At 40.0% G+C, this 70,990-nt stretch overlaps 3 protein-coding genes across 5 annotated transcripts; 2 read left to right on the forward strand and 1 right to left on the reverse strand.

The window, feature by feature from the left end:
• Positions 1–3,644: 3,644 nt before the first annotated feature.
• gcdh (glutaryl-CoA dehydrogenase) lies at positions 3,645–11,539 on the reverse strand. The gene is made up of 12 exons (XM_005814869.3): positions 11,441–11,539; positions 10,943–11,058; positions 10,502–10,534; positions 10,257–10,397; positions 9,369–9,431; positions 9,102–9,272; positions 8,432–8,561; positions 5,671–5,887; positions 5,491–5,594; positions 5,261–5,386; positions 5,008–5,168; positions 3,645–4,630 (listed from the first exon to the last, which is right to left on the reverse strand). Exons 2-12 carry the CDS (start codon positions 11,043–11,045, stop codon positions 4,557–4,559), a joined length of 1,323 nt encoding a protein of 440 aa, XP_005814926.1. The 5' UTR covers positions 11,046–11,058; positions 11,441–11,539; the 3' UTR covers positions 3,645–4,556.
• A 2,152-nt stretch (positions 11,540–13,691) lies between these two features.
• On the forward strand, positions 13,692–36,945 carry LOC102229902 (choline transporter-like protein 2). 3 transcript variants are annotated; one of them, XM_023349132.1, is made up of 22 exons: positions 13,692–13,879; positions 24,209–24,257; positions 24,336–24,409; positions 24,509–24,593; positions 24,875–24,959; positions 25,052–25,165; positions 25,268–25,328; positions 26,322–26,445; positions 26,539–26,622; positions 27,342–27,454; positions 27,960–28,091; positions 28,166–28,265; positions 29,288–29,380; positions 30,675–30,759; positions 30,876–31,138; positions 31,958–32,052; positions 32,167–32,270; positions 33,223–33,296; positions 33,374–33,444; positions 33,551–33,639; positions 33,813–33,897; positions 34,341–36,135. In XM_023349132.1, the coding sequence occupies exons 1-22, from the start codon at positions 13,852–13,854 to the stop codon at positions 34,511–34,513; spliced, it is 2,181 nt and encodes a 726-aa protein (XP_023204900.1). In that variant the 5' UTR covers positions 13,692–13,851; the 3' UTR covers positions 34,514–36,135. The 3 variants fall into 3 exon arrangements, with proteins under 3 accessions (XP_023204900.1, XP_014330353.1, XP_023204901.1); XM_014474867.2 differs by lacking the exon at positions 13,692–13,879 and adding an exon at positions 21,184–21,394; XM_023349133.1 differs by lacking the exons at positions 13,692–13,879; positions 34,341–36,135 and adding exons at positions 21,188–21,394; positions 36,234–36,945.
• Positions 36,946–41,242: 4,297 nt separating this feature from the next.
• Positions 41,243–57,064, forward strand: LOC102229644 (ral guanine nucleotide dissociation stimulator-like 1). The gene is made up of 18 exons (XM_014474866.2): positions 41,243–41,457; positions 41,559–41,651; positions 44,401–44,693; positions 45,834–45,878; positions 45,982–46,184; positions 46,317–46,465; positions 46,559–46,801; positions 47,390–47,493; positions 47,856–47,940; positions 49,482–49,550; positions 50,054–50,140; positions 51,331–51,363; positions 51,656–51,777; positions 52,029–52,118; positions 53,006–53,135; positions 53,428–53,742; positions 55,224–55,338; positions 55,425–57,064. Exons 2-18 carry the CDS (start codon positions 41,628–41,630, stop codon positions 55,562–55,564), a joined length of 2,247 nt encoding a protein of 748 aa, XP_014330352.1. The 5' UTR covers positions 41,243–41,457; positions 41,559–41,627; the 3' UTR covers positions 55,565–57,064.
• Positions 57,065–70,990: the final 13,926 nt, after the last annotated feature.

The raw sequence follows: 70,990 nt of genomic DNA on the forward strand, positions 1-70,990 counted from the left end.
AGAATTGTTTGTAAATTTCAACAGGACAGCTGCCATGTTATGAGTGCTTAGTTAATAACTGCAGCGCTTTATTACATAATAGCACATGTTATATTACAAACAACTGTTCAACCTTTTTTCGATAAATGTAATTTTTTGTGACCTCAGTTTTTCATGACGCTAAATCACCTTGTAGCTATAGAAACTGAACTTTCAGTCAAATCACTCTGTTTCTTTATATTGCTGAAATTTGGTATCAAACTAAATCTGAGATATTCTGTGTTTAGCTACAGAAAAATTACATGTTATTAAGCTTTGTTGATATAAACACTGATTAATTGGTCTCTCCAAATTCTCCCTAGGTATGAGTGTGTGAGTGTGTGTGTGTGTGTGTGCATGGCTGTTTGTCCTGTCTGTCTCTGCGACAGACTGGCGACCTGACCAGATTAATAATAGATTAATAATAAACACTGCAAAAAACTAATACAGAGAAAAGAAAATTAATGGAAGAATTTGACACTCCCTTTATCATTTTGGTTTGCACTTGGATCTGCTGAGTTTTTGGCTTTAGGCGTTGCTTTATACATGTCGAGGTATATTGTTAGCCCTCTGCAAATGTAGGTGTGTAAGAGTGAAGAGTGAAGAAATGTCGATGATCATTTATTTGTGTGCTCAATAATTTTGTTGGCCCTCTCAAAAGTGATACTATCAACAGTATAGTAATTCAATAATTCAGAATAAACAGTAATTTGGATGTTATGCTATATTGAACTTGAAATTAGTGTAAAAAAAAAAATGCTTCGTGGAGCATGAAACAGGTATTATTAAATGTATATGCTTTGTTTTTCCTTTCCTTTATACTGCATGCATTTGGATGTGCTGTCATCAAAACATGTATATTAATTTTACTTTTCCTTACACGTGTGTTTTTGTCAAGAAATGTACATATTTTCTTTTTCAATTCCCTTAAAAATGCGTTTTTGTCAAGAAAAGTAGATATTTTGTTTTGTCGAAGCAAAATATCTATCCAAAGCTCTATTGGCCTATTATTCCAAGGCCAATAGAGCTTTGGAACCAACGTCACTGCGTAAGACGTTGTGGGGCGTTTACGTCTCGTTCAGTTGCTCGGTGCCATCTTTACAGGCCACAGACCAAAACCAACTTTATCCCGGTGTTTTTATTGTGCTACCGACCGCAGTGAAGTTAGTTTCGAGTTGGATATGAAATATTCCAATATCCGCCAAGCAAGCGGCGTTTAGCTCAAGGTTGAGCCAATTTATGAACGCTAATTTCAGCCAGTTCTCAAGGCCATGAAGGTTCACTTAGAAACTCTCAACAAATTTCCGAACCAAACACTCCTGTCAAACAAATGTTAATAAATGCTTTGCCTTGTGACCAACTGATACAAAAACGTGGTAATTCAAGCTTTTACACAAGGCACACTATCCTCTATTAAAAATGTAAGTCTTATTCAATAGTTTAAATAATTTTAATATTAAATAATATATTTAATATTAAATAATTTAATATTAAATAATATATTTTCTTCAACAGCTTCCATTGACTACAAATCAGTGTGAAATTGTTCTATTAAAGTGTATAGATGAGGCACATGCATTTTTATATGATTTGACCCTTTTTATTCCCTGTCAGTGGGTCACATGACATGTGAGCTACTAAACACCAATCATATTTTTTTTAAATATATAAAATAACGTAAAAAATTTAAAAACATCTAAAATGAGGAAACGCCCCACAATGTCTCACGCAGTGACATTGGTTCCAAAGCTCTATTGGCCTTGGAATAATAGGCCAATAGAGCTTTGGATAGATATTTTGTTTTGACAAAACAAAATATCTACTTTTCTTGACAAAAACGCATGTTTCGGGGAAATGAAACAGAAAATATATACATTTCTTGACAAAAACACACGTGTAAGGAAAAGTAAAATTAATATAAATTTCTTGACGACAGCAAATGTGTAAGTACAAGGATAAACAAAATATATATTTATGCTTTTATTTCTTATCATGTCAGTTCTGGTCCTCCATAGTAGAAATCAGTCCATATGCAAAAAGAAAAAAGAAATTGTTCTTGGGCCCCCCCTGGTGGCAGCGCTGGGTCACGCTTCACTGATAATAAGAGCGTGTGGAAAGTAAGTAGACAAAAGAATAATCTCGCAAAAAGAAACTTATCCTTCAGGGTAGAGACAAGAAATATTAAGAAGTTGGAGGAAAATAAGTCAAGATAAAGGTATGTTTGCATGTCGCTTGGAAAAGTAATGTTTATCAAAAAGATATGTGGAGATGCTAACAGGAAACTAGCTTGATATCGACCTTGTCCAGTTAAACACCGAAACGTTTATGCTAGCGTGTTTACATAATTTTAGTGAAACTGAGTTTGTTAGAGGAGTTGTTTCTCGTGGTTCATCCTATATATTTCATATTTCTGGCTTCAAAATGGCATTTTGCTAACATTCGATAACAATAATTAAAACTTCACAATATTTGACATTTGCTAGCAAAATGTTTTTACGTAAGGCTACATACATTACTGCAGTATGTAGCTTTTATAACGAAAAGTTTTTTTTTGTTTTTTTTTTGCATATTTGTTGAAACTGCAGTTATGTGCTGACAGTATGGTGTGAGACAATTTGTGAAAAAATGGAGTTATTCCAGCTTCTCCCAGTGCTAACTAGAAACAGCTAATAAAAGCCAGGAGGCGGGTCTTAGCGCTGTCAATCACCGTACAAACTATAATTTTGCATCCACCACACTCTGAATTGAAATCCCAGAAAATGTGGCACACGCTGGTTACTCTAATGCCACTCACAAATCCTAATGGCGAGTTCTAATCCCTTATTTTGGTTTAAACAGAACATTAGCATATTTGATCCCTGTATAAATGGATTTTAAGACTTGCGTTTGAGCCCCGTCATATGGAGATCTCATTTTGACAGTTCTGAACCCTGCTGTGATTCTAATCCAGATGAGATTACTTGAGATTATGAACGTAATTATCCTCGCATAGCTGCTGTTTGTTGTTAGACTTTTTCCACATCGCTTCCCGCTCGACTGAAATAACACAGAGGACAAAAGTCCGTTTGGGGGTGAAATTTCGTCACATCTGCACATTCCCAAAAAGATTAAAAACTTTTAGTCAAGACAAAAAGAAAGGGGGGGAAAGTAATTTTCTTATATAAGAAGCGTGTACTGACAGGGATTTGCTGCTCTGCAATTCCTCTCAGCAAACACATGGGTCTGCTCTGCACTCAGGACTATGACAGCAATATTTTTGGTTTATTTAGCCTGTTATAGAGGAAAGAAATGAGGGGGGTTCATTTTTCAAAGTCATTTTTTCACCATGTTATTTATACATTTATAGATGGAGATGCAATTCTGTATTTAATTCACTACAATATATACAAACAATATATTTAGCTTTCAAATTAAATGTTTAGTTAGGAAGCTAAATGTGTAGTTTGAAAATTAAATGTTTGGTTAGAAAATTACAAAATGTGTGTGGTTAATTAGGTGGAACTTGATTACAAAATTTCTATGACACTTAAATTTGATAAATTCTCCCTATAGTAAAATCCAAGCCCTTTAGAGGAAAAAATCACTATTATACAACATCAAAGTAAACTGAAATATAACATGAGCCATTCGTGAGAATACATATTTATTGAACAAATCCGTTTAAGGTAAAATGACCTTCCTGCTCAAAGTTTATTACAATGTTATTTAAAAAACTGTGCAGATTGAATATCAATATTAAGCATTTTCTAAATCTTGTAAAATGGTTTGAAATCGTCTTTTAAAAAAAAATTAAATTCAAGCATTTTCAAGGCGAAGCACGCACAAAAACCCCTGAAATTTGTCATGCATAATTTGAACCACATGTGGATTAGAAAAAAATATCTTTCACTTTGAAATTCGTTGAAGATATTTGTAGTCGTCCCAGTTAAGGCATTAAAAACCCAAAATGTATGGCATTTGTCCCTTTGCCGGATTCATTTCAACCTTTACCTGTATAGCGCTTTATCAAGTCCAGAGGACTCTAAAGCTCTTCACACTACATCCAGTCATTTCAACCGAACACACACCTGCTATGAAACTGATTTTATTTATGCCTCAGTTATATACAGACATTCTCCACACGTCTAACAGATGCAGTTTATTCATTCAAATGATTGCAGGCCGACATTTTAGTGTTACAGTGTGTAAAGTGCATGAAGTCATAATTGCTGTAACGATTTCTGCTCCATTAATGAAACATAAGCAATCACAAACAGACGATGGGCATTCACGCTTTGTTGCTTTTATAACTGCAGGGCCAAAACAGCAACAAATCTAGAACGTTTTAAACTCGTTCTCCGTTCTCTCACAGCTAAAGAACGAGCTCTGTTCTTTAGAAGACGATTTGTTCGTTTAAAACACATGAAGGAACTCGTTTGAAGGAAATCGTTCTGATTTTCTACAAACGTGAGAGAGACGTTTATACTGGATTTTTTTAAGAAACAGACTTGTAATTCGAATTTCATTTCCGTCCACAGAGTTGTTTGTTGAGAGCTGGATCATTTGCCAACAGTGAAGGACTGCAAGCCGGTGATGGCTCTGCCCAGGATCAGGGCGTGGATGTCGTGAGTACCTGATGGGAAAAGGCAGATCTATAAACCTAGTAAACAATGGCTTTAACTAAACAAATCTATAAGAATATCTAAATTAGTGGTGATAGCGTATTGCATGTCGAAAAAGGGCTGAAACATTCGTCAACTGATTTAATAATTGATTAATTGTTAACTAGAGGACACAGACTCAAAAAGGAAATACTTCTATTAAACACTTTTTTTCTATCCAATTATTAATCGATTAATTAAACAAAAACAAACAGATCATCTACACTGAATTGATGTGAAGTCAAGCAGAAGGGCCTGAACTTTTTATGTGTTGATGTTAGAACATGTAAATGATCAAGCGTATATTAATAAAGGAATATGATACTTATGAATATTTTAGCATTCTGACCTTCGTACGTGTTGACGGCCTCCAGGTTCATGACGTGGCGGATGACGTGATATTCGTCGGCGATGCCGTTGCCGCCCAACATGTCTCTGGCCTGCCTGGCGATGTCCAGAGCTTTACCACAGCTGTTCCTCTTCAGCATGGAGATCATCTCCGGCGCCGCTCTGTCGTTAAAACAACAGCAGGTTTTTATTTCTGCCTAACCTCTCATTGGCATAGTCTTCACGTTAAAGATGACCGACTTCGATGTTCTTACTTTTTTTCATCGATAAGCCTGCCCAGCTGGAGACAGGAATGCAGACCGATGGTGATCTCCGTCAACATGTCCGCCATTTTCTTCTGCATCAGCTGATTCCGGGCCAGAGGCACACCAAACTGGATTCTGGTGAAGAAAGAAAATGCAAAAAACACAAAACGATACGTGTTAAATTGATAAAACGATAAAAATGTGCGGGTTTCAGTTCTCCGCAGCAGACTCTTTCTGACCTGTCCAGGGTGTACTGACGAGCCGCGTGGAAGCAGAACTCTGCCGCTCCCAGAGAACCCCATGCGATACCATAGCGGGCGTTGTTCAGGCAACCGAACGGACCCTGCAGAGGCACGATTACAAACTGAACAGTTCTAAAGAATTGACTTTAAAGGCATTCGTTTTAGCCCTTTACTCACGCCTAGACCGACGGCTTTGGGAAGCAGGTTCTCCTCAGGAACCTCAACTTCATCCATGAGGATCATCCCAGTGGCCGATGCCCTCAGGGAGAACTTCCCTTCGATCTTTGGAGTGGAGAAGCCCTTCATGCCGCGCTCCAGGATGAAGCCGCGGATCTTCCCGTCATCGCATTTAGCCCAGACCACGGCCACGTCTGCCACCGGAGAGTTGGTGATCCTAAAAAGGTAGAGAGGCACGTAAATCAGACACACTACGCACCGGGAAGAGTCATTCCCAGTGTGCTGATGAGTGTTACCGAAAATATACAATTCAGTGAATTCAACCAGGGTTCCTACAGGTCATCAACTCCAATTTAAGACTTTTTAAGATCATTATGAATGGAATTTAAGACTGCATCATAAAAGAATGTACGAACTTTGTCCAGCCAATTGGCGATGAATTTGCACTTCTACAGAAAAGTCGGCTTGCAAGTGTGAGTCAACAGTAGCCTCAACCATCTTGAGTCACAGAACGCAATGAAGATGTCTGCGTGACTCAAACGTTTGCCTGACAGCAGTGGCGGCGCCAGGGGGGCTCTAGGGGGCGCTATAGCTCCCCCTGGAAAAGTCATAGCACCCCCATAGAACCCCCGAGAAAATATTAGATTTGTTTTTTGTTTTCATCTGATTTAACATTACTTGTATGTAGTTGTTGCAGCATTTTCATCAAAAGACACAAAATAGAAACAAATTATTATATACCAAGTTAAAAAAAAAAAAACATCATGCAAGAGGATTTGAACTTTGTCTATGCTTATTATCACTTCCGTGACATGATGCCGGCTCCGCCCCCATGCACACGTGGAGCAATCCTCCCCCAGTCATTCCAGGGCATTTGTCAGCAACTGACCAATCGGCTGTCACAATTTGTCGGACAGTGTACATCCCTTATCTAGATGAACTGACTGTCAACACAATATTGACAGTGTTTATCATAGCAAACTACCTTATGTTAGTCAGCACGAAGTTAACCGGTAGTAAGCATAACATTTTTTATCATAAGGACACTTATTGATAGTCAAATCAAGCCAAGCAGCAGTTAATTGGGCAAGTAAATAAACACAAGTTAATTCAAAAAACAAATATGACAATATGACCTTTTGCACATGACGTCACTCTCTCCACCACTATGGATGTCAAAACCTATGCTCTCCTGTATAAAGCCTGTCAAAATACGTACATGTGGTAGCCTAAAATCGCTTTTATTTAGTTGACTTTGCAATAAAATGGTCACAAGGTGCTGCGCGGTCAGCTGTGCAGACAGACAAGGGTCAAAACCAAGCTTATCATTTTATTTTAATGATTAAAGATGCGGCGATGGATAGCAGCTGTCAATCATAATGACCGGCAGCTCTCGGTGTAACTGCAGATTTACAGCGAACACTTTATACAAGGTAAGTAGATCAACGTTCATTTACTTTAAGTAAGTATGAGTAGAAAGATATCAAGTATCACATCATGGAGAAGATAGCGTCTAACCATCAGTAACCATGGAAACAATGCCACGCTGTCATGGCATTGTTTGTATGGTAAAAAATGATTAGCGTCTCGTCTTCTGTGCGTTTTTAAGGCCGCTCCGGTTTAAGGGGAAACACTGTTTATGACATAAATCATGTGGTGTGAATTCAGGCAAAATCGGCAATTTGATCAACACGTCAGGCGAGATGGGTCGGTTTCTAAGCTAGCTGTTTCAGGCTTCTGTAAATACCGCCGTCTATGAGCCCCAACCAGGTGTGCTACCTTCACAGACAAATTAGCTCGACTTGAACAAATAGAATCCTTGAATAAACACAAAAACAACTTGGGAAAACAACTTCAGCTGCTCAGTTCAATACTCCAAATTCTCACTTCCAATGTACATCTTCGAATGATTAAGTGACGCAGCTGCAAAGGGTCAATAATAGGGTATCCCCTTTGTCATGAATGCTGTTTTAACCCAAACAACGTAATATATTATCTGGAAGTTATCTGGCTAATGGCTCAAAGCTTCGTGCTGATGTCTAAGCGTCAAATAAACGCAAACCAGTGTGATTAAAATAGCAATACTAATGCTATTTTAGTATTAGTATGTAATACTAATACTAAAATAGCATTTTAGTATGCTATGCTATTAGTATGCAGACATACTAATAGCATAGTGTGCTATTAGTATGCATACTAATATATATTATTATAGAATATATAATAATATCTAGTAGCATAACTTCTATGCTACTAGAATATTGTATATTCTAGTAGCATAAATATAGTTATCTATGTTGATAACTATAGGGAAAAAAGATCAGTCATAGCACCCTCAGTAAAATGCTTATGTGTTAAAATACACATGTAAATATTTCAGCATGTCACAAGAGCTTCTGTGGTGAAGAGCGCCACCGTGTGGATAACTATGATCATACATCCTTACTGCAGAAATTGGGTTTTACTGAATAAACAATTACATAAACAAGGTCAAATGCCTCTAATATTCACACATTCTCAGATTACCTTCCAAAATTAGATTACGTCTCTTATAACTAGTTATTTTGTCATCAATATTAAGGAATTATTGACTTTAAACAAGCTCTGATTTCTGGCTGAAAAGTTATTTGCAAGTTAGTTTAGTCTTATCTTAAGAGTATTAGGATATTTGCACTAGAAACTGGACCAGAACCACTTGGTAAAATGTTGTGTTTTTGCAGTGTGTGTGGCGTCATCATGCTGCGAGTCAGACTCAACCCACCAGGTCTTGGAGCCGTTCAGGGTGTAGGTGCGGCTGGACGGGTTATATTTAGCTCTGGTCTCCATGCTGCCGGGGTCACTGCCATGATTGGGCTCCGTCAAGCCGAAGCAGCCCAGGGTCTCTCCACGAGCTGCAACACACCAACGTCTCTCTCACTAATACATATTATAATCCTAAGCTGATAAAAAAAACAAAAAAACATCAGATGTAGAAAATAATTGTTTAGGTTCCACTTATTACTGCTTAACAGTCCCTTTAGTATAAACCTAAATAAAGTTTGTTTACAGAGACATCATAGTCTATTTTATTTATGCTTTCGGTTGTGTGTGTTTTATATTTCCGTTTTATTTTTTTGAAATGTAAAATATCTTAAGTGTTCTTCACAAACTTAAAATGTATTGGATCTTTGAGGAGGCAAAATTGCATTATTATGTTGTTATCAATATATTACTTAAATGGTCTCAAAACAATAATATTATTGTTTATCGTAATAATTACTGGGACAATGTATCATCCAGCGATGTGTTATCATGACAGGTTTAGTTACACAGATCAGCATAAGTGTAAGGCTGCTGACACATTTTAAACCTCGGCAAGTAGAACAGAAACCTCTAGACATTTGCTGCTGATCACCAGAAACCTGCTGATGGACGAACTCTTTAGTTCTTACCCAGCTTTGGGAGGTATTTCTGTTTCTGCGCCTCTGTGCCGTAAGCATTAATAGGGTGCATGACCAGCGATGACTGCACGCTCATGACAGAGCGATAGCCGCTGTCCACCCTCTCCACTTCCCTGGCGATCAAACCGTACGCCACGTAACTCGTCCCGGCACAGCCGTACCCTGAGCGGCAAACATGAAACCAGATGTGTCCTTATAAAATTTCGAAAAGCAAGAAATTTGTGTAAATTTGACTATCCCGTAATGTTTTAGACTGACCTTTAATCGTAGGGCCGAGGACTCCCATCTCTCCCATTTCAGACACAATCTCTCTGTGGAACACTGGAAGCAAAACGTAACACAACCCGTCAGCTGAAGCTGGAAAATTGGTTTTGTTTCCCTAATATAAAGCAAACTGAGAACCAAATAAATTTTATTTGATATTATTATAGAATATATAATAATATCTAGTAGCATAATATCGCTGCCACTAGAATATTATATATTCTAGTAGCATAAATATAGTTATCTATGTTGATAACTATAGGGAAAAAAGATCCGTCATAGCACCCTCAGTAAAATGCTTATGTGTTAAAATACACGTAAATATTTCAGCATTTCACATATAGAGCTTCTGTGGTGAAGAGCGCCACCGTGTGGATAACTATGATCATACATCCTTACTGCAGAAATTGGGTGTTACTGAATAAACAATTACATAAACAAGGTCAAATTCACACATTCTCAGATTACCTTCCAAAATTAGATTACATCTCTTATAACTAGTTATTTTGTCATCAATATTAAGGAATTATTGACTTTAAACAAGCTCTGATTTCTGGCAAACATACAGCAACAACATAAAACTGATTAACTTTGAATTTCTACGTTTTTTTTCTCGCAACTTTTCAGATGTTCAAACTCAACTTTTTCTAGAAGATTTCTGGGATTAATCTCAGACTTTCTGAGTTTTTTCATATAAAATGTGTTCTGCGTCTCACCATGTTGCAGTCTCCACTTCTCCTGTGGTTTTTATATCATTTATATAATTTTCTAAACAACATCTGCAAATGGTGATGGGACAAGCCCATTCAAAATGTATTTTTGAAATGTGGGAACCGATTTATTCAATGTAGACCTAAGAAATCTCCAGGAAAAACATCTGACCTTCATTTCTGTTTGCCAGCAGGATTCGAGGCATGAGCTTCTCCTGGCAGTACGTCCTGAAGGAATCCCTGATCAGGACCTCCTCCTCCGTCAGCTGGCCCTCCAGGTCCAGGGCGTCCCTCCAGTCGAACTGGACTTTAGCTGCCGGACCCACAAACAGGAAATTACTGTTTTTATTATTTAAGCTAACCGGAAACATGTCTTCAGTTCAAAAAGATATCGGCACAGCGTTTGTCGATACCCACGTGGTTTAGCCCTCTGATCGGACTTTTCTGCATCTGGGACACAAAATACAAGCAGAAAGGGTTAGCATTATGCGCAACATAACAGGAAACGACAAGAAAGAAGAAGATTCTAATTAGCTGCTCCAAATTGTGAATAAATAAAGAGTAAAAAAAAAAAGTTTGACTAAAAATCCGTCCAGCTGCACATCATTCAAAACTAGAAAACCTGAAGGAATAAATGTTCAAACATGCTACAAACCGACCTCAACCAAAGAAAATATGAACAAAAGTCACACAAATCAGAACTATTCCAGAGCACTCACATACAAAGTTTCTGGTAGCAATATGGCAAACTGTGTCTATGTACACTTTTGCAGCACTCTTTATTTAGTCACCCTTTCTGTTCCAGGTTAAACACCAAAGTAGGCAAGTGCACGACAAGTATAAAGACAAGTTACGGACCAGGCCTGGTAGCTGCAGCGGTGCCCTGGGCTCTGGAGGCTGAGAAGAAGGCGCACCTGTGGGGGTTCACCAACAGGCGACACACGGTGCTCCTCAACGCCATGATAGAAACCAGTCTGTGGATATTATATTAAACCAAACTCGTTGCATTCATTGACACATTTATTAGAACATTTATGCCACATGTTATCCCGAGGAGAATTAAAACTGGTAGAAAAACGCGTTATTAACGTCTCCTGACGCCGCTTTATCGTGATGGCAAACAAACGAATCCGGACGCCGCAGGAACCCGGCCAAGTTCGGCTAACTGAGCTAACTGAGCTAACCTGTGCGGTTAGGTAACTACAGCTGCTAACAAGCTACACGCGCATGCTCACTGTAGCTTTGTGCTAATTTTGAGCTTTCAGGTTGAAATTATACAAGAGTCATAGGAGAAACGAGAACGTTGTGTTACAAAATAAGCTGCAACACCTGGCGGACGGCTGTATAAGTATTTACCTGTGTGACGTTGGAAAAACAGCTTCTCCTTTAGCTTCACCGGTCGGTCTCGAGTTGCAGTGCGTTGACACTTTACGGTCAAAACATACGCATACGTCATCACGTAAGGCAAACCTATTCGTTGTAGCGTGACTAAAACGTGTTTATTTTGATACCATTTTTGTAAAATAAAAAATAATATATTTAAATTTTGAGTAGAGCGTGGAAAAAATCCGTTTTATCCGTGTTTATTACGAAGTATTAAAAATCAGATTGCATTTTTAAAGAAGAGGGCCAATCTGATTGGTCACTTTTTGGGGGAGTGTCACTTCCTTGTAAAAAAAAAAAAAACAAACTAAAAACGTCTCAGTTATTATGAACTTTACTATTACATGAGCCAGACAAGATACACTGTTAAGTGACACGTGGAATGTTGTATAGTGACCATTTTTTCTAGCGTTGTTGTTTTACTGTGGAACCAATAGAAACATATTCGATAGTGCTCGAGCGTCAGAAGAAAAAGCATTTCTCAGATTTTATTATGCATTCACTGCACTTTATTTCAGACATTTTGTCAGATGGTTTGTTAATATAAACAGATCATTGGATAATTATACAGGAAACTGAAGCTACAGTTCACACAGACTCACCAAAATCAGACAATAACATAATCAACACTAGATAAATGTTGCACCGATCGTTTGCTGGGGTCAGAATTTGGCCAAATAACACAAAACCAAAGATTCATTCTTAACTATTTATATTGGTGAGGGAAGTGTAAAGGTATGACGGATATTTTTTTTCATACAAAAATCTAATTTTGCTTTATAAGGTCTGCATCGTCTCAGCTAAATCCGCATGCTACTCTGGTTTAGTCAGTTCTGGTGAAGGTTACTCTAAGTCTCTCTTTTCTCTGTCCAGCAGAATTACAAAATAATCCAGATTCATCCCCTCCCATATCCACTCTGCTGACTTTTGCGACTTTTTTGCAGTACACTTGAACTAAGACAAAACTAAGTTACAGCAAATTTTTTAGCAACATATAGGAGTTTGTTTTATGTCGATAACTCCTTAATGTTGCTTGAAGAGTGCTTGTTTTATTGGCAGATAATTTAACATTTCGCAAGATATTTTTGCCATGTTGTAAGTGAAATAATCTGCCAATGGAACAAGTAACATTAAGAACTTATTTACTCAAAGCAAACTCCTATATCTTACTGAAAAGTTACATCTATGTTATTTTTGTCTTATTTCAAGTGTACTGAAATGTTTGCGCTGGAAACTAGGCCAAAATACTTGGTGAGATTTTGTGTTTTTGCAGTGTAAACTGAGCATGGAGTCTAAAAGTTTAAACATTTATGAAATAATAATCAGCCACACAAGATTGCTACTGTACAACTAGAGCCTTGGAAAAGGATTTGAACTTGTTGAAGTTTGTCATATTTTTCCTAGTTTTAATCACAAACTTTGTTTTTATTGGGATTTTATGTGAAACACAGAGTGGTGCATAATTCTAAAGTGGAATGAACATGACACAACATTTTAATTAACAATGGTTTCATTAAAATTATTTTAAAAGTTATCTCTCTATAATCATTTATAACTAATGCTTCTTTAGTCAGGTGTTTTTAATTGTGTGAATAATTATGTCATAATTCACCAAAACAGTCGTCACAGATAAACAGAGTGCACAGTATAGTAAGTATAAGTCATGTTTCCTTGAAGGCTGATGGTTTTCATTATTTTTTTAAATAAATTCTAAACTATGGTAAAAATTGACAAAGGGGCAACCTTTAGATAAGAACTATAGAGGCGCAATAAAATGCATTCCATGGATTTGTCAGAATATTATGAATTTATTGGTTTTCCGTAAAGCAAGGTGATGATCAAGTGTTTTAATGAATCATTATTATTTATATTCTGCTGAAGTCATAGTTCCTCCTGGTCGCCTTCTTACTGTTGTATCATGAGTCAGAACAGGAAACGTTAAGTCTTTTACGATAAATTATGAATGTGCATTTCTTATTGTTCTGAAATATTTTCCAGTCTCACATGTTTTACAGTAAATCAGTATTTATGTCCAAACCGATCCTGCAATCTTGAAATAAACTAGAGCTGATTAAAATGGAATTGTTTTTATTGAGTAACTTAGTTAGATTTCAGCCACTTAACGGTAGTAAACATTAACCCGGCCTCAGTCGGTGATTGGTTGGCCACCGTGTCAATCATAGCGTCCTGCGCTGTCATTGGTCACCACACTGCATGTAGGAAAGCCCTCTGAAATGTTTATGGCTCTGGGAAGATTTCTGAGCGGACTTCAACAAAGTAACCAAACGGAGGAAAGCGCTGCAATAACCTGGAGTCCGAGCTGGAAAATATGCGCTAGTCTTCGCCTGTGAGCAGCTGGACTACAGAAGAAGCACCGCGTCATCATGGAGCTGGAGGAGAAGAAGAAATATGGTAATTGTTTAAAGCTCCGGGCCACGCTACAGCTTTATTTGTCCGGTTACCTTATCATTAGTTACATGTTAACCAGTTGTTGGTTGGCTCCACACGACACAGTTTCTCACGGTGACGTAGTGAAGCAGTTTTGGACGCGTTAGCTCTCAGTCTCCTGTTTTCTCCTTTAAACACTAAAACAAATAATTGTCCTTTGGTGGCTCGTGTGAGGTCTGCTTTATCTCTCGTGCTTTGTACGTAAATAAATAAATGAACGAACGTAAGGCTTGGACGATGTTGCGCGTGATGCTTTCGCGTTAAGTTGGGGCAGCACTTCTTGAATTGTTGGGATGGAAAGCGTCCCAGTCCCAGTTGTGCTCGTCCAGTTGCTGCCACATTCCTCAGACTGGCATGAAAGGCAAGCAGGGGCAAACTATCTATAGAGCTAATAAGTCGGCTGCCAGTCTTTCTGTTTTCGTTTCATACCAAAGTGAGCTTTTGGTAATAATGATATGTGTGCTGTTAAAAATAGCGCCTGTCGAGCCCCCTGGTCTGGGTCAAGTATTCATTCCCATTAAACGTGTTCACTTTTTGTAAGGCTAATAAAACGTGACTGACCAACATAAAGCAGATTAAAGGTGTGGCGTGCATTTTGCTTTTAATACCCCTCACAGATATTTTCTAAAGACGGAAACAGCTGTAAATTCTTCCTTGCAAAATAACACAGTCTCCGTCAGACTGGATAGAAAGTATCTGTCTTGCTCCTGATGACGAACTGCATATAGGTCTGAGCTTTGACTTGGCCAGTCTAGCACATGGATATGCTTTGTTCTAAACACTTTTGTAAGTTTAGTTTCACTGTTTTGTTGGAAGGTAAACATTTTCTGCAGCTGCTAATAAGTTTTCTTTCATTACCTTTCCATCTACCATTCCATCATGTCTGATCAGCTTCTTTCATCTCTAGCTGCGTTTCCATTAAGAATTCCACTAGTGTCGAAAAAACACAATTTCACAATTGCGGCGTTTCAGTTAAATAAATAACAATGCAGCTAAAATCACTTGTGAATAAACTTGTTCATGCGTTATTAAAAAAAAACATGCCATCATCCTCTTACCACTTTCTGTTTGTCTTCCGGTAACATCTGGTTGTTGATCATGTGACTCGTGTGATGTGGAAAAAAAGTGCTTCCAGTGCAGTTTTGCGAAATATATCTATTTCGATACGGCCAAAGAAATCGTATCGCAAAAAGTCTGTTGAAAACTATGCGCCTTTTTTTTTTTCCAAAATTGCTGTGTTTCCATTATTCTTGTAATCCCAATTTGTGGAATTTTAAGGTCAATGGAAACTCGGCTATCGACGTTTGAAAATATGCAACACAGTATGATACTCCCAACACCGTGTTTCACAAACTAGTTTTAGTGTTTTTTTTCGCAAACAACTCAAGTTTGATCTCTGAGGATTATTGAAATAAAGTAAGTGGAATAAAAATAAAAACTTTATTACTTTTTATTGGTCTAGGAAGTCCAAATAACAGAGCAAAGTGGTACTGAGACGAGTTTGTTTACACGCAGCTTGGCAAGTCTTTAGGTGGTCTTGAGGTATTTGTACAGCATAACGTTTTTCTACAGTTCCCCTGCAGAATACTGACAAGCAGAAATGAGAAACACAACCCTTCCATTTGCTGGCATCCATTCTCTTTTCCTCCATTGTGTGCCTGCACACACCCATTTCCGCTCCGCCTGCCACATGATGGCTAATTGATTCACTTAGCCTCCAAGAAAGTTTGCTTTCTCTTTTTCCTCTCTGTTTCCCTCTCTCTTTCACTCTCTCAGTGCTTGCAAGAAACAAGGCAAGTTCCAGTTTAGTATCATAACGCAGAGCAAGGAATATGCGTTTGCATGTTGGCGTGAGGGAAGTAATTGGCGGTGGCTTCTCTCCGCAGCTCCCTTTTGTAGTAACGGCGGTTTCCCTGAGGAAGCGTACTCACAAAAACAAACAAGCTAATATTTCGAAATGCATCTTCGAACCTAAAACTGACTCGGAGAGAAGGTAACGGCAAACAACCTAAAGCTCTCTGGAGCACAGTGGGGGATTTTCTGAGTTATTTCAGGGTCTGGTTTGTGAAGAAACCTCAATGAGAGGATCTGAGAGCAGCTATGCAGACATGCCCTGCTAAAGATTAGGTGTAATTATGTGCCATGTTTAGAGAAGTGGCTTTGAAACCTGATCCGAGTGCCTCTTTGTGGTGCACGTTGAAGTCGTTTCGGCCTACATCTGCAGGTTGCTGTGAGCTCGTTTCTTCTGATATTTCTTGAGGTTACATCTAGCAATCAGTGAAAACCTGCTCTGCTACTGCAGCCACACGCTTCCACTTTGATGTTCTCGATAGGCCACCCACAGATTAAAAAAAAGCATGTGACCAAACTTATGCAAACCCTAAACCCATCATCAGCATGCCCAGAGCTGGCTGGAGACAGCTTCCATCTTTAACGAATAATTGTACACCAAATCAGGGGCCTCCAAACCGTAGTTGTACTGTCTTGTTGCCAGGCCTTTGCCAGACTCGAAGGCATGCTGAAGACGTAGTGGAATCATTTGATTCAGCTGTGTGGAACAGGAAAAGAGCTGGAGAGATGCGAGTCTTTTATTGTGTAGTGATTCGATTTCGACGTTTAGGGCCACGATTCGATTCAGAAGCCAATTTTCCCACTCAAAAGGTCAAGAGATTTTGTTTAAATTATGTGACTGACGAGATGAAAAGATTTATTTAAAACAAATCTTCGAGGTTCCAGACTCTGTCAGATTGTATCAGTGTATCAAATCAGCTGGTATTGAAACAAGAATAGCTTTGTGCATAAAATTCTGTAACTTAAATCACCAGCATTGGGTTGACATAGCTGCCTGGGCTAAATCGTAAATAAAAAATATTAAAGTGTTATTCCATATGTATACAGTAGCTGAGTAGACACATAATGAATTATGCAGTATTTTAGCAAAATTTATAATTGAGCATTTTAAAGTTATTCAGAATTCCCACAACTAGGAATTGAGATTTTTATTTATTTTTTATTTTTAACCCCTCCAGGGGGTCTTTTGTGGGCTCTAGTGTCCCTTATATGATAGTAGGCTGATAGGAAACGGGGAAGGAGAGGGAGGGAAGACATGCGGCAAATGTCGTCGGGTCCGGGAGTCGAACCCGCGACGGTCGCGTTGAGGACTCAAGGCCTCCAAATACGGGTCGCGCTAACCCCTACGCACCATGGCACGCCCTTTATTTGATTTTTTAAACAGAATGCATTTTTTTCCCTGCACCTTTATTGGAGACTACAGCGCAGAATGCCCAGGTAGTCTGCTTCCTGCTTTTGGTTTTTACGTGATAGAAGACAGACTTTGTAACGGTCTTTACGCGTCTCCTCATCATCCCGGTATCAACAAATGGGTGGCAGAGCGCATCGTGACGGCACACGACAGATGTATTTCTGTGTGTGACGAATGAAGGTGTCAAATCCTGATACTAACATGAACACAAAAGCTATAAATGTCAGGGCAAAGTGAGAGTTCATCTATTAAACTGACTGAAGATGAATACAGAAACGAAAAGCTGGAGTATAGACATTTTTTTAGTATTTGTGAGCCTGTCTCTTTATTATTGAATATAACTTCATATTCTTGTATAACTTTTCTTCAGGTTAACTTGGAAAGTGAGCTATTATTGTTACAGGTTAACTTTCTAAACTTCAGAAAAGTTATTATTAGGGAAGCTCAAATGTAAAAAAATTGGACTGATATTGATATGCAATAGTAACAGTGCTGTTATGTTAGATTTACCAATGTTTTATCTTATCCTTTTTTTATCTGATTACTCGATTAATCATTAGAATAATCAATAGATTACTCGATTACTAAAATATTAATTTACAACAGCCACAGTGAGGAACAGCCGGGGTGCTGTGGTGGCGCAGGGGTTAAGCACAGCCAACATATAGAGGCCTTAGTCAAAACATCCAATTTCTGCCACTTCCATATGTGATGGTACGAAGTTGGACACTTCTCCAATTGTTTTCAAAGTGTCTGCGGTTTCACTTGGCATTTTATCCAACATTTACGTAAATGCGTCATGATTCTGCACCAGAAGAAGCAAGACGCGGTAAATCTGGATGTCAACAATGGCTGAAAGAAGCAGTGTCGACACTTTGGTCAGCCGTGTCACTTTGGAGAAAGCAGAGCGCTTTCCTAATTCCCTAGAGGATAGCTCCATAAATAGATCTGAACTTGGACTGAAAAGCGAGGATCGCATCCAGAAGTCCACGCCCTCTGTCCCTAATGAAAGACTGTCACTGAGGGATGCGACCGTAACCCGGAGTTAAATGTTTCCCAACTGAGCCATCTTGATAACAAATCCTAGCATAGCCATAGCCACTGCAATAGTAGCCAGCACACTTCCCAGCCAACAGATACACACATCACAGAGCTTTCATGAGACAGAATGGACCAGTCAAAGTCCAGACCTGGATCCATTGGAAAATCCATCCAGTCTGACTGAGCTGTTTTGCAAAGAGGAATGTGCAACAATCTTTAGTCTGAACTTTAGGTTGAATGCAAATAAGCACCACGCATTTTTAGAAAATTATTATTATTTTCACTTCAGCATTGTGTTTTACTGTGTTCACTGAATCTCCAGCACGTGGGAGTTTGTGGTTGTAAAATGACAAAAATGTGAAGAAGTCCTGGGGTTGCGGATACTTTTGCAACACACTGTTGCTGTCGACTGGGAGATGACTCACCACAAGAGATTTGAACATTTCCGTCATTACAGAATATGGCGGGAGGAGTCAAGACAATGAGGGGAGGGAAGTCACGGAATGTTGGGACTCATCAGCTTCAGTGTCTAAAGATAACATCAACTCCTTAGGTCCAGGTTATTCTAATGAAATGTCGTTTTCTTTCGAATCTGGGCAAAAAGTAGATGTTTGTTTTTGTTATTTCTTCCCATTTCAGCAATTTTCTTTTTTTAAGGATATTTCATTGGCGACAACAGCCTAACACTATGGAGAAAGATTAAAGCTTCTCGATGCTGGCACCAATCATAAAAGTTGCGGTTCTGCCTTTGAAGCTCTCTAATTAGACATCATCCCACATGTCTGACGAAAGGAGCATTTTGAAATCGGAGTGTGGGATTAGTTCCATGACCGGGTTGCTCTGCAGCTTCCCAGTGACGGCGTCGTCCTCTGATGTGTTTTGATGCTGCAACTCAATCCAAACCCGGAATATCAGCATCTCAAACGCCGACGGCTCTACATCTGTGGGGGTGGAATGAGATCACATTCCAGTGGTTGATGACTTTGTTTATTTATGTAATTAGATGTCAGTTGCAAATATGCGTGACTGCCAATTGAGGCCATCAGGTCTGTTTCATTTAGGCGGTTTGAAGAGACCAAGTTAAATGTGTTGGTGGACGATGTAGAAAGGATAGCAAAGTGACAAATGGAAACGGAGAGCAATGTGTTTGTTAGCAGTAGCTGGTCAGATAAGGCGTGTCCAAGATATATGAGTTTATTACATCAACAAGCACAGTGTGCATGAGGATCAAAGCATATTGTCAAATATTCCTAATATCTCTGATTTCTTTCGCTGTTCAAGACATTTTTACCACAACATGATCTCAAAAGTATGTTCAGTTTATCCTAACCCTCTTCTTCTTTTAATATGTGACAAGTAAACATAGGCCTGTTGCAATAAATCACTTAACCACATAATTAATTAGAACAAACTCAATAATTTCCATTTGCATGATTCATTGTTTTTCTCTCTCTTTCTACCAAATACTGCATGATAAAAGTCTTCAGTCTGGTTCTTTGTTCTCAACTAAACCTGTTTCTGAAGGACATTTTTGTTTAGAGACTAAATAATTCATTTTATTTGCCTTTTCTTTTATTTTTATTTTGGATATTTAATATAATATTCTTGCATTATTATGCCATTACCATTATGTTACTTGAAAATGGCCTTGAAACAACATCATTACTATTTGTCGCAATGACTTCTGGGACAGTTTGTCGTCCAACACAATTTGTTCCCGTGACAGGCTCAAATAAACATATTTTTGTACCAAAAATGTACAATGAAACAAATCGCCTTGTTATTTTTTTTTTTATTTTTGTCACACTTTGAACAAACTTGCTACAATATTTCAAATGTTCATATCAGACAATGACAACCTGATTAAATACAAAAAAGATGCCTTTGAAGGATTATTCAATTTTTAAACATAATGAAAAATCAGCCATTTTTGGAAATATGTCAATGTTCACTAAGCAAGCTGTGTCTGTCACAAAAAAATCAGTTTTATTCTATTAAATATTGAAATAAATTTTGTCTCACCTTACTCTACGTGTGAGAATACATGTAGCAAAACACATTTGAACAGCAAAGCATCGTTGGAAAGCAAAAATCCCTGTACTGTATATTTAAAACCTCTTGTTGTTGTAGTTGTACTTTTTAGCAGCACGAATGCCTAACCAGTGACGAGTCCCGCCATTTTGGTTGTCGAAGTTGTGACCCAGACGCGTACTGTCCCAAGTTTTTTGCACCCTTGTTACCTACTGCGCATTTTGATTTCATCTTGTGTGTGTTTACCTCCAATTGAATCATTTGCATTTAATAGTATGAGTGAAATGGAGAAAGACAACCTCTTTAATTTTATTGTAGTGCTTTATAGAAGTTTAGATTTTGCCTGTGGGCAGAAACATTGGAAGCGCTGCTTGTCATGCTGGCCATGAAACAGGGGCAGGCCAGATGGAAACTTTCTGTCATAAAATTTTTTCCTCCTCCTTTTCTTCTCTCCCTTAACATCTGAGGAAAACATTTGCGACACTTTGGTCCGTCAGAGCTTTCGTTGTTTGAGTAACGGATTGATTTAACACGGTCTAAATGCAGAACAGAGGAAGCAGATCAAAACATCCGGTCGCCATTAAAGGCGGCGAACAAAACCCCCCCCCAAACAAATAGAGTTGGATTTTTTCCTCTGGATTTTTCCCTCATTGAGTTCCAATGCAGTGTCTGAAGTTCTCCACTAGGGGGCGACCACGCAGCACGTCCTGCTAACCAGCAGGCGATTGCCTCAAAACCCCACACCTAAGACTAGTCAGTTCTAAACACCTGGCGCCAGAGTTTTCCATTCTTCCTGAACACGTCCCACAAATTTACTCCACTCCCATCGTCCCTATCTGTTCGTATGCTTTTATGGGTGTGCTTTATTTTTTTTCCTTTTATATATTTTCCCAGCGCAGCATGAGGTCTGTGGGCAAAAGGGTGGTGATTGGTAACATGCAGGCAGGTGGAAGCAGTTGCTTTCAGAAGAAGCAGAAGAGGAGGAGTGTTGCGGATTATTCAGACAGGTCGGACTGGTTTTGCGCTCCGTTTGCGCTTCTCTCGTTCATTCACTGGCAGGAGCAGAAGTTAACTTTTTCTATACGTCTCGGCCCTGAAAGCGAGCTTCAACATGCCCGAGGAGGAAGACAGCTATGGAAAACACGGTAACGACTTCTCAAGCCTCCGTTTGATCTGTGTTCATCAGAGTTTTGTTTGTTTGTGAAGTAGACTGAGCCTCAGTTTGTGTTTGTGGGCAGCCAGCTACTGTTGGCAGCTTTTTTCAATGCTCAGGTGTGTTAGAGCAACAAGCTGGACTTTAAATCTGTTTCCAATGGAAACCTGACTTTTTTTTCCCCCTTCTGTTTGTCGTTCTGGAAATGATCCGCTGGGATTTCTAACATTCATCTCATAGCTTGACTTGACAGCATGTCAGACGTGACGATCTCAAATGGCAGCACGCATGAAATATGAGACTGTTGCCCTTTTTGACAGGAAGTGGTCGGAGGCTTGCAGTAGCATTTGCCCCAAATAAACACATCCAATAGAAACTCATGAATTTATCTTCACAGTTTAAACCAGTGATTTATTGCAAGAAACGGAAATAATGTCAATAATCAACATTTTCATGCTTTGCTTTTTTTTTTTTTCTTTGAAGAGTTTTTTGCAGCGCTAGTGGCTCGCGTTTTTTCTACAGTAGGCAGACAGGAAGGGAGGTGAGGGGGGAAGACATGCGGCAAAGGTCGCCGGGACCGGGAGTCGAACCCACGACGTCCGCGTCGAGGACTAAGGCCTCCAAACGTGGGCTGCGCCACCACAGCTCGCCCCATGTTTTGCTTTTTTAAATCATTTTCCTTCAGACTTTTTATGAAGAAGAGTCTTTGAATTCTACATTTACTTCTGAAACACAAATGTCAGACTGACGTCCGCTTAACACTAAACATGGCTTGTATTGTGTAGCTGCAATTCAAATAAAAGTAGGGCTGCACTGGTTGTGGTTTTCCCAGACCTGGTGGGTGGGTCCATCAGTCAACCTTCTCTCTCAGTGGAGCAGAAGAGGACAGTAGCTGATTTATTTTAGACCTTTGACAATACAGATAAGATGAGCTTCACATTTAAGTATTTTTTGTTTTCCAGCTTTAAATTAGTGCAGTAGCACACAATAAGATGGGAGAGGGACATGACATGACTTTTGCTGCTCTTACAGATACTGTTGTAGTGATTATTCTGAGTACATATCAGTAATGATGCGCCACTTCCTTCCTCTGGTTCACTCCCTCTTTAATTTGGTCCTTTTGCCCTCCCACCGTAGGCTAACTGTAACTGCTTGCGAGCGAACCGTCCAAGACTCCAAGACTCCCGTTTTCTCCCGTTTGGTTTGCACCAGAGTGCAGACGAGCGTTCGTGCCCTAATGAAGCGAAACATTTAATGAAAGAGAGCATGCTCTGGTGTATCTGTTATAGATTTCACAGGAGTATTATTTGCTCAAAATGGTTGGTCATTTCTGTATCAGCCGGACCACGAAAGTACTGATTCAATTTGTTAAAATAATGCAGTTGGACAGACAAAAATATTAAATTCTGCCATTTTAAAGCCCAAAATACCTGGTTAATACATTCTTCTCCAAATCCAACATTTTCATAACATGATGTAACCAATCAACACCTGCTAGACAGGTTACAGAGGTGCAAAGTGTTTAGAGTGAGAACTTCTACCGTGTTACTGTAGCTGCACTTGACCTCCAAATACCACAGCAGGCTCGAGAGAAGGAAAAATAAAACTAGAGCAAGAAAGGTTGTGTACAAACAAGAAGTCTCACTGTAGCATAAACTGTAGGTGTGTATCTGTGTGTGGTGTTAAAACCATTTAGTGAAGTAACCAAAGGTAGGTGAAGTAAGTAGATACTTAAAAATATAGTTTTACTCAAGTATAAATTCAAAGTATAATGCAGTAAAACGACTCGTAGAATTCATTTTTTCTCCCAAATTATACAAGTAAATGTAACTAATTTTTGCACGTGTTTGATTTTGGGACATAGTTTGGTATACATTGTTTGATGGAAAATAAGTTCTGGCTCACTACTCCTCATAAACATGACCAGTTTAGTCAAAGTAAAGCACGGGGGCAGATTTCTCATGGTTTTGCTCCGGCTTAGTCACTGGGGAGGAATTCAGTAGGTTGCCAGGCGTGTTGCGCTTGGAGGGAAACATCAGCTGACAGAAGAAAGGCAGGAGGAGAGGAACTGACTGTTCCTCTCCTCGGACTGATTCCGGACTGATTTCAGGTCACTGTGTGTTGACCTGAAATCAGTCCGATCTATACGGAGTTCCACAGGGTGGGAAACCCGAACGGGCCAACCTGTTTGTTGGCCTAAAGCCCCATGAAAGCAGAAATTGGTTAAATTCTTAGCTCTTGTTAATATAGAACCACCAAACTACTGAAAAGCCCATGAATAAATGCTGGACAAGCACTAAACTAATTATTCAGGCAGTTGCTAAAATAAGCTGGTTAACGTTGGTTAGTGAAAGAATGTATATGGTGACTATATGGTGATGTGATGTATGCAAGTCCGTCACTATTAATAAACTAATTGCATATGTTAAAATGAGCTTGATGATTTTGATACTTTGTTTTTTTGATGAGACTTGATAATATATTTTATTTATAGTTTCGGTTGTGTCTGGCTTTATTTTTGTCTTTTTTTGTTTTTTTATCTTGAATATTTAAAATATATTTCACTTCAAGTGTCAATTATTTACAAAATTGACATTTTTGTGGTTTTGTCTGAGATTAATCTCTGAGGTATTTGGTGGGAATTTACACCATCACAGTAGACCTTGATGCCAGTAACTTTTTTCTTTATTCTTCCTCCCCCCCCCCTTCCATAAATCTGGTGGGATGTTATCTTTCTTAAGTTTATGCTTCCAGTCCTCACTGCAGTAAATACCCTGAAGTTCTGGATGGTCTTTGTTTCCTGTAGGTGAACCCTTCAAACACGACCCCTCCTTCAAGGGACCCATCCAGAACAGGTGAGGCCAGAACTGCAGGGTTGGATTTCTCATTGTGTCGCTGATGAAAGCTTTCGTTCATCGTTTTCTCCTCTCCAGATCCTGCACCGATATCGTCTGCTGCATCCTCTTTATTGTCGCTATACTCGGCTATATTGCAGTGGGAATACTTGGTAAGGAAGTATTCGCAGTCTGGTTTGCCAATTAAAAACAAAAACAAAAAAATCCAATTATAAGTTGTAAATATTTACATTGAATCTTTGTGCTTCCAGCCTGGTCCCAAGGCGATCCAAGGAAGGCGATCTACCCAACAGATAGTAGAGGCGACTTCTGCGGACAGGCCGGGACTCCACTCGAGTGAGTTACTTCTTAAGCAAATCTAGATATGAAACTATGTGTAGTGTATCAAAAATAATATTTAAAATAAACTAATTACGCTTAGCCTGGTGGGGCAGGAGGTAAGTAAAGCCTAGTGGCCTGCTATGTTTTTAACACACTGTGGGAAACCCTGTTGTTTAGGCTTTGTAGAATGGCATAAGAAAAAGAAACCCTTCAAACTAACTTTCAGCCTTGGAAGCTTTTTCCAAAAAAGTTGCACAAACTATTGTCGACCAGAAAAATGTTCTTTTCCCCCACAGGAATAAGAGGAAGTTGTTCTACTTCAACATCATGAAGTGTGCCAGCCCCATGGTGCTGCTTTCATTCCAGTGTCCAACCACACAGGTGTGAACTCCGCCATCTTCCGTCTCCTGTGGTTTTAGGGACCTTTTGCTGCTATCTGTGCTTGACAAAACTTTTCCAATGTTGATCCTTAGCTGTGTGTGGAGACGTGTCCAGACAAGTTCATGACCTTAACCAAAGCCTATACCAACGACAAAGACTTTGATTACTACAAAACATTCTGCAAGGAGACTGTGACGCGTTCAATGGTGAGTCCCACCGGCCCCTGTAAAATGTTTTAGTCCCTAGATTACTACAGATTAATCTAATAACATTTTCTTCCTTTGTCTGTGTTTGGTCCTGTATTTCAGAGTCTACCAGACATTCTTCGTGATCGTCTCTGCCCCTCTATGCTGATCCCCAGCAAGTCATGTTAGTGGATTTTATACTCCTGAAGCTGACGCATTAAATGCATACAATTGAATGCGTTCAGTTTGCAATATTAGAAATGATATTAAAAAACTGGTTTTAGAACAGACAGTCTGAAGCCTATTGCCTGATAACCTCAGGCCCCCAAATCAGACTGCTAGTCTCAAATTAGCTCCCTTACAGTCCTTGACTGTTTTTATAAAAGATCATTGCAGAAGGGGAATCTAACCACCAGAGTGCTTGCAAAGCAGAAAATGTCTCATTTTTTGACAGGAATTTGCAGCATATACATCCATCCATCCATTTTCTTACACCCTTGTCCCTAGTGGGGTCAGGAGGTGCTGGTGCTTATCTACAGCTAACGTTCCGGGCGAGAGGCGGGGTCACCCTGGACAGGTCGCCAGTCTGTCACAGGACAAACAACCATGCACACACACACACACACACGCACGCACGCACACGCACGCACGCGCACGCACGCACGCACGCACGCACGCACGCACGCACGCACGCACGCACGCACGCACGCACGCACGCACGCACGCACACACACACACACACACACACACACACACACCATTCAGAGAGACCAATTAACCTGACAGTCATGTTTTTGGACTGTGGGAGGAAGCCGGAGAACCCGGAGAGAACCCATGCATGCACAGGGAGAACATGCAAACTCTGTGCAGATACATATATCTATATATATCTATATATATATATATATATATATATATATATATATATATATATATATATATATATGCCTCAGTGTGGTGGGTGGAAGCCGGAGAACCCGGAGAGGACCCATGCATGCACAGGGAGAACATGCAAACTCTGTGCAGATATATATATATACACACTGCTCAAAAAAAATAAAGGGAACACTTAAACAGGTATTTCACACTTAAAGTGTTCCCTTTATTTTTTTGAGCAGTGTATATATATATATATATATATATATATATGCCTCAGTGTGGTTCCTTCTTTCTTTAGTCACCCGTAGGTGCTTTCCGGATTTGGGCCTAAAAGGAGGTGTAGTAACTGTCGGAAACAGCACCAAGTTTGAGGATGGAGATGGAAAAATGAGGGATGCTAAAGATCTTGTGGATGGAGTAAAGTGAGTACACAACAGATCCGAAACACCACAGAAGCGGTTATTAAAACGTGCCGGCAACCAGGTTTCATGGTTGGGAAATCAATCTCTTCTTAGGAATGCCACTGTGGTCATGGAGGCTCGTCAGGTGGTTATGAAAATCTTTGAGGATTACACTCATTCCTGGTACTGGATCCTTATGTGAGTAACTATTTCTCCTTCTTGTTTCTTTATGTTTTTGTTTTCTACTTTTTCTTATATAAGGGGGAAGTATTATGTAAAATCTATGTTTTTGAGCTTTACATTGTGTTATGTTGTTCCCTCATCAAAAACATAGCCGGAGTTTTGCCTTGATTCTTTCATGCATATTTGAGAAATCCTTCAATCTCCCTTGGCAACCATTCAGCTGTGCAGAACATCTGAGCGGACTTAGCTCCGCCTTTGAGGATAAACTTCCTCAGCCGTGCCGTTTACGAGCTTCTGCCTCACAGAGCAGCCCTCCCCTGAGATTCTCCCTCTCGGCTCCTTCAGACTAGCCAGCAGCAATTGTCAAACGCCTGGAGGAGCTGCACATCTGCTGAGCTCAGAGGAGCAACTTCTCAGAGCATCGCTGGTAAAAACGTTGCTAAAGGTTTAATAGAGGAGCCATGTTGTGATGACTTCCTGAAAGGTGAAGTTTCTGAAAGAGCAGGAGTTTTTAAAGAAACAGAGACACAATTTAAAGAAGTTAAACCACAAAGTGAAATTTCTTGAAGTCATTTTTATTATAAAATGCTATATAAATCAACTGAAGCTAACATACTTGATTGTGTTATAAAATTATACTATGTGCCTGGAAAACATATAATACTTCCCCTTTAACTGTCAACTGAATTCACTGTGTGTGTTTCTGTGCCTAATGTTTGAGCTTTCCTCTGCAGAGGGCTGGTCATCGCCATGCTCCTCAGTCTGCTGTTCATCGTCCTCATGCGCTTCCTGGCCGGCGTCATGATCTGGATCATCATCATCGCTGTGATAGCTGTAATAGGATACGGTAAGGGCCAAAAGCGCACAGTTGTTCACTTTCCTCCATTTTATTCAGATTTTCTGTGGTTCTGGTTTGACGTACATTTTCGAAAAGTTGAGCAAAGTGGATTCAGGAAGCGGGGGCATCTTTTTGTTTCGTAGCGACTACCGTACAATCTGTCAGAGAAATTGGTATTGCAGAACCAAACAAGGAGCGGTGTGGCGTTCCGCAGGGCTGATTTTTAGAGCGTTGCTCAGAACATGAGTAACATTCCTGAAAGTTAAGCTCTTTGGGGGCATGTGATATATTTTCAGTTTTATTCTAATTAACCTAATTAATATTGATGAAACTTCCTCTGGCTGTAGGATGTTGTTCTGTCCTGGTAATTTGTACGACGTGGTCTGCTGCTGAAATCAGTAAACGATTGAGAGGTTTTTGCTTCACAATCCGGCCAAGCCTGTAGTTATCCCAGTTGGGGAAGCTTCTACTGCTCCCACTGTTCTACTTGTTTTCCATTAATATGCTACTTTAGGAATCTTCCACTGCTACATGGAGTATGCCAACCTGAAGAACGAGCCGGGCGCTAACGTGACTCTGCAGGAGCTGGGCCTCCAGACAGACTTCACCGTCTACCTGCACATCAGACAAACATGGCTGGCCTTCAGTGAGCGACTAGAAACCTCCACCTGCTCTCTGTTGTTTGGTTTCGATGAGCTCACACTCTTTGACTTGTTTTAGTGATTATCCTGGCCATCGTGGAGGTCATCATCATCCTGCTGCTCATCTTCCTGCGGAAGAGGATCCTCATTGCCATTGCTCTCATCAAAGAGGCCAGCAAGTAAGACTTCATCAGGGTACTTTGAAAAACATGATGGCGCGTGCATCACATATTTTTTTAATATCTTGATCCTTCAGCTTCCACACCATGACTGGAAATCTTTGCAAACAGCTAACATTTCCATTAGTAGGTGCAAATGTCAACTTTTATTTTTTTAATAAAAAATATTTTCTCTCTTTCCATGCTAGTATCTTACGAGAGTATACCTCATTATGATAATGAAAAAATGAATTAATCAGTGTTTAGTAGTTATTGTAAAATAATCATCTCGTTGTGTGACAGCAGCTCTGGCCAGATGGCGCTTGGTAAAACATTAAATATGAAATAGTTGTTTTAACTTTCCCTGCATGTGGATCTTCTGCAAACCTGGGGAAAAAGGAAGGAGTCGGTCAACTGCATGACTCAATCTGGCCATCATCTAGGATTTGATGGTTGAGACAAATATTTTATAAGTATAGAATCTGAAGAAGGTGGCAAACAAGACTGAAGTTTCACTGGCAACAAAAGTCTGAAAAAGTAATTTGAGGTGATAAATGATTTACTATTAACTTAAGCTTTTTATAATAATAAAAATTCAAGGCCATTACTTTGAAGGTGTTTCTACTTATAATTAAAGTTTTTTTTAGTTGCCCATTTTTGACATATGTGAAATCAATCCTTCCCCCCCCCCCCCCCCCCCCATTTTAAAATTAAAAATAATTCCTGTGTTAAACTGGACAATTTATTGAAATTCCCAGAAAGATCTTAGCCGACATAATCAAGTTCACCCTGTTCCAAGTGGAGAACTAGCGTACTGCGTCCTTGTGAACTCGGCAAGGACGGACTTTCAACTGTTCTTGCAGGGTGCGTTCTTGCCAAGAACACGAGAACGTTCTTGAGTGTTGAGAAATAACCAGAGAAAGTTCTGGTCGTTACCATAGGAACAGCATGACGGGAACACTTTGGTACTTTCTGAAACCTTGGCAGACCTCTGCAGCAGAACCTGGACCATGCTAACCTGGAATTCTCTTCTTCTTTTCCAGAGCCATTCGATACATGATGTGTTCCATGTTTTACCCGCTGTTCACCTTCTTGCTCCTGGCAATAGTCGTCGCTTACTGGGCCGTAACTGCTGTGTATCCTTCACTTTGTACTGTTTGTCTGATCTTTTTGACCTCTAGGGGATAAACAGTTGCACACAGGTGTAGTAAACCAGCACGGATCTGAAAGTAAGGAGTAATCCCCAAAAAAATGAACCACTTGTCTTCTGTCGCATGATCCTGATCAGCCAGCAGAGGGCAGCCTTGCAAAGAAATGGCTTTAGATTTGTTGCCTTGACTCTACACTGGATAACCTGACCTTACATTTTTTCATTTGAAAAAAGCAAACTTTCAACAAAAAGTTCAACAGGCATTGTTCAATAAGTAAAATTTCAGTTTTTACCTGTGTTATTATTTTAATTTTATTTACAGCAGTCTATGTCACCAGCCTCCTAAAATAATTACCTAAGTTATTTTTGAAAAAAGATAAGAAAGGTTATACTTATGTTATGAGAAGCCAACAGCCAAAGTACTTTACAAAGAGCACTAAACAAAACAAAGAATAAATGAACTTTTGACCTCTTAACACATTTACACAGAAGCTAATCTTTATTTACACTGGACATGGAGGTGGGAGGGATCTTCCTCTGAAAAACATACTGAAAACAGAGCATGTTAAGTGCACCACGTCAAGATAACTGTCTAAAAGTATTGAAAAAAGGAAAATAATGTAGACATAAGCTGCGTTTCCATTACAAATGTGTGCATCTGCTAATGTTGATAAAACACAATTTCCATGAAATAAGAAATGGATACGTTCGATGAATCATTAAAAAACATGCCGCACCATCAACCTCCAACTGCTTCCTGTTTGCTTCTTTGTGGTTTCTGCCAGTGGCAACATCCGGTTGTTGATCATGTGACTCTTGTGATGTGAAAAGTGCTTCCATTGCAGTTTTGCCAAGTAAACCAATTTCAATATGGTCAAAAAAAGAACCCACCTCATCCTAGCACCAAAACCTTCTATTGAAAATCAAGTTCTTCAAAGTTGTTGTTTTTCCATTAAGCCATTTTTTTCAATCTCAATTTGGGCAATTATATGGTCAACGGAAATGCAACTTCTTTTTTTTTTAACACTTCCTTAGTTTACCGTCAGTCAACGACTTTGTTCTGTTCTCTGTGGGTGATTCCCACAGGAAGATCATTTATGACCTCTGACCTCCTTTATCCTTGTAAATAATAATTATACTCTGCATAAATATTGGTCCATTGATGGTTTAATGTTTCATAAAGTATCCTTCAGGTTAAAATGCTGGTGTTTGGAGGTCTGATCCCCCAACAGGCCAGCTGTAAGCTTCGGTCTATTGTTGCATTTACCTTGACAGAGCAGCTTCTTGTCCACTTCCAATGAGGCCATCTACAAAGTGGTCAATCAGTCGGCTTGTGTGCACTCTGGAGAAAATTGTGATCATGCTGTAAGTTCTCCAGTTAATCTCACTACGGTTCGTTTCATTGTAGAAGCTGTCCCAGCAGCTTGGTGCCAATTCTTCTAGATCCTATGGATGCAGTCACTCCCACTTCTGTTTTTCAGAACTATTCCACAAGTAAGATGAAAGCAGACTGCCCGGAGTCAGAGTGCAATTTTGCCTTCTACGGCGGAGAAACGGTTTACCACAAGTACCTGATTGCCCTGCAGTTCTACAATGTCTTCCTCTTCTTCTGGTGCGCCAACTTCGTCACCGCTCTGGGACAGATGTCTTTAGCTGGGGCTTTCGCCTCCTACTATTGGGCCTACTCCAAGCCAGGCGACATCCCCACCTTCCCGGTGTTTTCCTCCATGGGGAGATCTCTAAGGTACGTCAGCTCTGTGAGCTAATTCATCCTTTTAGAGGGCCTTTGGAAACCTTTGGAAATTGGCAACCGTCCGATGCTTAAATGTTAAACCAACCAGAGAACTTCAGTAACTGAAAACAATTTGACTTTGTTATGAAATATCTCTACTTTTGAGTAACGTTTCTGTTTCTTTTACCCACTGTGAGTAACTTTATTGAATGAAGAACAAATTTGTTAAAAACCGAAATTTCACCAGACACAGACACGTAGTCTGTTTTACATTGGAAAACAGTATAAAACTGTGTAAGACCATCCAATGTTGCTCAGCTCTGCGAGTAAGGATCGATTTGGATCAATTTTACTTTTGTCTGATTTTGTTCCATTGTAAATGTTTTTCATTACTTTTGATCTATAAAATACTTTGTTCCATCTGATGCCATTTTTTGAAATATTAAAAGTTCTTTTGCATAGTTACTCAGTACTTGATTACTCCTTTTTGCTTTTGAGTAATTTCACGGTTGTTTATTTTTACTCGGGTAAAACATGTTGAAGTTGTGCTCCTCTTACTTGAGTACAATGTTTTGGCTACTCTAGCCACTTCTGCCACCAGGTCACATCTGCACCTACACAGTTAACAATAGTTACCCCAACTTGACAACTTTTTTGTAACATATAGCGACTTTTTGGACACAAGAAAATCTCCCAAAATTAGAAACGGCAGGTCAGGTTTTTTTTTAAAATCTGATTGACCTGAAAACTGCAATCGGTGCACCCTTACTTTTAAGCATTGATATTTGCTTTATTTTCCTCCTCTGTTTGTGCCCCTTTTTTATCCGCCAGGTATCACACAGGGTCTCTGGCGTTTGGTTCTCTAATCTTAGCAATCGTTCAGATCATCAGAGTTCTGCTGGAATATTTGGACCACAAGCTGAAAGGTGTGTTTCTCTGCGTAGCCCCATGTTTGTTTATCGCTGAGACTGTGGCATGTCCTTCAAACGGTTTCTAAATTGCTTGGGTTTAGATTTGTCTCTTGAATCTGTCATTGACAGGAGCCCAAAACAAATTTGCAAAGTTCCTGCTGTGCTGTCTGAAGTGCTGCTTCTGGTGTTTGGAGAAATTCATCAAGTTCCTGAACAGAAACGCCTACATTATGGTGTGTGTTTGGTTAAGATGTATGTAGAAGGTCATATATTAGAGCGCACTAACCACCTTTTATGCAAACCTCAGTTATTTATTAAATGTTATATTGTAAAAAATTGTTTCCAAAATGAAGAGGAAATCTTTGATCTGTTGTGCTGTAAAAATATTTTTAAAATCATTTACGGTAACTATACAGGAGCCTTACGAAGCCTTTCTCCTATTGATCCTTAATTAGGACCAGAGGCGATGTCACACTGTGTGTGAGAAAGAGACCATCCAATGTTGCTCAGCTCTGCAATTAAAGATTTCACAAATGTCAATGGATAGGATTAGTGGAGATGTTACCAATAGAGGTGGAAAAAGATTCTTAATTAAGCTAATTGCAGATTGTGGGTTTACCAGAAACGTGCAAATACAAAGTTTCCAGCTCAGGACTTTTGTGTATATTTCTTTTGTTAGCGTGTTAAAATCAATGTAATTAATCAATCTTAACAAGTTAAAGTCCCAGCTTTAGTTAGTAACTGTGAAATCCATGATGTTCCATTATGACATTTTGTGGATTAAACTCAGAAGCTTAAAATTGTTAGATTTTTTTTTTCTGTGCATCCCTAACCAAAATATTAAGTCTTTTCTGAGTAACCCTAAATTAGTTTTGGGATACTAATTCTTATTATTATTATTTTGTAATTTTTTTTTACGAAACATTGTCAGGGAATTACCGTTTTAGGATTCAAGAAGCTAGTAAAACATTTACCTCTAACTAAACCCAACGTCAGCAAAAGCAAATGTTTGCAAATCTCTTCCATCTTGATGACTTGTCACAAAAAATCTGACCTGAGACTCAACATTCCTCACCAGCCAAGATTTGTTGTTTGTGTTGCAAACAGCTCTGGCATCATTTACTGAATCGAGACCCCTCCCCCCCCCATCCCCTTCTGTTGTTTATGTGCATGTTTGGCCTCTAGGTGGCGATCCATGGCAAAAACTTTTGCGCCTCTGCAATGAATGCTCTCAATCTCCTCATGAGAAACCTTCTCAGGTAATCGTAAACGTCATCTCATGGTGTGAGCGTTTTATTTTATTTCTTTTGTCTTAATAACCTGTTTAATCCTGCAGGGTCGCTGTCGTAGATAAGGTGACGGACTTCCTGTTGTTTTTGGGAAAACTGCTCATCGTTGGGCTTGTGGGTGAGTCAGTGTTACTTTTCAAAGTGATGCACAAAATCAGTCTCCGCAGCATTAACTTGGAACCACTAGGAACCAGTGTTATTGAATTTACTGTTCTTCTTCTTAGGGGTCTTTGCCTTCTTTTTCTTCTCTGGAAGAGTGAAAGCCTTTGAGAATACAGCTCCCAACCTGCACTATTACTGGGTGCCAATCCTGGTGAGCAACGCTCTTTTTCTTTTTTTTTTTAATTGATCAGTTTTCAGTGTTCAAGGTTGAATCTGTTCAGGAACAAGTCAAGGTTGCTGTTGAGTCGGATTTCATTCCTTGTCTTGAACTTGGCTGTGTTTGTATTGTGAATGACGGCCCATGGCTCGTGTTTCCCCGTCCAGACTGTGGTGATTGGCTCGTATCTCATCGCCCACGGGTTCTTCAGTGTATACGACATGTGTGTGGACACGCTGTTCCTCTGTTTCTGTAAGTAATTACGGTGCTATATTGTTCACTCAGTCACTGAGATTGAGCAACTGGCTCCATCAAACCTTTCTCAACTTTGCTCTTGGATTTGATGCTTTCACTGATTCTTATATACTTTTAATATGGTGCACAACAGCCACGTTTCTGCATGACTTCAACATACAAAAGCTTGGCTAATTTGTTCTGTATTACCTGAAAGTTGTGGCTGCTTGGTGATGAACTTTTCATTTTCAAAATCTGCAATGTCTTGGGGTGCTTTTGCTTGCCATTTGACTTTCTTTCTCTGTTTTTGTCTCTCCTCTTCCCCCTCTCTCACTCCCATTTCTCTTAATCCTGCTATTTCTCAATCTTCTAATCTTCTGCTCCACCATTTTAACACACACACACACACACACAACCCCACACGCCCACACACACACACACACGTACACCCCTACATCAAGGTGAAGACCTGGAACGCAATGACGGCTCACCTGCGAGGCCTTATTACATGTCAACAACTATCCGGGAGATTCTGTGGAAGGGCGAGGTGGCAGATCAGAGTGCCTCTGCTGCACTGCAGCCTCAGGATGAAGACGGCGCGCTGAAAAATCCCCAGGAGAAGGACGAACTCTAAAGATGAGGACTTTGTGCTGAATTAGAAGGGCAACAAAAAGTGTGGTGATCCTCCGTTTTGAGGAGCAGAAACATTGATGAACAATACGACGACAAATTGCCTTAAATGGAACCATTTAGTTACAAATAGCCGTTGAAAAGCTTCCTTTTTATTAATATTAGAAAACTTAAGGTGATGATTAAATGTAACGCGTCCTATACCAATACAGGTATCGCCGTATCGGATTAGTTCCGCCGATACTGATCCGATACAGAAAAATGGTGCCGAATTGACTTAAAATTTATATATATTTTTTGGACGAGTACAGCTCACTTTAATACACCGCTAGCTTCACAAGCTTGGTCAAACATGTAAAAACACAACTTTAATTTGTTCAATCAGTGCAGCAAGGACTGTAACAGCTAATGTAAAAATAAATTATAAAGAAACTGACAAAAACAATAAGTTTACTACTTTGGTCAAACGTGTAAAAATAACTTGCAACTTTCATTAAAAATAAATTAGGAATAATTCAGCACCATTTTCCTTGCTTGGTTTGTTTAGACCAAACCTCATGAGTGGTTTTCACTGCTCAACAGTTGACGTTTCCATTGCTTATTCATCATTGAGAAATTTGGCCAATGCATTATCGTTTGAGTACTTTTGTAAAATGTTCAGAAGTCTATGAAGTGAAGAATTTCTGACAGGATGGGATTCAAATTTGAAGCGTTTCTTCAAAGTGCAGTAGCACAGTAGCGTACTTTTCTTCTTTGGGGATTGTGTTCATCTCCTCAGTTAAACCAGTGGGAAACTCTGGCTGCCATTTTGACACTTTTGCCTTTTTAAATGGTTGCTTCTGCAACCAGTGGAAACTTGACGGCCATGTTGTGCCTCTGGTCCTCCATTTCTACTAAGACTGTAAAACATTAGGTAGCTTTAAAACTAATGTCCAAAAAACTACAACATCCTGCACTTTATTTCAACACTAAGCCATATTTCATTTTATTCTATCTGTAGCTGCGTTCCATCGACCATATAATTACACAATTTAACACTTTGAAATTAAAGATGCTTCATGCAAACATGACAATTTTGGAAAAATTCTTGTTTTTCGATGAAAAGTTTGTTAGAATGCAGTTTTGGTTTATTTCCCAAAACTGTAGTTGAAACACTTTCTTTGCGTCACACAAGTCACATGATCAACAACCGGACGTTTTAATTGGTGCAAACCACCAAGACAGGAAGTGGTAGGAGGATCATGGCATGGCATGTTTTTAATGACTTATCATGCGAACAAAGGTATTCACATAGGATTTTAATTGCTTTTCTTATTTAACTGAAACACTGCAATTACAAAATTTCTGGGGCGTTTATGACATTAGCAGAATATTGACAGAGTTTTGAGATTTGTAATGAAAACGCAGCTACTGGCACTTCCAAGACGAAGCAAGGTTTATGATTTTTATTTTCTAGGTTGTAGATGTTTGACAACTCTTCCAAACATATTGTTGGTTGAACAGTTTCCTCATCCATATGAACAGTTCACTGTGATGAAGAATGACTACGACTGCATGTTTCTGTTTGAACTATTAAAGCTGGATGCCTTTTGTTCCTATTAAACAAACAAGTCTTTGTCTCTGAAACTTCCCCCAGCCCATACTTTTTGAACTTTTATGCTTGGTTGAAACGATTCAGCTGCTTGACTAGTTGTTGTTGTTTTTTTTAACTAAATCTTTTTCAGTGGAGGACCTGGAGAGGAATGATGGGAGTTCTGAGAGGCCATACCTGATGCCCGATAGCCTCCTCAAGATCCTAAATAAGAAGAACAAGAACAAAGCAGGGGAGTAGAACCTTTGATCAAACTGTGCTGCTCCATATGAGACCAGTCCGTTAACTAAGAGACTGTGGCTTTGAGGAACACTTTGCCGAAGACAAGAACCAAAGTCCCTGAATCATCAGGATTTGCGTGACGTCCTCTTATGTCAGATGTATTTACTTCGTAATGGGTCGGAGCGTCTGTCTGCATCACACACCATCATGTCCGTGTTTTTCTAGCTTCCAAGGTTTTCCAGTTAAGTGAATTTTTAAAGTCTAATATATATAACCAGTTTCTTTTGTATTGCGTGGTTTTAAGAGTTATTTTTTAATTATGCAAATTTTCTTGAGCATGTTTTATGTTATTTGAAGGTACACGGTAACTTCTTGATGTTTAAAGTGCTTTTACAACTTCATCTGTAATCTTATTTTATTACTTGACGTTACTAAAGCCATCACACTGCCAGACAGAGGCCTCCTCTACTTACATTATGGGACGGGTTTTATTCGATACAAAAGCACAGTTTATATAAATGTACAGGTTTGTATTTGGGACATATGCTGTATTTGTTTAAAAATAAAACTGTTTTATATATATATATATATATATTAAAAAATCTATCCCAGAGTCACTGGAGTCATTCACAGCTGTTTCAGCATCATTGGCTTTAACCATACAGTCCATATATTGTCTCTGTGCCAGTAGTACGTTTGTGCTGCATTAAGTAAATGTCACCAAAGTTTTACAGTGTGTCCATGCAACCTTGGTCATAAATTCGCCAACCTAAAATTAAAGCCTGGCAAGGTCTTAATTTCCTTTTATTTATTTATTTAAACTTGGCCTTAAATGCGTTAATTACAAGTCTTAAATTTTGTCATGGCAAGACCATTTAGACAATTTTTAGAATATTCTTTGCTTTTGTTTGTTTTCTCTCTGGACTTTTCTGCAAAGGTTTTGGTCGCGTACAGATCTTCAGTGCTTTCTGTACCTCAAGTCAGCGATAACAAGCTGCTAATATACTTTAGCTAGCCAGCTAAAGTTTTTTTGTGTCGTAAGAGCAAATTTATTGTCAGGAAGACGTTCATCGTCGCCATAGTAGAGAGCATGTACAGAATAAACTGTACAGATATTCTTCTGTACATTTCTGTTGTAATTCTTAGCTGTAAAAAGTCGTAAAGAAATCCTATTTTAGGAGGTAAAGAGAAGACAGTGAAGTCATTAAGAAACCATAACTAGGCTGTTTTAATGCCAAAATGGTAAGACGTGGGCCAATAAAGACATATTTGAAACATAAAAAAACCTTGATGGCTTTTGACATATCTGGTCTTTGTGAAAGAGTGGCTGGAAGAAAGTCGTATGAAGTGTTTGAGCTCCCATGTTTTCTTTTAACTCCAAATTGTTTTTTCAAATAAAAGATTTAGAAAATCTACCTTGGGAGCTACATTATATGTAGTGCCATGCGTGTGCCACCTAGGGGCAGTAGTCTACAGCCAAATGGAGGAGCTAGCTGAGAACTGAGCTTGGAGTTTTGACCAAACCTTTCTCTACTCACACTTTCTCTTCTCTTGTTGATTTTTAAGGAATTATCTTGCTTTATTGTCCAAACAGTGAAGAAGTCTTTGAAACAGCTTGGAGTGCTGAACAAAAAGCTGTCAGCTGCTTCAGAGCCGCTCCAGTGAAGCTAGCTGCTGACATTTAGTGAAGTAGTTTTCTAAGCACACCGCTAATGACAAGAAGTGCTTGTCATGAGGCTGATGAATGTGGAGACTTTCAACAGGTATTTGGGTCTTGTGCTCTAGTGATAAGGAACCGTCTGTCTACATTCCTCAGTGCTATAACCTATTGTTTGTCAGCGTTCCTTCCAAGTCTTTGAATTCCTGAGTCTAAAGTCCAAATGCCAGATATCTATGAATTTTACTTTGGAATAATTCACAAGGACACAGTGGACTCGCTGACAAGAGCCTGCCTGGCATTCTTTTAAGCCAATCGGAACCAAACTAATTACCCAAAGAATGTTCTGTTCGTGGAAAATGCTCAGATCAAAGACCTTCGATGTAATTTTCAAGGCTCTCTCTCAAAAGCATTGCGCAGAAGCTGTTCTTTACAGATGTTATTCGAAGGTTGGACTTAGACATGAAATTAGAATACCTCAACAATGAATCTTTCTAGTCAACCATAGAGTTTACATTCCATTGCCATGAAAAAATGGTGGTGTAAAATAGAGAAATAGTTTGCAACATACCAAGCCAATCTCACCCTACGGCACATTTCAGGAGTGACAAGTGAGCAAAATCTGTGAAGAAGAAACCCCAGAAAACGTCACAACCACCACTGTCTGGTATGGAGAATGGCTAAAGGGCGTTTAGACCGAGGTTGAGATTATTAGCGTGAAAACTGAACAAGCAAGGTTCTCATTGGCTACAAAACTTGTTAAACAACCTTACTGACCAAAAGAAATGGATCTTTATTTGCCAGAAACCAGATTTTTTTATTCAATATCCGACATGGTTGTATGTGAGACACACAGTAATCACTGAAGGTACAACATGGCTCAGGTGTCGCGTCATTCCCACATCTGCATTCATAGCCAGCAGAAAGCACCAAATCCATCTGTGGACATGTTCCTCTAGTGTTTAAATGCATAACAAGCAAAAGTATGCATTGACGCCAGCTGGCATTGCTAGCAGTTGTTCTATTTATTTTACTTAGCATGCCACTTGGTTTTCTGACTTCTTTGTGCTTTTTGGATGATTGGTATGTAACTTTGTTACCACGGTACGTATAACCTATGAGCAGCTGGTTAGCATCTCCAAAAGCTAAAGTTATACCTGGACTGCCCTGGTATTGGTTGTCATGAGACTGTCGACATTGAATTTTCCTTTGGGATAAATAGCATATTTTTGAATAAAATCAATTTATTCAATTGAACTGATCCTAAAACAATAAACTGCATGGACAAATAACTTGGATTCTTTACTTTAAAGTAAAAGTGTGTGTAGAGGACTTTTTCACGTAGCTCTTTTATTATTATTATTATTATTATTATTATTATTATTACATAACCTGTCTATAGATTATGATTATGTGATTATAATCACAATAGAATGCAGAAAACCTTTAAAATACCAAATTTTACCCATTTTAACTTTGATGCTTGTTCACCAGTGGACTCTGTTTACCAATGAGGAGATTTCTAAAGGGAATCAGTAGATTTTATTTATGGTCAAATGCAAATGCACACCATGCTAATAGGAGTTTTACATTTGTAAAATCTGGGGATAGCTACGAATCTTTTTCCTTCCGGTTCAATAATTACATAAATTATTGCATAAAATCCCATAAAAATACATTGAAGTTCATGACTGGAATGAGGCGAGAAGTTAAAAAAATGTAACATATAATGGACATGTACTGCGTCACGCATACACAGAGCCTGGGAAACGCAGCAATAATAATAGGAGCGCAAAATGAAACCTTAGTGGGCCCCACCCAGCATCAGCATCAGCGTCTTCACATCAGTGACGATGCTGGGAGGTTGTTAGCCGTAACCCGAGCTGCATTATGAGGCAAGAAGAGGATCGGAATGTCGCGTTAACCGTGTCAGTGCTCTTGTTGCCACAAAAGACATGCGCATCATTATACGCATGAGGGCTAAACCAACTCATATTCATTCAATTAATGCCCTAAATGTACTGTTGTTAGTGGATTTTCTATTAGAACGAGAGAAACAAAGCAGACAGCTGTTGCCCAGGAAAGTGCCAAAAGCATGAAAGAAAAATAATCTTTCACAGAACAGAGGAGTGTGTTTCTTTCCTGGTAGAGCAGACATGATGGTGGCCACACTGAGGGAATCTGGCTTGGAACAACAAACACATTCGATCACGAACAAGGTGAGCTATCGACATTTCATTGAACTCTAATTCAATTGAAGGAACTAGTACGATCTCTTCAGGAGGAATCTGCAGTTCCTCTGACCTCAAATGTGAGATGCCGTCTTGGCATCAGTGTGAAACATCAACTTTATCTGACAGTCGTACGCATTTTCTCCTCTCATGAGGGTTTTTCATGCTCTTTGTGTTTAGTCATCACCAGGCTGGAAGTCAAACATTTGGTTACGTGAGCGTCCTTCTACTGATTCGGTCATCTGGTGGCATATAAAAAACCCCCAAATAAACCACAACAATTAGAGAGACATTACATGGTGTTTCTTTTCTGTTTGTTCTTTGATTTTAGGTTTATTCTTGTATGTCATTGTGTTTTAAGTGATTGTGTTAATGTTTGTGCTTTTACATCGGCCCTTGCGGACAAATAAAGTTTTATTGAATTGAACTGAATTGAATTGAATTGAACTGGGTAATAACTGCTGGACCTACAGTATCATATAAATAGAGTGATGGCACTCTTGGAGGAAAATAGCTATGAAAGACATGTTTAAGGTCACACCACACCGTTTTCATTGGATTTAAGTAAGACTTTAAGTAGGCCACTGCTATGTGCTTCTTTTTTTTTTTTTTGTTCTTCTGCATAATCAGACTGCTTTAGCTGTAATGTCATAAACTGATGACCAGACTTTGTCTTTCAGTAGTTTCCATTAAAGAACAAAATTGAGTGTTATGGGCTTTATATGTGAGAAGAAAACTCTATTCGATACTTAACAAGGAGACAATAGAGAGAAACTGCCGGGGGGAGAAAGAACAACGTTTTAATCTTTCCTAGCTGCAGCGCTCCGGACAAGCTAAAAAATAATAAAATAAAACAAGGCTAATTTATTCTAAAATAGCTCAATAGAATAATTAAAACTGAAATAGTAACTAGGTCCATAGAATAACAGTGGTTGACTAGAAGCGAAAGGATTTTTGACGCACACACCAGACGCAGACAGGCATGACGGGGACACACCTCCTCCCCTCAGGCCCGGCAGAGCCGCCGCCTCCCACATTAGGACGGACGGGTTTGTTTCCCGTCTCCTGTCACAGAGGGAGAGCCACCGAGCCGGTGTCGGTGCTGTCGGACAGGCTGGGACAGCTCTCAAAAACACGCAGGCACCAACCGCAGGCGAACGCCAAGAGAACCGGGCCGACCCTTTAAAATACCCAGCAGCTAAAATGTAGCAAAAACCTCTTCAACATTTCAAGGCGAGCGCGTGAAGGTAGCTCGCGGCCGGACCAACGTTTTTGGTTTTAAATTTGTTGGATAAAAGGCAGACTTTTATTTTATTTTATTTTTTCATTTTTTTCTTTGCTTCGCTAGTTGGAAGTTAACTTTACCTGAAGTTGCTGTCGAGATGAAGAGCCGCACTTCGTAAGCCGAGCGGACAAGATGGGCAAGTGGGAGCTGACCATGGTGAGTTTGGCTGGAAGCGTCACATATCAGGTGTCACGGCAAGTTGCCTGCTGTTTTCGGGGAGTCTACATTTTTTAGTTAGGGGGAGGAAAGTTGTTCTTTTAATGGTAATAATGTTATTTTCTCGCCATTCAAACGGGCTCTGTGTAGAATTTGATTTAGAGGACCACATTTAGTTAAGTTCGTAACCTAGCAACCGGTTGCTAGGTTCATAGCAACCGCCCAAATGACCATTAATGTGCTTTTCTTAATATTGTTCATGCTTTTTTTTTTCACATTTTATTGATTTCTAGCAGATATTATTTTGTTGTTAACTCCAATCAATGCTATGTGAGATACACTATTTTATTAGTAAATTATAAATGATAAAATAACTGCACATATAGTAGGACTAGGGAGAAGAGGTTGTGTTTTCAATCAATAATGCCGGTTTTAACATGAACATTGTGGCTCACCGCTCCGGGTGAAATGTGGTCAGGGGCGGCACAAGCGCTGAAAGTTTGTTGAAACCTTAATTCTAATTGCAGACACAATAAGAGAATTTCTCTTTTGTGTTCACTTTTGGCATTTCAGATTGAGACAAGTCTGAAAAGTGAACGGTATAAAGAGGTGATTGTTTTTGTCTCAAATCTTTTTGTGAGCTCAGCATTTCAAATGAAATGTGATCCTAGCAAAGACGTGAGCAGCAGACAGGATCTGTCCTACTCAGTTACTATGGAAATTCAACTATTAATATTCCTATGACGCTTACGTTTATTTGTCTGCAAACCACCAATTCGCTGTTTGGTATTTGCAGATTCAATTATTCTGAATTTTTTTGATTTATTTAACTGTACTTTGAATTATTTGCGAAAGGTTTGCCTATTCAGAGATTTTTGTTTTACAGTTCAGCTAAAAAAAAAATCAGATTTTAAAAAATTGAACGAAGATATTCAAAGAACAAACAAACAGCGTAGTAAGCTGGACTACTTAGCTGCATTGTTACCACTCTACTGGTTGGTATTTGCAATGCGGCCAATTCACGAGGACTGTTCATTTTGCTTGCTGCTGACTGGCTGTATCCATACTAGTAGAAATAAGGACCACTGTAGATATTAGCTTCTGCGGTTGTGCTAAGATGGTTTCCACAGTGCATTTTAAAGCGTGTGGTGATGTTTTTGGTGTTTTGAAGTTTTAAAATAAGCAGTTCTAATCGATTTTAGAAGGAGTCTCAAGTATTGGCAGATTTCAGCTGTTTGTGGGCAGCTACTTTTAAATTAGCAAATTAGCTCCAATCTTTGGGTATTTTGGGAGAAAAAGGTACAACCTAGTACTGGCCTGTAAAACTTATTGAGTTAAATGTAACGTCAACATATAAATGACACCAACTCATGTAGACCAAGTCATTCCTTCTGATTTCTGTAGCAATACGCAGTGTCTAATAATAGGTTCTTTGAATATTGTTTTTGCGAAACTGGATTTCAGATGCTGCAGCTTGACTTGTCTGTTTATGTTTTAGCTACTTAGTGCTATTGCTAAACTAGCTAAAACTGTTTAGCGATGAACAACTTTAGCTGTTTATTGGTAAAACGATAGACAGCTGAAACTAGTTTAGTTAGGTAGCCAGACTAATTTAGCTATCTAGATAAATTAGTTTATCAGCTCAAGTTACCTAGATAAACTAGCTCGCTAAGCTAAGTCAGTGCTACTTGGGATAAAGTTTTTTTTTTAAATACTTTAAATTTATTAGCTAGGTAATAATAACTGGTTAACACTTATTAGCTGTAGTTAAACTAGGTAGCTAGGCAAATTTTGTTAATTATAATTTTTTTTTTAATATATATATATTTTTATTATAGGTAGTATTTGTTACCTAAATAAAGTATCTAATGTTGACATTTTTAACTGAACTTTAAAAATTGAAAATTAGTTCCTACAGTTTATGGAAAAGTAGCTTATTTGATGGTTTTCATGTTAAAGTGTGATAAGCTGGTGGCCTGACTCAGGGGCAGATATCTGATAAAACCGGTTCTCCAGTGTCATTCCAGGCACGCTTTTAAAAACTCTGCTTTGGCTTTGGCCCTAAAGCCAAACTGAAAGCTCTAACAGAACGCAAAGTCTAACCTCTTGTTTTGATTTTATGAAAAGAGGATTTAAATCTAAGAGCCATGACTCCTGCTGTTGTCAACACCTGCAGAGCTATAGTGTGCTTTTTTTTTTTAAATAATAGGACTGAATAGACTGGAAAAAATTTGTTCTCCCCCATAGGGTTGCTGTGCCAACCTCTTGATTTTCCTTTATTTGTCCATAAACACTGATGTTTAGCTATAAGATTCTTGGAAAGATCCGAGTTGCAAGGAAGTTGTTTAAAAAAGAAAAAAAAACAGACACACCATTATGTTATTATTCTACATCTGTTCCATCTATCTGAATCAGCTAGATCTGAAATAATTGTTGTCATTATCACACGCCAACCTGTTTGTGCCGCCGCTGGAGATGATGACTATTAGCGGACGTAAATATTACCTAGTTGCTGCGGCTTTACGAGGGATCAGTGTTAAGTCTCAGTGGGCTGCTGTGTCACCTGTTTGTGTGGCCAGGATTGCTTGTGACTATTTCTGTTTGCTGAGCTCTCCCTCTGACCCTTCTGTTGTAACTGCAAACATAACTCGATCCATATTTGAACATGTGACTCTGTATCTTTTAGTTTTTGGATTCTTGACAGTCATTCCCCACCCGATACTTGATTGTGTTTTTTGTTTTTCTCCAGAATCCAGTGCAGGAGTGGGGTGAGGAGAAGGAGGACGGCGTCGTGTATGGGGTGACGCTGCGCCGGGAGCCGGACCTGTCCTCGCCCGGCCCCAGCGAGACGAGCTCCTGCTGCGGTTTTGTCCAGTACAGGACCTGTAAGGTGCGGCGTCTCAAGGCCGCCACACTGGACTTGCTCATAAATCACCTCCTGGACAGCAGCAGCAGCCAGGACCTGGACTACAGCCGGATCTTCCTGTCCACCTACCGGACCTACATCAGCACCACGGCGCTCATAGAGCTGCTCTTCCAGAGGTACAGCTGCCTCCTTTGACCCACTCCAAGCTGGCCACTGTCTGTTTTCATCTGGTCTTTTAGATTCTGTACCATCTACAGTGTAAAAAGTACGGCCCATTCAGAGCAATTTGTGCGGACGACGATAGAAAGACGGCAAAAACTTGGTTTTCCATCTCAAGTTTGGAGATTGATATGGTTAAATAGAAAACTTTCCCAGTGATATTTTTTTCCTGCCTTAAATTTAACAAAATGAGCAAAACAAACTTAAAGTTCTGCAAACACACACATACACTGGAAAAACTAAGTCTTACCAAGTATTTTTCCACCAGTGCAACAACACCAATACAGTGGGGAAATAAAGAATGGAATTATCTAGATTGATGGTTTTGTGTCAAAATGGCCTAGTCAAAGTTTTAATCCATTACAGATTCTGTGACAGGACTTGTAAAATAATGTTCACAGACGTTCTGACTGAGTTTGAACTAATCTTCTCCAAAAAATGGGCGAAACCTTCTGGTTGGGGGCGCACCGATTCTATATTCCGGCTGATCACAGATAGTTTTTTTTTTTAAGAAAAAAAAAAAAGTATTATTATTTATTGTTTTTACTTTTTATTAATTTATTTTTGCTAAACGTAGTGAAAGAGTCACGAAGTTGGCAAGTATCCAAATACTAGTATCCGCCCATCATCCAAAATAAAGTGAGTCTGTACCAATCGATCGGCTGGCTAAACAAAATCACTGCATCTCCAAACTCTAATTGTACAAAATCTAATAGAGACAAAACCCCAAAAGGAAACCTTTCAAAGGGTCTGAATGCCCCTAAGAACCAATATTTCAGTTTATTTTCCAGGACAAAAGAAAGCATAAATCAGTCTTGGAAAAACAAAGCCTCTGGGTTTATTCATGCTCGGTCCCCATGTTTTGAATTGAGCCTTGTGTTTGATGCTCCCGCCCATAAAGCGAGCCTCTCGTCCCGGCTTTGATGTGATCGGTGCTGAGCAGGTGCTCATTAGCTGGAAGCTCCCAACAACAGCCATTATGCGTCGTTTGGGTTTAACGTTAGGGAGTAGGCGGGTGCAAATAATAATCAACAGATTTTAGAAGACAGAAAGAAAAAGGCTGACTTTTGATTTTTTTTTTTTTTATTTGCTTACAGAGACAGCACTTCTTCAGATGTGGACAACGTGGGTTACTGCAGGAGGTGGGTGAAAAATGTCCCAGCTTGAGGTTTGTTGTGGTTTTTCATGGTTGGTAAAGTTTTCCTCCATGTGCTCTGCTCTCTCTTTCTCTCTCTCTCTCTCCAGCCTTCTGTTGACGTTCATCCAGACGTGGTTGGATGAGTACAGCGAGGACTTCAGGGACCCTCCGCTGCACCCGGCTCTCTGCCTGCTGCTGGATCACCTGAGGATCAGCTCCGCCGTGCACGGCGGCATGCGCAGCCAGCCGAACTTCTGCTCACTGGCCGGACAAGCCGAGGAGCTGCTCAGAAAGTTCCAGAAAGACGAAGGTGACCCTCTATTCTACAACTTTTCCTTTGGCCACGATGACACAGTTGGTCTTCTTGACAGTAATTGTGGTAGGAAACACGTTAAATTTCCACTACTAACAGTGATTTTTTTCACCTTTTTTTAAATTTCAGGAGCATTGTCGAATGTTGCTGCTGGTCTTGATCAAGGGGAGGAAGAGTCTGCCAGTGAGGATTCAGGATGTGAAACCTCTCTGGATCAGAGCAGCATCATGGATTTCTCCGCCTCATCCATTGCTGAGCAGCTCACTCAAATGGACTCTGTGCGTCATTGGATATGTTTCATGTCTCTTTATTAAATGTTGCTTATATCTGGCTATATAAAGGCTGATGGTGGGCTTCTTTGACCTTTCCAGGCCCTGTTTGTCAAAGTGGTGCCCTACCAGTGTCTGGGCTGCGTGTGGTCCCAGAGAGACAAGAAGGAAAACATGTCTCCCACGATCCGAGCCACCATCACGCAGTTCAACGCGTTGACCAACAGGGTTATCGTGTCACTGCTCTCCCAGTCTGCAGAACCAGCTAACGGCTCCTCTGGGTCGCCTCCTACAACTCCAGCCCAGAGGGCTCGCATCATTGAGAAGTGGATCAAAGTGGCACAGGTGTGTTATAGTAACCAGGTGACTCAGGAGCTTTATTTAGTCATTATGTATAGGTGGTAAGCTTGGTTTATGCTTGACACATGAAAATGGACGCCCGGAATCAGGCCAACACTAATTTATACTGCGTGTGTCCTCACTGTAACCCACATTACCCTAGACTCTAGGGGGCAGTGTAGGGCGCCTACACTAAGTGTACAACACTACAAATAATGCTAAGAAGTAGAAATACACAGTTATCAAAATCAGTATGCAAACACCTGTGAGTGCAGTGGTGGTTTGTTCTGTTGTCCAGAGACACCATGTGTGTTTTATTAGTGTAACTTTTTGGAGCAATATCTGCTGTTGGACTACAATGAGTGGCTTATCTGTTCAGCAGCAGACTGCAGGTTGGCTACTGGCTTCAACTTCCTGATTAATCGGCTACACTTCTTAGTCTAGAACGACTAAGAATAACAATAGGGTATAACACCATGGAACCTTTGCATGTTTTCCCAAAAGTGTATCACACACAATCTCATACCAACCCATGCCTGGTTAGCATAGAGTTGGAGAAACATTGAAGTGACGGGGGTCGGTTTTGTTTGGCAGGAATGTCGTCGCTTGAAGAACTTCTCCTCCCTCAAGGCCATCCTTTCTGCCCTGCACTCGAATGCTGTTTACAGGCTGAGGAAGACCTGGGCAGCTGTCAGCAGGTGGGGTTCGGATCATCTTTCTATTTTATTTCATCTCAAAGGCCTCTTTGGCATGTCTCCAAGGTCTTATGTAGGTTTTCTCTACATAAGAGCTGCTTAACAAGAACATCAACCTGCCAATGGGTGCAATTCTGTGAAACTCGATTGGCCGAATCGGCAAACGTCTCCTTTGGTTGATGACCCATATTTTAGCTCGGGTCGTGAACTGAGTTAAAAGTTCACTAGTTTGGTGCTAAGCTTCACCTAAGCTGCTTACCGTGCAAATAAGTTAAACTTTGGACAGCTTTAAAAATGCTTACTGTGGATAATGTTAGAACAACCTGCAGCTGTTGTCTTCATGTTGTCTCGGTCCCTGTTTGCAGAGACAGCATGGCCACGTTCGATAACCTCTGGGAGACGTTCCCGGACGAGAACTGTGTTCTGACCAACAGAGAGCTCCTGGTGGAGGTGAGAAAAACACATCACGTTTGCGGAGTTAGCCCTCACATACACAACTCATGAAGATCAGCACTGCTGGTGTACCAATAAATCGCCCCAGAGTTCCTTAATCTTGGTAGATCGGTTATTGGCCATGAGCCATAGCTGATCTTATCAACATCCACAAAGGACTGAAAATTAGCTATTGTCCCTTTAAATGTAGGCATGTGGGTAGTTAACAATAATTAGCCCCCTATTGCCAAGCTAGCAACTTTGACTTTTCAAACCAAAGAAAAATTGGTATCCGCCAAAAACGGACCCCAATCTAAACCTTCCCTTAAGTGGACAGACCCTGTTTAATAGTGAATTGGTATGAGATAATCAATCGTGTTAACCATGATTGAAAAAAATATGACATTTTATCATTTTTACTCAAACACTTTAATCAAAAAATGCTAAATATGATCTAAAACAGTGGAAGACTGTTTAATAATAACAGAAGAGTCACAATTATTCCTTCTTAATGCTGGTGCTATCTTGGTTCCCCCATCATGATTCTACATGTATTTTTGCAAACAGAACTATTTCCAATTTCCTGTTAGACTGTAATAAACTGCAGTGACCTTCTTTCAGCCATCTGATCAGCAGTGTTGTAACACCTTCTGGCTATTACAGTATTCAAAATTCAAGGTCCAGACGTTAAACTGTTCAATTTATAACAGTATCAATTTTAAAATATGAACGTTTTAAAACATTAGCATGCCTTAATACCAGTAACCAGTACATGGTGAATGTTAAGGTAAAAATCTTTAATATTTGGGGTGCAGCAATTGTGGTTTTCTGGTCGCTCTTTAAAAATCATGACCTGCCGATTACAATTTGCCCCATACAGAATTTTGATAAAATATTAATTGGTTTCGTATAAAATAAAAGAACCTAGAATTACAGACTTGGATCTTGAACAGGCAAAATGATAATAAAAAACTGTTGCAAAGAAACCAGAACTTTAACTCATGAACGAGTGCAAAGATTGTCTCCTTGAACACGAATGCCACTCTTTTAATCTTTGAAAAGATTCCCTTTTGAGTTAATGTTTGCAGAAATGGTTATGAATAGCAAACAAGGGGCTTTGAGCACATCATGCTCCCGTCTCACTCTTCTCTCCGTGACTTTCTTTAGGGAACTGCGTCACAGACGTCTTTTGTCCAGCTCCAATAAAGAACCCTAAAGTCACCAGATCCCTTGCTCTTTCTGTACCCAGCAGCTAAACAGCCAGCGTTTGTTGCCCCACAATACCTTCTCTTGATTGCCTTACATTTTTCAGGCAGTCCTCTTATCTATGTAAACACTGGTATTCATATGTATTCCAAACCTAAGCCTATTTGCTTATGGATAAAAGCGCTCAGGTACATTGGAAATGGACCTAAATCCTTTTGGGGGAAAAAGGAAAACAACCTAACGATTAAAGGTTAAACAGGATGTTCAGGCTAATGTGTGATAAAAGCTCTTCCTTTTGCCAGTGGAACTGTCTCCAACCTTAAACTGAGCACAGCTTTGATTGTCATCAACAGGACGGAAGCCAAGCCAATGTGGATAATGTTTCTCCAAAGTTAAGCAAGAAGTGTCAACTCCGGCAGATGGTAAGCTATATCTAAATACGAATAAAGAAGAAAAAAAAAAGAGAGCTTGATTAAGCCGGGGCTTGGCTTAGCACTCTCATCTTTGAGTCATTTTCATATGAGGCAGAAGATTCATGCAAATCTCCCTCATACTCCACGCCTCTGAAAGAGCTCCGCGAGGGTTGATTTCCCTCCCTGGAACGCGGCTGGAACCCGAAACTATTTTTAGCGCCGCTCGGCGCTGAGCGGGTTTCAAATGGCGTCAGGTCAATAGGATTATAGGTCAGTAATAATAGACCAGACGGGGGGTTTTCATGGGGTCCTGTCCACATTCTTCTGGGTGGTAATATGAGCGGTTCTGCTGACTGCCTTCAGTCCTGGTGTGAACATTGTCCTGTTTAGATCTGTCAATGTAAAACAAGCCAATGGAAAAAAAAAAAAAAAAGAACAAAACGGATTTTAGAGTAAAAGTAAAGGGGGAATAAACCTGCTGCTGTGATTTTAATGGTTTTCTACACATACAGAGTACCTCAAGTGCAGTGGTTCCTTACCTGGGCACCTTTCTGACCGTCCTCACCATGTTGGACACGGCTCTACCCGACACCACAGAGGTAAACGATGCTACGTTTATGCTGGAATACTTGAACATTTTATTGGCAGTTCTAGATCAAATTTACCAGGAAGGTCAGTGAATTTCAGTACAGAACAGAACAAAATAATGAAACGATGTTTCATCATTTACTAATTATTTAATTAAGTGAGCCAAAGTGCCACTTGTGGCTCTAGAACTGGACTAATGAAAACTGTGACCTTGTGTCGACATGGGATGAAGCTAAAAGTGCAATATCTTCATTTTTATTTAATTTTTAAAGTAAACCGGTGTAGATGAAAAGCAGACCAGTTAGTTGCACTTTTTCTGCCAGCTTGTCAATTTCTTTTTTTGCTAGGCAACATATGTATACCAAACGTCAGCCTATTAGTTTATCAATAAAAAAAAAAGAATAAACTCCTGAGCAGCATATTCACTAAAAGTATGTATTAAAAAAATGGGTTTTACTTTAGTTATTTAAAAGCAAAAGTTATAAAAAATCTACATTTTAGGCTGGCTTTAGCATCTTTTAGTTACTGTTAGCATGGTTAGCATTAGTAGCTGTAAGAATTGGCGCTCTTAACTTTCTTTAGGACTCCTTTTTCAAGCAGTACGCTCAATAACAGAGAGAATGAACCTGAAAGCAAATGAAACTGACATATTTACTGTAATATATTTCTTCTTGTTGTCTACTGAAGTCTTGCTCTTTGCTACATCAGCTGAGGGTTATGCTAGCATTAGCATGAGCTGCTAGCGGTTAAAAATGTCGCTTTTACCCATCTGGAAGAAGACTTTTGAGTTTCTTGTAACCGTCAGTTTTTTTTGCGTGTAGATCATTAACAACTAATATTCTTAGAGAAGCAATAATGGGGTTTTTTAATACTAATAAAAGCTCAGTTTGATTGTTAAAGAAATTGCTGCCCTTTTAGAATGAAATAAAACAATGTCGCTAATTAGATATTTAAAATTATGCCTTTATACACTATTGAAGTTTTGTGCTTGTAAAATCAGCTGTATATCAGTTACAGTAATTCACATAGAATAAAAAAGACCTCAAAGACGTGTGAAAAAATTGCAGAGTTGTTCAAGAAAGCTATTTGTTGTACTTTTACCACCATGGTTAATATTTAGAAAAAAACAACTTAGGCTGTACCAAATTAATCATTGATTTATGTAATAAATGAAAGTACTAATAATCCACTCTCCTAACAGGATGGACTTATAAACTTTGAGAAGAGGAGGAGGGTAAGTAGTTCCTGTCATTTACTGGATTCTTCGTCTTTATGTAACATTTTTCTACATGCTGGATGAGTGTATATTAGATAGTAGAGTAGTACATATGCTGTCAGCGTTAACAGAAAGTTAAACATAAACCTGAATTCATATTCGAAGCTGGAGTTCTCATGTGACTTTCTTGAGTGCAACTGCAACCTTGTTGCTCCGGGTCAGATTATGCAACCTGACGTCCTGACATCCAGCGGCGCGTTTCGCCCTGCTTTCACCGTCTCACCGTCAGCGTTTCTCGTTTCCCACGCAGGAGTTTGACGTCCTGTCACAGATCCGCGTGCTGCAGGCGTCCTGTTCCCAGTACAACCTCCCCAAACATCCCAAAATCTCCGCTTGGCTGCACGGACACAGACTGCTCACAGATCAGGAGAGGTGAGCCGAAAATATTTATCTATTTCCCCCTTCGTCATGTGACAAAATCACACGCAACCCTGCTTGAGTGTAGTAAAGATTTGGTTGCTGTGGACTACAGAAGTTGCTTTTCAAAACCTTCTTTCTGCATAAAAGAATAAAAGAAATACAAGATGTTTGATTTGGAGATTCAAATTCGGGGGAAAAAAGCAGTTTGCGTGAAAATTCTATACTTTCTCGTGTTTTCTAATGTTATTTTTTTCCTATTACAGCTATGAAATGTCAAAGCAGCTGGAGCCTCCGGTGGACGCTTGTTCACCGAATTCCTGGAGCAACCGCTCTATCACAAAGAAACTCTCCTTGTGAGTGTCGCACTGCATACAACGTCTCGAAAAGTAGTCACACTCTTTGACCTTTTTAAACTTGGTCACAATGCAACCACACCCTGCAACAAATTTTAATTATATTTTATGCAATAGAGCAATAAAAAGGAGTAGAGGACTAAGAAGCGATTGAGCTAGTTTGTTACTACTACCTTCCCACACGAAGGGTAAAATTTCTTCCCCTCCTTGCTAGTAACCTAGCTCAAGCTCGTTTGGATTGTAGCGCTGGCTGTCTGTTCAGACTTGTCCTGCTGCGACCTGTTGAGCATTGAGATGCTATTTTAGGCTTGAATAGCTTCGCCGCTAGGCTAACTCCTTTTAACACACCTTGAACGTAACAGAAGTGTTTTTCAGCGTCCCATCAGATCGGTTTTAGATGCAGAAAGTAACCCCCACCTGGCCAAGGAAGTCAGCTTCTGCGTCAGATTTACAGCCGTACCAGAAACGTGAATACAAAGGTTCCAGCTCAGGATGTCTGTAGATTTAAAAAAATAAAATAAAAATGCCTTAAAATGTTTAAAATCTATGTAATTATTTGAAATTAGCGCTCTAATTACATTCCTTCCATTTCACAATTATGTTCCACGTTGTCTTGATCTGACGTCCTAATAAAATACTTTGGAGTTTGTGGTGGTTACATAATCAAATGTGGAGCTGTTGAAGGGGTGTGAATACTTTTCCTCAGTGCTTTAGCTTATGTTTGCGTATTCAAACCAGAAGTCGATGCTCATAATTTACAGCGCTCATCAGATTTATTTACATTTAGATGATAAAAATCAAATGTTGATTAACAGCTTGTGTAATATTGTTATTATTCTGCTTCAGTTGGTTTGCTGCAGCATTCTTAATGAGATTTTCCCCCTCAGCTTCAGGTCGGTGAGTGAGACCGCTAAGAAACTCCCAGCTGACCAGATCAGCGTTTCATCCTCTGGATCCAGTGGATCTGAGATGGAAGATCTTTCTTCCCCAAACGCAACACGTTCTATTAAACTACAGGTAACCATCTCTCTCTCTCTGTGTGTGTGAGAGAGAGTGTGTCTTTGTTCTCAGATGAAAGCCCATTGTCTCTGTCTTGTATCTATTGTTTCTAGTGTTAACAGCGATGGTCTTTGTTGAAAGCTAAGTCATTCTGTGACTCCAACAAAATGCGCTCTGTTTCTCAAACAGTCGTTCCCTTGAAGCAAACGCAACATTTATGCATTTCTAATTAGTAGAGCAAAGGGGTGTTTAATACTTAAACACCATTCAAGAAAGTTTATTTTATTTTATCTCTGCTTTTCCTCTCTAGTCCTTCCACAGCTCCTACAACAACGTTTCCGAGGTCTTCTCTTCCTCCTCCTCTTCCTTATCCACCCCTTTCCCCTCGGCGGCTTCCTCTCTAGAGTCTCCGTCTGGTTCCCCGTCGGACTGCGGCTCCGACCTCTGCAGTACAGACCCGGCCACCGCTGCCGCCCGACCCAGTGCTCACCCGTCCCCCCACCACAAGCGCTCCATTTCCATGACGTCCCTGCCCATGTACAACCGGCAGGTCTGCGACTCCTGCATCATCCGCGTCAGCGTGGACCTGGGACTCGACAACGGCAACATGTACAAAAGCATCTTGGTGAGCTTGGTTCAGTTTGGAGTACGGCTTCGAGATGCGGCTTTAAAAAAAAATTAAGTCTTTGTTCATGCCATCAGACTATCTCACTTTATTTTCTAAAAATAGAAATTCCAAATGACTGAAAATATTTTCAAAAGGTGGTTTGTATCATCTTGTCTGTGACTTGTATGACAGAGTATTAGGAGCAGGCTAAAATAATAATAAAGTTTAACAGTGATAATATTAGCAGAATAGAGATGCAACTTCACCAGAAGAACGTTTTAAAATTACAAGAGAAATGTTGCTTTAATTAGAAAGATCTGTATGGTACTTTCTTGATCATAATTCTGCATCAGAAGAAGCCATCTGTGGTAAACACGGATGTAAACCATGGTTGAAAATTATATTTATGAACTTTTGGAAGAAGTCTTGTCAGTCACAATCCCACCACTCTTAGTTGTGACTACACATCCAAACAAACTTCTCCACAAAAGCTGCAGTCAGTGCTCCACAAAAGGCCGCTGCTTGTATCCATAGATGACGGTATTTCTCATGTCTTCCATAAACAGTGTGCTGCTGTGTTACCTCTACGTTCTTCTAAAGTCTAACTTCTTTCGCATCACTATAGTATGAACAACAACGCAAAAAAAAAGAATCAGATTTTAGCACAAAATTCGAATTGAACATTAAGGCGTGCTGTCTGAACATAGCCTCGGAGTCTTCACTCAAAAACCGCATCCGCTTTGTGCAGTATAGTCAGCACAACCCGCTAGTGTGAAGAAGATCAGTTTGAGTTTCTAACCAACCGGTCAAAGTTTAGAGCCGATCAAGCTGAAAATTCTGGTGGATTTCTTGGTGCTTTCTTGTCTAAAAGTATGAGCATGTTTAGACTTCCTTAAAACAAGCTGAGCCCTAACCCTAACCCCAAGCATTTTGTATTGCCTTGTTGCTGAAAACGTGCTATATAAATAAAATTGCCTTACCGTACCCTGTTAGGGTTCATTGAAGAACATGAAGACTCTGTAGAGTCTATTTGACCTTTCTGGGACCACATTAACATAGATAATACTGCATTCCTGATGTTCCTGCATGCTAATCAAGTTAGATTTTTCCTCTTTTGATTTTTAAAAATATGTACATCCTGTCCTTCTTGCTCTTTATTTTACTTTGGGGCCACATCTTTGCTTAAATTCTTGAGTATGTAGGCTTTGGTTTGGTTTTGCATTGTTCAGTCAGGTGTTTTCATTGATAAATATCTGTCTGGTGTGGTTCCTTATCTCAACACCAGAACAGGAATCACTTAGGAAGCCTTACCTACAAACCAAAATGGAAAACCCAATCAAAACAGAAGCAGTTCTTCAAAATATCAAGAGAAAATGCTGAACGGGCCGTCACCAGCGCATGCCAAAACACGTCACAAACACAACACCGTGACTAAACGGAATGTTGCCACTCACTGAGGTGTGTGTGTGTTTTGTTTGCGTCTCTTTGTGTCTTTGCAGCTGACCAGTCAGGATAAAACGGCCCAGGTGATCCAGAGGGCTTTGGAGAAGCATCACCTGGAGCACATGAACCCGCAGGACTTCACCCTGTCGCAGATCATGTCGCAGCAGAAAGGTCCGACTGCACCGAGCCGGTCTGCGTAAACGCCACGGTCAGGAGAGTAACACGACGATAACCAGCGTATGTTTCTCTGTCCTCAGAGTTGCTTGTGCCGGACAAAGCCAACGTCTTCTACGCCATGTCCACGACCGCTAACTTTGACTTCGTCCTGCGCTTGTACCACAAAAGCCAGAAGCAGCCGCTGAGAAAAACCGCCAGTCTCAGCCGTTTCGCCAGGTGAGGCCCTCAAGCCGAGCCGATTGGATAGATCGGTTCCTGGGAAAACGGGCTTCGACTCATAAAAGCTTCCCAAACTCTACGGTTCGTTGCTTTGCACCAAAAGGGATGAAAACAGAATGCGTTTAAGGAAGCTTACCAGATTCTGACAAGAAAAAAAAAGCACTTTAGTGACGGAATCTAAAACTCCTTCATCAGATTACTTCCTGGTTGGAAGACTGCTGGGTGTGAAGTGGCTTTTCCCACAGAGATTTCATGTGAGCGCTGATTCAATTTGACTTGCTATTCATCATAATGACGTGTGGGAACACACCCTTGTACGGGAAGCACGTGCCAACGTATTTACACAGGAAAAGGAAAAAGAAATAACAGTGACAATTGCACGTTTCCCGACTAAGTTGGAGTCATTAAAAGGGATTAAGACTTAACCCAATACAGGGTTAGAACATCTGCCTTTGTCCGACGTCGCTGAGTTGGATGGCCTCAGAAATGCATGTGGAGGATGAGCTCTCCGGTTCATGGTGTACCTGTGATGGTTGCCACGAGCGACTGGCAGCTCTGACTGGAAGGAGGGCATTCCTGTGGCAGGGATCATGACGGCAGCGGTGAAACGTTGACGTTCTAGATCTGTACTCCCAATATACAAAATGAAAGGAAGCCTTAAACTAGTGGTTTTCTATTTTTTGTGTTAGTTTGTCTTTTAGACTTTTCAAAGTTCAAAATTTTATAACGTTTTGTATTTATTTTGCCTCCACTGTGATTGATTCACCTTAACTGCACCTTTGTTCGATGAGCACATCTCGATGACTCATCACTTAGCAAGCTTATCTCTTAAATGGCAAAAACATTGCTTGTTTAAAAAAAAAAAATCCGACACAGAGTTTAAAATGCTCCCGTTAATGCCTTTGTGATTATTCTTTTTTTGTTGTTGTTTTTTTTTTGAATGTTTGAATATCTAACATTATAAGGAGTCTGTATTTAGTTAAGCTGTAACTAAACAAACTCACCCAGGATTGAAGTTGTGCTAAAACCAGCTAACCGTTTGATTGTGTTGACGGAATTTTCCAGAAAGTCACGTCGGTCGAGGTGACGTCAAGATCTTCGGTTTTGCAAAAGGGCAGCAAAGACGAACCGGATACCGTAAACACACATGTATTAAATCACGAGTTTCTTTCCTTTGAAAGCCTGCAAGTTGAGAGGTTTTCAGCCCTGAGGGGAGAAACGGCTGCTGTGGGAAGATAATGAACAGGCTTTTCCCTGACTTCCACTTCCCACAGAAGCTGTTTCTGGAAAACACACCTCAGTGTAACGTGTTCCTGCACATGACACCTGAAGCCACAAAGTTTTTTTTTTTCCCTGTAAAACTTATCATATAATTGTTTTAAATTACCAAAGATGTTCCAAACAACACCGAAATAATTTACTGTTTTTAATTCAGAATTTGATATGCATTACCAGGATGTATTAAAAGCCATTAAATAAAAATAAAAAGTTTCCAACCTGCCCTGGTGAAAAATTAATATACTAAGTACGCTGAAGTTGCAAGTAACCAAGTCAAAACGTGAGGTTCCAGTGGTATTGGGTATTTCTTATTACCCGTCATCGGAGAATCTTCGAAGTGTCTGGTTAAATGTTATTTTTGTCAGAAAAGTACACACATTAGTGAAGATCGAAAAGTAGGCCTACTTGAGTGCCTACTTTTAATATCGAGTGATTTTCCGAAAGACCTCCTCTGATTGAGACGTCGGTTCCTTCCCTCTGTTGAAACAGCAAATCGGTAAGTAAGCTCCAAACCACATTAAAATGACAACAAAGCTTATTTTAGACCGATTTTTTTTTTTTTTTGTGATAATGACGTTTTTGGTCATTGGTTTGATAGCAGCATTTTTACTTCCTCTTCTGTTAGCGCTGTGTGCTAGCTTTCAGCAGCCTCCTTAACATTATTATTTGACTTTATTTTTAACGTTTTTGCTTAGGAGAAACCCATCGCCATGCCTTCAAAGAAGTTCTCTCCCATTAACTACTTCCTTCAGTCATATTGTGATAGCATTAATATTTTAATAGGTATCTGACATGTATGAAGACTATGGTTAAGCTGCCCTATAATTAATTATAGTTAATTATAGCTAATTGTAGTTTGAGAAGATGGAGAGGATGTAAACACAGAAATAACACAATTGCTATCCATTAAAAATCGTCTTCATTCTCCTGCCCTGGCTCAGACTCTGACTTTGGCTCCAACATGTACGGATGCTGGACGGTGACATCTTGGATAAAACATTTCCCCTACGATAATCGTATCGTTTCTATCAAGCTGGCCGAATGGCGTGGAGTGGAACGATGTGCCACCTGGTGCGGGGCCGGGCGTGAAACGTCTCATTCACATTTAAAAAGACTGCAGGGGCACATGCGGGCTCTGTGGAGCCACAATAACGAAGAATTCCCACCAAAGCATTGCATTCTACTGCATGTGGACCATAAGACCATAAGCTTTTACATATGAAAAGATGTAAAAGCACGATATGTCCACATTGTATTATAGTTATTTGCTTAATTATGTTACTGTTGTTTGACATACAAAAAATTACTACAGCAATTAGTGTTATTTAAATCCACAGGTTTCCAATTTTGCAAAATTGATCGCCAAAAGTGCTGCTTTTCTGTCTTTGCACACGTAGCAGCACTGCCCCCTGCTGGTGCTCGTTTGTAGTCACACCACCCACTAATTCTGTCGGCCATAGACGCTTTAAAAATAAAAAAATCAAAATAACTCACAGTTCATTAATAAAGTTAGCCTCGTCGAGTTTGTTTCTTATAAACTAAACGCATTCAAGAGAGAATCTGCTCAGGCAATGTGGTCCCACATTCAATCCATAATCTAATCACAAAACACAGAAGCAATGTCAGACACAGCTTTCTTCAGGTCTATACTACAAACAGGATTTTGGAATTAACATTTTACATTTAATTTAATTTAACAAACTGATCTAAATACAAGCTTGTCCTGTAGCTTGTAAATGTTTAATAATGGCTAAATTCTAAAAAAAAAAAAGAGCTATGAAATTTTGAGCTAAGTCAATCTGTAGGTCATCTGTATATGCGTAGGAGTGTGTGTAAGAATATGTATGAATAAGCACATATGAACAGGCATAAGTTTGTATTTATAAGTATAATCCTAAAACATACAAACATATTTGATGAGGATCATTGGCACAAATCAAATAAGACCAGTCAAAAATGCTCAGGCCAAATTTCTGAGAAGGACCTGAAATGTAAGCCCTAGTCCAGTCCATTCATAACTCTGGTTGTATTATGAATAAATATATTACCTCAGTTAAAAGTTACAAACTTTCATATGACTTTTAGTTGAGAAAGTTTCTGTGTTGGGGAGAATTTTAAATTTATATCCAGCCGTAATTAGCAAAGTGGCAGTGCTAATTTCCAGTGTTGTATAGTAACGAAGTAAAAATACTTCACTACTTTACTTAAGTATATTTTGGAGTACTTCATACTTTCCTCGAGTATGAAAATTTTTGATGACTTTCACTTTTACTTCACTATATTTCCGAACTTAATCGCGTACTTTTACTCCGATACATTTTCAGTGTGTGGTTTAGTTACTCGTTACAAAAAAGCGAGAGAGAGAAACGCAAGTGTTTTGATCCCACCTACTGATTGACTGCAACAAAGTCGGTAGCCTACTTGCCTGGGCTTGTTCATCACCACCAATAGGATACACCTGTTTCGCTTCTCCCATTAAACACAAAGCAAGTCTCGCAATCAGCAGCAGCCACATGGAGGAGGAGACGGAGACCACAACGACTGCAACTACGTCGGACACGGCTCCAGTTGAACCACCAGCTGGTGATGAGAGCCCATGGCCTTATTTAAACACAATATACTCTTTCGTGGGTGTTAAAGATTTGTCGTACCGCATGCAGTTTATGTTATTCCTGCCCGAAGATGTGGAAATTCTATCTTACAAAAACTCCCCGTCCAACTTGAAGAAACACATCGAGGTAACGTCTTATGAAATGGTTATAATCCTCCTGTTTCAGTAACTATAGCTTGGTCACTAGGCACTATTGTGAAATCTTGAGCATAACGTTACCTGTATAAATGAACTTTGTTTGGCATTGTTTCAGTTCCATATGTGGTGTATTTAGCTTAGGCCTAATGTTGACTGTAGCAGGCTACTATTAAGGAAGAATAATTTAACATTAACTTTGGACAAAACGTTTGGCTCTTTCTTCCTTAAAGTCCCGGGATCCCTAGCGGGCGGTGCTGCAGCTAGAGAAAGTGAAACAACAACAGAGCGCGTTGACGTCACAGATCACAGAGTTTAATCCCATACAAAGCAACGCATGAATCAATTAACAAAGCTGCAGAGGTACAGAGATATGCATTTTTCTCATAAAAATAAAAACAGACAAGGGGAAGACAGACAAACACAAAACAAAGACAAACAAAAAGGCAAAAAATAGTGGCCGCTCTCTGGATTTTAGCGCTGACACGAAATTTTATACTGAGTGGGTGTTTCTTCAATTTAATATATTCAATTAAGGCGTTCCGTTCTTCGACCAATTAGAACTCCCTTAGGGACTTAGAGAAACTTAAGAACCTCCCTGATTTACGGCAAAGATTGGAGGGCCGTCTGGTTTTTGTCTAAGCAAAAGGGCGGACCACTTAGTGCTAATCCCTGTCTGGTACGGGCGGATCCCTGGCGCCGAAAGGTCCTGAGATGAGATTTCGCAGATACCTCTGAAGTCTCTTCCCCCAAACTCTCGTACTTTTGCCCCATCGGAATGCTAATTTTATGGCTCTGTGTGACAGCGGGAGGCCCCTGCTTGTCTGAATGCCTGCTATTCGGCCCCATCCCGCATCTCAGACAAAACCTGTTCCAAATAAGAGTATTGAATATAACTTTTACACATGTCGTAAGATTAACTGTATTAAGCACTAAAAATAATCATTTTTCCTTAACACTACCTAGACTCCTCTGCTCAAGGGGGACAGAAGCCATAGCGATAGCAATTTAGACTAAATTTAACGAATATAGGAAAGGCGTGCAAGTTCAAAACCACAAACCATTAACATGTGCTACTCTTTAAAACTGGAACAATTTATTAGCAGGTTTAATTTTGCCTGCACTTGGTTGTGTATATTATTTTAAGTGTATTTGACAAGTTTACCAAAATATAAAAAATGTCATTCAAACTGCATTTGCCTTGTTTTACTTTTTACTTTTACTTTTCATTACATTACTTGAGTACATCCATTTTTACAGTAATTTCCATACTTAAGTACAAGAAGTTTCAGATACTTTAAGACTTTAACTCAAGTAACATTTCAGTCAGTGACTTGGACTTTTACCAAAGTCATATTTTGGAGAGGTACTTATACTTTTACTTGACTCTGAGATTTCAGTACTTTATACAACACTGCTAATTTCAAAGTCAAACTTGCCAGCAGTCGTTGCACGTCTTAGCTGTGGTTGTCAGGTCAAAGGACGACATGCTAACTTGTTAAAATAGACTTTAAATTGTAAAGTGTTTAGCTGACGTTTCATGCCTTAATCATACTTTGATTTTCTTTCTTCTGACATGAGAGGATGAAGCAAAAATAGATTTAGACATGGACTTACTTTGTCATTGCACCAAAGACACTGACAGTGAATTTGGCAACGAAATACTGTTGCTTGGCAACCGGAGTACACAGAAAAAAAAAATACTGAATGCTTGTAGTTAGTCGCAATTAAACTAATTTTGTTAAGTACAATAAAATCTTTAAAAGTTCTGCCTTTTTTTTTGGTGACTAAATTCTAACAAGTCGTTAATGTCAGTGGACACATTTCTCTACAATTCCACGTACCGGCGCTGAGGAGCCGCTAAGAGGAGAAAGATTTCACTACCGAGCTGTAATGACATTGATGCACCGCATGGGGTCAGTAATGGCCAACCTTTTTAGCACATTCAGTTGTTACAAGTGCAGCTGTCACCCTAGCTACCGTAGAGGTCTTTCACTGCTGTGGACATATTTTGAGGAGGTGATAGCTTTAACCTAAAAAAAAAACAAAAAAACTAGCTAAGTTTAGTTACACTTCATATTTAAATTAGGATTCAGTCTGACTTTAGTGGATTTTTTTTGTGTGACAGGACTGAAAAGAGCCTGACGTGCCCTGCTGGTCCAGCCAAGCACTTGGCTGCAGCATATGCACACTCAGCAAAGGGGATATGGGTCTGGATGCATTAGATGAGGATTTGCCTCACATTGTGTGTTGAGGGTTTGTTGCCTAGGTCAGCAGTTGTAGAGGAGAACCAGGACATTGCCCCTCGTCTCTTGCTGCCTCATGTATTATGCATGCCTGCGAGGTCTGGCTCTCTCTTTCTCTCTCTTTGTGTTCTTACTGTGAGTAGCTACAAAAAAGAAGAAAAAAAAAAACCCTTGAAACTTCTAAATAGTACTTATTTGCCTATTAAAGGTACCATCCAGTAGTTGTGTGTGGTTACTAGTAAATGTAGCCAGACAAAAATAAAGCAGCATGGACTCACGAAGTGAGTTTAAAAAAAAAAAAAAAGACCCTTGCAGATTAAGTTTGGTGAAAAATGTGGGTTGGTGACATCATAAGAGGTGCAAAAATGTAGCGTGTCCTGGCCATTTTGTCCCATTCGTATCAGTTTTCTGGTACAAAACTTTACACTGATGAAGCACAAGTTTGTTCTTGCCCAGTAAGTAAGGTATCTCTACCTTACTTACTGGTAAGGTAAGCAAGGTCTGCTTGTCTAGGGTGCAATGCAAATCTGATAATAATCTATCGTTTAATTAAATTATAATATTTGCACAAAATAGGTAAGATTTGAAAATGTTTTATGACTGTTTATTTCCAACATTCACGAAAACACAAGAACAGCTTTTTTCCCCTCATGTTTTAATGTTACCGTCCTCATCAAAAACGTACTCAGCCAAACATCCGCCTCACAGAGCAACCCCTCACTCAGCTCCTCCAGACTAGCGGCAGCAGCAGTTAGCAATCTACCTGGTGAACTCAACATACGCACTACTTCTTATTGCAATGCTCCTAAGAACGTTAAAATGAAGCAGTGTTGTGTCGACATCCTGAAGGCGAAGTTTCAGAAAGAGCAGAAGCTTCTTAAAGAGACAAAAGCCCAATTTCAAGGCATCAAATTGTAAAAGTCAAATTTCTTTTAAGTCATATTTGATTTTTACGGCATTTTCATAACAACAAAGGTAACATAGTTGCTTGATTGTGCAATGAAATGAAAGTATGTGGCTGGGAAACACATAATGTTAATATCAGTGCGGTCAATTAGGGAGTTCTGATGGTTTCTGAAGTGTTGGAGTTCTATCGTCTTCTCTGTGTTGTTCTGTTGCCACAAAGAAATGAAATCCATGACTTTGAAGGAGACATTATAACTAAAACATGCAAATGAAGAGGAAAAAAAAATACAATTAGAAGCTCTTTACAGTTGCCTTACAACTTTTGTGATGTCACTAGAGGCAGTTGAAAGAGGAAGCCAGTTTTTTTTGTTTTTTGGGAGGTAGATTTTACAGCTAAATTGAGAAACAAACAGAAGTGACAGTGAACTGTGTGTCAAACTGCATGTGAACTCTGCTCTTCAGATTGAAGGTCGTGCCCTGATTTGTCCAGGAACCGCAGATCTATAGCTAGGATCAACGAGGCGCGGACTGTAACCGTGGACACAAACTGACCCGTCTTCACCTCTTGACCTCGGACTGTTAGAGGAAACGAGAGTCTTTACATGGCGGGATTTGAAACCAGTGGCTGATATCACACCCCAGGTATACACTCCTTGTAGTCCATTTATTTGGCAACTTCGAGTGTAGAGCGCCAAATCCAATCACAACACAAAGCTTCCAATCCCAGCGGTTCAGATTCGACATGCGGCCATCACTTTCAAAACCTCTGTGTCGTTGGCAACGGCCCGAAGAATGATGACCCCACGTCCTGTTTACTTGGAAAGACAGAAGCGCGTCGTCGGAACGGCGTAACGAGACGAGGACGCTTCGGTTTCGTTATTATTAGCGGCGCCCCTGTTTTGGCCTTAATTATTTTTGTTTCCACCAGCCCGCCGCACAGATCAGGTTCGTCATGTGAAAGCAGAATACCCGACGTTCTGGTGGAGAACAGGCTGCCGCTCTCTCTGGTTGTGTCATAACAGCCGCCGACTGCGGCGGCATGCTGGCAGCGCGTAAAAATGCTGAAATACAATCAGGGCTGGAGTTTAGATTTACGGCCCGGTGCCCGACCCCGAAATCCGAGCCGGGTGGTGCCAGAATTATTTGCTTGATTGGCCGGGTCGGGGTTCTGCGGTGCGTTTTAATAAGCCTGAAATACATACAGAAAAAAAAAAAAAAAGAGAACGCACGATTTAAAGTTGTGTTAATTTGACTTTATTCATGTAATTTTATTTCACATTTCCTTTTACTTCTTGATAGTATTGCTGTATTATAGACTGATAGAGGAATCTGTTGAGGAAATAAAGAAGCTATGCTGGGAACTTACCTGCATTTGATCCTGAGTATCTGCTGGCGCTGCAGTAATTGTATTTTTTAGGCGGCTGCGTCGCAGCGGTGCGAGCGGCTGTATGCATGTCTTATTCTAAGCGGCGCCATCTGCCAACCTTGTTTGCGTGTGGCAGTGCCGCGTACAGCCGGCAAACGTCCTGGACTATTTTCTTCGCAGGGGGAAGAGCTCAGGTCGAAGGTGTTGACAACCCACGCATTTAGTAGGGTAGCGCATACATTTGTTGCTTCTGTATTTATAGAGGAGCTGAATATGAATCCCCATGTGGTTCCATATCATTTTCTCCTGATGTTATTTCCACCCACAGCTCGCATACTGCTACGTTTTAACTCTCAAAGGAGTGCCGGCATGTTGCTCCGTATCTTTGGTATTTTTCCTCACTATGGCTACTGTTGCCAAAGTGCGACTCCCACGGGGCTGGCGGATGGAGTTGGTATAGTTACGGCGCTCTATTCGGAGACAAATGTAATCACGTTTCTTGATCTCCGCGGTGTAGCCGCCAACGCACTCCCTGAACTTGCACGTTCGAAACCTCAAAGTGTCGTTTTTGTATGTCACTCTGAACAGCAGAGGTCAGGGGAAGGTTGAGAAAGGGACAACACTGGAGATCCAATCAGGTTTATTTTGAAGTTCAAAATGATTTACACCGTAAAAAATACAACACAGTCAACAAGCAATAAACATTACATTTTGTCAAATCGTTTATAGCAAATATGTTGATTAATGTTCTACGTACTGTTAATCAAAAGCAACTCTAACTTGAAGTAAGTTAGAAATACGACAAAACTAACTTACAAATAACTTTTTTTAAAAAGTCAATAATTCCTTAATATGAGTGGGAAAAGTACTTGTTTTGCTGGCAGATTATTTCACTTATAACAAGACATTTTTGTTTATGTTATGAATGAAATAATCTGCCGATGGAACCAATACTTTTTCATTAATATTAAGGAATCGTTTACTCAAAACAAGCGCCTGTATCTTGCTGTGAAGTTATTTATACTTATTTAATTTATGTGTTTTTGCAGTGCAGCAAACAGAAATCATTTAGGTAATTAGAACTGACCTAAAACAAGAGAAGTTTGGACTAATTTAACTTCAAACAAAGAGTGCGAGAAAAAGAAGTGTATTTGTCTTTTTATTTGGTGTATGTAAACTTCTGGTTCCGAAAGGTCGGACCGTCTGACACAAATCAAGTCTTTTTTTTTTTGTTGATTGGTGACAGTCTCCTGAAGTCTTAAAAACACTGCTGGGCCTTTAAATGGTTCCCATGGATGAATAATAACAAGTGGAAGCACAGCACTTGAAAATGTCTTAATCCTTAAAGTAAGTTTGTTTGCACGGCTTGCAAATTCACCAAGGAGGTCGTGTCATGTTGCGTGTTTGTCTAGCTCCATCTGAGTCGTGTTGACATTTTACCAATATGTGGATGTGGCTTAAATTAGAAGTGACTAACCATCGGCGGAATTTTCCTAATCCTTCTTGGCAGCGCTGTGCAGTGTTGGGCTTTTTCTTTTTTTTTTTTTTGTAATCTCATACTCTCACCGTTATGGGTGTTATGGTTTCAAGATAGCTGATGATCGTTTAGCTTTTCAAACCGGCATTCGAGACCTTGAAGCTGTGGAGCCTGGTAGATCATGAGACGTTGTCTTTCCTGCCTTGTCACTGCGAGCGTTGGAAAAACAAAAACGTCAACACGCGTGATTTTTGTCATTTCTGTGGATCTTAACACATTTAAAATGCAAGAACAGAACAATTCTCTACTGAATTATACTTGTGTGTTTTCTTTTTGCGACCAGCTTTCTCTCTCTCGTGTAAGAGTTCTAGGACTGAAACCATTAATCGTGATTAAACGATCGTTGAAACAACCGTCACCTAATTTAGTAACCGATTAATCGGTAACAAGAGTGTACAGACTCAAGAACAGACCAGCTGCTCAAAGAACAACATATTCAGAGCAGTAGTCAAGCTAAAACTGTACAAATAACTTACACATTTAGCCAAAACTCAAGTGAACTAGCCTTAGCTTCACCCAGTTAAAAAAATAAGTCCTATTAAGCATCTTTTTATATCCCTTTGTCAATCAGTTAATCCAGAAATAAAGTCACCAGATCAGCCTTACACTGCACTGATTATAAGCTTCTAATATCAAATGGTTGATATTAGAAGTATTTTTTAGTTTCAGATGAATCCTTCGCTACAAATGATCAAATGTTCACTGAAGCAATGATATGTAGCATTTTATACAATGTAATGTTTATTTTTGTATTTTAACTCTGTCCCCAGAAACACGTTTAGTGTTAGTCAGTGGGTCTAAGAGGACTCTGGTGTCCTTATGGCAGATAAGAGGCGTAAAAAGGAATTGAATCATTTGTTTTATTTCCATCTTTCAATGTATTTCTAACAAAGTATAAAAAAAGGCCTATGTGGCTACATGTGATTGATCGAATAACCAATAGAATGATTGAGAACCAAAGCATGTAAGCAGTTTAAACTCTGAAAATTACAAAATAAAGCCAGCTAACATGATTCTATTAGTCTGTTGAATTTTTTATCAGGATTTTATGTGACAGACCAAACGACAGATTTGTAAATGTTCTCCCCCAAAAACAAATATCTGAAAAGTGCGGTGTGTGTTTACAGTCAGAATGAATGAATGAAATTTGGCCTTTTTTTTCTTTTCTGTACTAATCACCTGTTATGAAGTTATCTCTGCTCTTTGACTGAATTCGCTTTGAAAAGCCTTAGCATAACCACAGTGCGATGCAGCCGAGCGCATGGTATTGTTGCTGGTTGCAAAGTGACAAAATGTAAAAAAAAAATCCAAAGGATGTGATTATTTTGTGTGATTAGCTGTAGCTAATATAGTAAATATACTGTAAGTAGAAAAGTTTTCCACTTTGTCCCCAGCGGTGGCCCTGAATCCAGCCTGACTCCTTTCATGATTATCCATTCGGTTTTGTTTTCTCTGGCTTATGGTGTCAAGTGCGTTCTTATTCTTGTTTTGCTGAGGTTTTTTTCTTCTTTCTTTTTAGACATTAAGCATGCTTCTGCACTTTACCTCCATGGATGGATCTACGTGTGTGTGCGTGTGTGCGTGTGTGTGTGTGTGTGTGTGTGTGTGTGTGTGTGTGTGTGTGTGTGTGTGTGTGTGTGCGGGCAGCAGTGTGTACATGAAGCCTCCTCCGCCATGAGTCATGCATTGACGTGAACAGCTTCAGTCACTCACACGCCCGGCCCGAGCACATGGCTCTCAGACAACACACTCTCTGCCTTCACGTGCCGTCCTCCTCCCCCCTCAGCCCCGTTTCCTCCATCACTTCTCCTCTTTTTCCCAGAATCCATCAATTTCCTCCCCAGTTTCCGCCTGTCGCTTCGCAGACAATAGCGAACGCTATCTCTCCACGTCGACTTCGGTACGCAGTCACATTTACATTTTGCGTCCGTTTATGGTTTTGGTTTTATTGTTCGTGCGTGGTGAGCCATCACTTTTATTTTGCGTTTCTTTTTTTGAATCCGTGTACGCAGGAGATGCGTAAAAACACAGCCTCAGGTGGTTTCTGAGCGGGGCGAAAGTAACTTTGGTAGCTCTTTTTTCTTTTCCTGCTGAGAAACGCACACAGAAAAGGCGCCTCTTCTGCGTGCTCGGCGGCTCAGACAAAGCCCAGTCTGGGTTTGCGTTTCTGTCATTTATTTGCACATAGCTGAGGCAGAAGGTCACCTCGCACCGAAAGTGTTTGAACCAACGCAGCTGGCTTTTCTTCTTTTGTTTTTTTTCAAACAGTTATTTCCAGCATTCCTATCCGGTCAATAAAACCTGATGCTCCAGGTTCAGTGACCCACATACTGAGGGAGAAATCCCAGCTTAACCCGCCCGTCTTTCTTGCTGAAGCTTCATGGAAATGCAGCTTGCGCGCGTTCATAGGCGTGCGTGGGGGCGTGTGTTAAATTTGGCACACTCTCTTTCCTGTTTGTCTGACTCCATGAACTCCACAGCTCCAGACACGTCTGTCATGGCCAGACAAAATGTTTGCGGGGACAACAAGTCAGAGCCTGCTTAATGAAACTTTCTGGAAGACTTCATCAACTCGTCGCGCTCTCATCTCTGCAGTTTGAGATTTGTCGCTTTCTAATTTTTCCGGCAAACCCGCCGAGTGGAAGCAGTCTCCAGTGTTTCCTTGGCGGGCCAGCCCAGTGTGGAAAGCCTTTTCTGCAGCTTATGGTGGCACACTGAAACATGCCGTGTAAGCAGTGAAACGGCAAACACAAACAGCAGCTGATGTTGTGACTGTTGGGGTTGTCCCGCTTCCAGCCCGTGAACCCCAGTCCGCTCGTTCCACCTTCCTTCGCCGCGGCGGGCCTGCGTCCGTGTTGGCCTGACGTAACGCCTCGGCCCGTTCTGAGGAAAAGGTGTTACTGTAACACGTTGCGTCCTGGCTGCATGTGAGCAGACTCTCACATGGGGCCCGCGGTGCTCCCTCCCCTCCCCTCCAGGTGTTTGGATTAGAGGAGGAAGGATTGAGTGGCGGGGAGGAGCGGGGAGGACCTTACTGTAAGCTGAATCCTGTTCTGTCACCGTGTGTACTTCAGCTACTTAATCACTTCTAGGATAGGAGTCTTACTCAAGAGTCATTCACAGTTCCTTGCTAAGCTAGTCACTGCCCTTCAACATTTACATCACAACCTGTAAAAAAATGAAGCTGTCTTTTGATTTTTAAGCCCTCTTTTAAAATCCAGTGCAACCGATTGTCTTCAGAACTCATCCGGCTGTGAAACAGAACTGACCTCTGAAGGCTTCAGAGGTTTATAAAGAAAAGACTGTAGACACTGAAAGGCTCTGCCATCCAAAATCAACTCTCATTAGCTGCATTTTCTTTAACCACAAAATTGCGTAAATAAATTTGCTCATTCTAACAACAGCAATTTAAAATAAAATAAAAATTTTTAATAAGGTTCAGCCGTGTCGACATAGATGTATTTTGCAAAACGCTTTTTTCACATCTCACAAGTCACATGATCAACAGACAGATGTTACTGCTGACGAAAACGATGAAGAAGACGACAGGAATTGGTAGGAGGATGATGGTTTGCTTTTGGGTTTTTTCCAGACGACGTGCAGCTGACTCCACCTGAGCTCTCCTAGCATCACAAAGTTCATAAAAAGTTGTGTGTTAATCCATCGTGTTGAATCCACTGTTCTTCAGTAAAATCGCCGTCTACAATTTTCCCAAAACGCCGCATGCATAGCTGCTCCCAGGCTTGTCGCTCCAGTGCCTCAATAAGTCTTTGAGGTCTGCCTTGATGTTTTTAAATGACTTATCAAGTGAACAAGCTTAGTCACGTGTGGTTAAAATTTTCTAATTACTTATTTAATGGAAACACAGCAACTGTGAAATTGTGTTTATCCACATTTGCAGAATATCACCAACTATTTGTGCATATTTTTAATGGAAACGCAACTACTGACTTAGACCTGTGATGAAAATTGTGTCACTTTGGTAAATGGCCTGTACTTGTACAACGCTCTATCACATCCAATGGAACCCCGAATCTCTTCACACTACATTCAGTCATTTACCCATTCACACACATGTTCATACGCTGATGGTGGCAAGTTAATGGACAGTAGCCACAGCTTCCTTGAGGCTGACCACCACCAGCAGGCAAGGCGGGTGAAGTGTTGCAACAAAGACAATTCAAGACTAAAAGATACAACGGTTGGCAAGAACAGTTGGGGTCAAACCAGCAACCCACCCATTGCGGGGCGAACTCCTACCACCGTCACCTCCATCGTCCTATCATTTTGTTTGCAGAAAGGCATCGGCCTCGCCTTCTTGACATTATGCCCAGGTCGAACTATGGCAATACAAAATCGGATACTAAAAGCGGACTAGTTGTAGAAGTCGGACAGCAAACATCAGCATTGCTGTCCGTACGCATTTCTGCATAAAACACGGCCACAACTTCTAACCAATCACACAACACTTCACACAGAGCTTTGTCTAAAATAGTTCAACGCAGGCCTGGTGACGAGGAAGGAAGCAGGGCACGTCCCAGTGAACAAGGTGACGCCATTTTCATCAAGCGACTGTCAGCAATTACACCACAGAACCCCAGGTTTTCAATGAAGTCTGAAGAGTGTGACGTAATTGCTAGCATACCAAGAGACATCCGTCCACCTAAACCAGTGATGTCCAAAGTCGGTCCTCGAGGGCCGGCATCCTATGTTTTAGCTCTCTCCCTGGTTTAGCACACCTGGATCAAATAATATCACATTAGAAGGCCTAAGAAAAAAAGTTGTTACTACAGTCAAGAACCAACTTTGGGCACCCCTGACCTAAACCATCAAACCTGGCATAGTGAGGCTCAGTCAGAGAAACTCATTATGTCTCTGGAGGAACTATAGAGATCTACAGAACATGTAGGGCAATCTGTTGAAAAGACAATTATTAGTAATGGATTCCACAAATCCGGCCCTTATTGAACAATAAGGACAGTGACATTGTTGAAAGAAAGCCATAGAAAGTGCCATTTGCAGCAAGTTGAGTGGAAGACGCAACGAACATGGAAGAAGGTGCCCTGGCTGTATAACATCGGCATGCGCTAAATATGGTTGAGTCAAAGTCCGGACCTAAAATCTAAGTGAGATCATACAGTGATTCTTGAAAGGTGATGTTTAACGATTGGATCATGAAGCAGCTTACTGCAACTGATCGTTCAAAAGTTTCCATTTCAAATGTCTTATCAGTGCAAACCCTCAGCTATTTTCTATGAAGATTTACAATGGGTGTTATGGTAAAACTGGTGTCATAAGTGGGACTCGTAAATGTATCACAGAGGAGGAAAAGTTCATTTTGTTTTTTA

This window comes from Xiphophorus maculatus, chromosome 16, assembly GCF_002775205.1.
Source record: "Xiphophorus maculatus strain JP 163 A chromosome 16, X_maculatus-5.0-male, whole genome shotgun sequence".
Classification (NCBI taxonomy): domain Eukaryota; kingdom Metazoa; phylum Chordata; class Actinopteri; order Cyprinodontiformes; family Poeciliidae; genus Xiphophorus; species Xiphophorus maculatus.

What these genes read in the sequence shown, in the direction of transcription:
- gcdh (XM_005814869.3), bottom strand. Translation starts at nt 11,045, where the DNA reads ATGGCGTTGAGGAGCACCGTGTGTCGCCTGTTGGTGAACCCCCACAGG. An exon ending in CGATCAGAGGGCTAAACCAC is followed by an intron (nt 10,398 to 10,501) that starts GTGGGTATCGAC and finishes TGGGTCCGGCAG; the next exon opens with CTAAAGTCCAGTTCGACTGG. An exon ending in GAAATACCTCCCAAAGCTGG is followed by an intron (nt 8,562 to 9,101) that starts GTAAGAACTAAA and finishes GGTGTGTTGCAG; the next exon opens with CTCGTGGAGAGACCCTGGGC.
- LOC102229902 (XM_014474867.2), top strand. Translation starts at nt 21,361, where the DNA reads ATGCCCGAGGAGGAAGACAGCTATGGAAAACACG. An exon ending in ACAAACATGGCTGGCCTTCA is followed by an intron (nt 28,092 to 28,165) that starts GTGAGCGACTAG and finishes GACTTGTTTTAG; the next exon opens with TGATTATCCTGGCCATCGTG. An exon ending in TCCATGGGGAGATCTCTAAG is followed by an intron (nt 31,139 to 31,957) that starts GTACGTCAGCTC and finishes TTTATCCGCCAG; the next exon opens with GTATCACACAGGGTCTCTGG.
- LOC102229644 (XM_014474866.2), top strand. Translation starts at nt 41,628, where the DNA reads ATGGGCAAGTGGGAGCTGACCATG. An exon ending in ATAGAGCTGCTCTTCCAGAG is followed by an intron (nt 44,694 to 45,833) that starts GTACAGCTGCCT and finishes ATTTGCTTACAG; the next exon opens with AGACAGCACTTCTTCAGATG. An exon ending in ACTTTGAGAAGAGGAGGAGG is followed by an intron (nt 51,364 to 51,655) that starts GTAAGTAGTTCC and finishes TTTCCCACGCAG; the next exon opens with GAGTTTGACGTCCTGTCACA.